The 60948-nt window shown below is 44.5% G+C and overlaps 4 protein-coding genes and 1 pseudogene across 6 annotated transcripts; 3 read left to right on the plus strand and 2 right to left on the minus strand.

The window, feature by feature from the left end:
• Positions 1–3650: 3650 nt before the first annotated feature.
• crmp1 (collapsin response mediator protein 1) lies at positions 3651–12748 on the minus strand (the record flags this gene model as incomplete). Its single annotated transcript, XM_079278073.1, has 14 exons — positions 3651–4713; positions 4851–5016; positions 5872–6051; positions 6465–6635; positions 6722–6863; positions 8206–8362; positions 8487–8607; positions 9230–9298; positions 10079–10159; positions 10268–10329; positions 10664–10828; positions 10925–11109; positions 11295–11383; positions 12401–12748. The coding sequence occupies 14 exons, from the start codon at positions 12746–12748 to the stop codon at positions 4625–4627; spliced, it is 2025 nt and encodes a 674-aa protein (XP_079134199.1). The 3' UTR covers positions 3651–4624.
• A 1576-nt stretch (positions 12749–14324) lies between these two features.
• wfs1a (Wolfram syndrome 1a (wolframin)) lies at positions 14325–25088 on the plus strand. The gene is made up of 13 exons (XM_079279203.1): positions 14325–14436; positions 14640–14677; positions 14810–15352; positions 17634–17713; positions 19510–19654; positions 19745–19918; positions 20190–20267; positions 20357–20487; positions 20618–20755; positions 20921–21166; positions 21434–21712; positions 21828–21991; positions 22149–25088. The coding sequence occupies exons 3-13, from the start codon at positions 14815–14817 to the stop codon at positions 23317–23319; spliced, it is 3144 nt and encodes a 1047-aa protein (XP_079135329.1). The 5' UTR covers positions 14325–14436; positions 14640–14677; positions 14810–14814; the 3' UTR covers positions 23320–25088.
• Positions 25089–26464: 1376 nt separating this feature from the next.
• On the minus strand, positions 26465–32748 carry ppp2r2ca (protein phosphatase 2, regulatory subunit B, gamma a; the record flags this gene model as incomplete). Of its 2 annotated transcripts, none has more annotated exons than XM_079277861.1 (9): positions 26465–28294; positions 28557–28648; positions 29456–29625; positions 29758–29922; positions 30756–30933; positions 31078–31190; positions 31772–31955; positions 32149–32246; positions 32685–32748. In XM_079277861.1, the coding sequence occupies 9 exons, from the start codon at positions 32746–32748 to the stop codon at positions 27997–27999; spliced, it is 1362 nt and encodes a 453-aa protein (XP_079133987.1). In that variant the 3' UTR covers positions 26465–27996. The 2 variants fall into 2 exon arrangements, with proteins under 2 accessions (XP_079133987.1, XP_079133986.1); XM_079277860.1 differs by having other exon boundaries at positions 32673–32748.
• Positions 32749–32923: 175 nt separating this feature from the next.
• LOC306784582 (cGMP-specific 3',5'-cyclic phosphodiesterase-like) lies at positions 32924–38272 on the plus strand (annotated as a pseudogene). The gene is made up of 9 exons: positions 32924–32999; positions 33767–33880; positions 35192–35255; positions 36075–36162; positions 36802–36900; positions 37002–37218; positions 37310–37384; positions 37837–37920; positions 38099–38272. The product of its transcript is annotated as a cGMP-specific 3',5'-cyclic phosphodiesterase-like (transcript).
• An 810-nt stretch (positions 38273–39082) lies between these two features.
• hpf1 (histone PARylation factor 1) lies at positions 39083–43827 on the plus strand. Its single transcript, XM_079279177.1, has 8 exons — positions 39083–39154; positions 40895–41078; positions 41516–41702; positions 41886–41984; positions 42446–42599; positions 42970–43057; positions 43185–43357; positions 43580–43827. The coding sequence occupies exons 1-8, from the start codon at positions 39116–39118 to the stop codon at positions 43712–43714; spliced, it is 1059 nt and encodes a 352-aa protein (XP_079135303.1). The 5' UTR covers positions 39083–39115; the 3' UTR covers positions 43715–43827.
• The last annotated feature ends 17121 nt before the right edge of the window (positions 43828–60948 follow it).

A 60948-nucleotide genomic window follows, 5' to 3' on the forward strand; every position in this document is an offset into this window, starting at 1 on the left:
CCTTTGATTTGCTCCCGGAACAGATGGCAGCGGCAGAATGTAGGTCTCCGTTTGGTCTCTGTGAAGGTGATGAAGTCTGGAATCAGATCATCTGGAGAAGAAGCCTTTTCACGTATACAGCCTGCACATCATGAATGAAGCTAGTAGACTTCCCTGGGAAGATCACTGCAGAAATGTCAAGCTGCTGTGTACTCCTTCACATTTTTCCGTGTTTACAGAACTCCCCGATCTGCTGCACACAACTTGATTTAAAATTCTCTTATATTGGAGACATGATTCATGATCATGCAGAATGGGAGACCCTGCACTCAGGATTACGCTAGAAGCTGGGGACATTGTTTAATGTATTAAGCATTAAAGGTGGGTTAGAAATGAGACATCTTATCATACACGCTGTCAACATAAACACAGAGGAGAACCTTAGCAGGAAACAGTTCATGAAAGAGAGCATTTTGGTGTGATACTTATATTAATATTTATGCAACTGCTCCACAAGGACTACACATTTTAAAAGAAAACACCCAGTTGTGAACAAACCCGTCTACCGAGGAGTTTTCTTTTGAGGAAACACTTCAAGAACAAAGTGCTGCCAATCTCTGCCAGATGAAACGTGAAAATGAAGTGAAGTAAATTAGCTGTTGTTGTCGGGGACCATAATAAAGGAAAACGTTCCTCTGGGGCCGCAGATGGGTGCGGATACACTACAGATGCAGCATAATTAATTGTACACAGTGTTGTGAGACATCGAAGCTGGCAGCCAGAGTACATAACAGGACTAAAAGTTGTGTGATATAATCTTGTTATCTCGTTGTTGTTGTTGCTGTTATTTGCCAGTGGAATTTTGATGCTGTATGAGTGAAAGACATGTTAACGTTTAGTCAAAGGAACAGTTTGTCTCCTTGGTTTTGGTGTTACCGGCTCAGAATGACGCACTCGGTCCAGACTGGTGCAACACTAAACCTATCTTTGACTGTAGCGAGTGTTCATTTCACCACCACTCTCCCATTCACTCTCTTAAGCGTGCAATAACCTCAATTTACAGTTCGCCTTTTAACTTCTCAGAATACTTCATGTTGAACACTGAGTACACTGTAGTCTACGAACACGCATTGTACAATGCACCTAAACTAAATGACAGCCGTAATCATATTTCCACTCCTGTATGAGTAAAACAATCCTCTTATTTCGACTTTACTGATTGCAAAATCTTGTATTATCCCTTTAACTGCAGTAGAATGCATAGAAATAACCCCACAGGAGCTGCTGGGGTTGTTTTACGTTGAGTAAACATTTTACCAGGCTCGAACTGACCATTTATGATGCCATTATCACTATAATAATAGTCTTTCAATTGCTTATGCGAATTACTAACACAAATTGCAATATGCTTCTTGGTTTATTTGAACGGGACAGGGCACATTAATAAAAACATTTCTGCAAATGTCAGCCAAAAGGCTATTTTTCATCTGTAGTCCCAAGTTACCATGCTAATCACCAATGCTTCTATAAGCCCTATTATGAAATACACTCAATAGTTTCTGTCTTTGGCTCAAATATCACAATAAAACTGCAGAAGGTCTCTACATTTTAGAGCAACCATAATTGACAGTGGCAACTCTGGGACAGTGGGGGCCAATGCCCCTGTAATATTAAAAACCTGCTGCACAGAACCTCCACAAAGGTGTACAGTCTCGTGGTGTGACGTCACTTTTGCAGGTGCGGACATCAACCGAGGCTTCAGGCTTCATCTTTTAATGTGTTGATTATATCGTCTGCACTGAGGTTCTGTCTCGACCCTTCACACATACAAAGCAAGCAGGGAAAGAAATTCAAAAAAGAACAATTTGCTGAGCTGACAAAGAGTCAAATGAGTGTAATCAAGTTAATGTGAAAAAGTGTCACATAAATTTAAAATTATAATTTTCCGACATGAGCTTTGTAATGACTTTCTGTGGCCGATCATATGTCATGAAACATATCCACTTTAATATTTCACCTGGTGCCTCTCCTGTCCTTGTGCTGCTCATTTATTTCCCCAACAACTCACACAAAAGAATTCCACTGAAGTATTCTTCAATTAAATTTGTCTGAACGAATTTCTGAAATGAGGCGTTATCGGGAAACAGGACTCAACTCATTGCCACAAAGCTTTTATCGTGTCATGACAGAGCTGATTATTTGAAGATCACTTTAGTTGTCAAACATCAGTTTAATTACTCTGTTATTCTATTTCACAATTTGTGTCCTCTGTTTTCTTTCACCACCTTTCCCACCCCCTCTCCTCTAAATGTATTGCTTCAAAGCTTTCATAATGTCATCACAGCCAATATTCAATCCTGATCCATGAAAGGTTTTCATTTCATACATACACAGTTGTAATATTTGCTCCTGATAACAGATTTCAGTACCTTTGTCAATTGTGTGCTCCTTACTTCCATTTCAACTTTAAACTATCCATTTATTCCTCCTTCTAATATGTGTTGGGTGTTATTGTTTTGTGTAAATCAACCCACTCTGACATGAATTGAAACCTTCAGGGAGTCTTCAACTGAAACAAAATCTAATGTGTAAGTTTGGATAAAAGAGTCACCCTTTCAGTTCTGTTGGTTTGACTGTGTTGGAGACTTGTGTTGTGTCCTGGCGGCGTTCTGTTTTAGGACTAAACACTCAGCGATACACTGAGTGTTTTGTCCTTCTGTTTTTGTACTTCTGTTTCCTGTGCTTGCTCTGTGTGTTCCTGTAGAACGTCTTCCCTTGCACACCTGTTTAGCGTCCAGTCTTTTCAGCCCTGCCTTTTTGTCCTGCCAGTCCTCGTTGTCTCGTCACCCAATCCTCTCCAGCTGTGCCCCATCTCGTGATTAGCTCCTTGTGTATTCATACTTGTCTCGCCTTTCAGTTCTTTGTCACTCTGTTTGTGACCAGTTCAAGTGTTGAATGTGTTGTGATTTTCTTTGTTTCCCAGTGTCTCTACATTGTATTCCTGGTTGGAAATTGGATCATGATTTAGTTCCTGTCTGTGTTCAAATGTGACATGGTCACAATGACCCCCAAAAATCCCCTGACTACACTTCTACCATGACAAATGATTATGAAGAGAACTGTATCATCATCCATATCATATGTAAAAGTTTAAGGGTATTTTTTTCCAGGATGCAAATCACATTTTTTAACACATTTTAACATTCCCATTCCCTGTCACTGATGCTAAAACATAATCTAATACCATAAATTGAACAGAACACAGGTTCTATATTGGAGTATAATTACCTATATTCGTCCTAAATTGAGGTTCTGATCACGTAATTGCGTCTCACTTGGCCGGCTGTGTGTTGAACCCATATTGTCCGAACTTAAGAGTTTGCAAATTCAGCCTGACAATCCCAAACAAACCTGTGACACACTGTAATATCACTCATGTTAAGTCAGTATTAAACTCTCAGAAATGTTTGTTTTACCTTTTACGACAGTCAAGTCCTTATTGATCATTATTGGTGGTTCCATTGGAGACACCAGACAACAGCAACAAAACAGAGCGGCATAGAAACACTAAAGGTACCAAGAAAACATCCAGAATCAATAGAATAAATATGAAAAACAGCTCACAAAGATTGTCAGTGAAGTTTAGTGAAGGGGGGGGGGGGGGGGCGGGGGAGTGAAAGCAGAAGCCCTTTTACATCAATGAGTTGAGTACGTCATTACAAGGAAGATCCAGCTCTGGCATGAGTGATGAGTGGCAGAAAACTATCACACACATCATAACGTCTTTACAGCACAAACTCTACTTCTTGCAGCGCACAGCTGTTTTTCGTATCTGTCCCAGCTGCTCGTCTACTTTCACGCTTTACAGGAGAGTATTGACACATTTGCATAAAGTATCTGAATTGCTTTTATCGAAGTTCACAGTAATGTTAGAAAGAATGAACCTATACCTAACCCTATTTACCAGGATAAGAATATACATCAAATGTGCCTTGTGTTTCTCCATTGCAATAATTAAACCACAAGTGTTGCGACATCTGAAGACGTTTCCATGCAATATGTGCGATGGATCCGTGTGAGCCACATTAAAAAACAAATGTTGTGAACCTCTGTTATTTCGTCTTCAGCTGTGGAAAGGAGCACCGTGTCTGAGCGGACCCACGCAGTGAGACGTGGGACGAGGGAAGAGTGAGGAGGAAGTCATGCTCACGGGAAAGGAGATAAACAACATTATGACACAGCACTGGGTTCACGTTTGGGTTCTTAGAGGGGGTGTGTGTGTGTGTGTGTGTGTGTGTGTGTGTGTGTGTGTGTGTGTGTGTGTGTGTGTGTGTGTGTGTGTGTGTGTGTGTGTGTGTGTGTGAGTGCTCTGATCATGAGTTTTCCTGTTTTGGAATGACTCGTTTGATTGTAAATCCTACTCTTCCTTTATTGGAAGTGTTTAATGTGCTTCTCCTCTGTGACCACGTCTCAAGGCAAAACTGATGAAAATGATAAAGGTCTAAAAAAGAGCGTGTCACCATTGCAGCAAAAAAACACAGAGGTGTTCACTCATGCCAGTGTGTTCACACTCTCACACACACACACACACACACTGGAGAGATGAAAGCCCCACGACGACCACACTTAGTGCACAGTCGAGTGTTCAACCAAGGCTGATATTTGAGCGACCACCGGGGGGAGCTACGATACGTTGGCCAGAGCGACGAGGGATGTAGTCATCCATCTGTGCTCCTGGGAGATGGAGACAAAATTAAAATGTACTTACTTAAAATATTGATATTTATGCTCCATTTAAGACATTAAAAGCCTCAAAGAGAATCAGTGGATTGGATTTTTAAAACTGATATGAAATACAAGATTCCTATTACCTGATAGGCTGAAGTTGGACTGGTGAAGATTGCGTATGGGTGCTGGTTGGTGAGAGGTGGGTGAGGTTTTGGCTGATGGAGAAGGAGTGATGTATTTGGGGGCAGGATCGACATCATACACAGGGCCGTCGTACAAGCCACGGGTAACGCCCTGCTGGCTCTTCGCCTGGTTAGAGAACACACAGACACACATACACACACACACACACACGCACACAGTAAGCTGTTAGTCGTCAATGCACAATTCAAATTAGAGCATGGCAAGTGATGGTTGTCTGTTTGCTTTTATGATGTCATTTCTTGTGTCTTTGATAATTTTTGACCTAAACAATTGGTGGTGATTGCTTGTATGATTCAGTTTTCTAGATTGCTCGTTCCTATTTGTCTAATATTTCATAATGTTAAACAATGAATGCCGATCCTTTAAAAAAAAGGTTGTAGGACAGAAAAAAAACACCAGCGGCAGAAATAAATCCAGGACTTTATCGCTCAATGCCAGACAAAGTCGTATATGTTGTGTTTTTAAAACATATTAGAATGTTGCCGATAAACCAAACCAAATGAAGGGGAGACACCCCGGGTGAACCGGGTGAAAAATGCAACTAACAGATGAATCCTCCCCAGTTAGTTACTTACATTAAGAAAATTATGTTTTGTTTGTTTTGCAAGTTTTCTAAAATGTTATGTTTGCAAATGAGGCATTATGTAATGGTAACTTTCAGGAGATATTTCAAGACACAAATAGACAAAGCTATAAAATAAACACCTAAATGTGTATTTTGGATGTTTTCTGTCCACTAGTCTGAAAGAAGACGTGTTATGGAAAATAAATAGACCAAAATCTAAAAATTGACCAGTGCATGACTGTACTGACAATTATTAAGCAGTGTTCTTAATACATATTGTAGACTGTAAAAAAAATAGTGCAACTATGAGGAACTGGATGTTGACTGCCTATTTAATCCTTTAATGCAAAATATTTTCAAAAGAAGTGTCTTTTGAAATGATCTGCGTACTGTACCTGGTTCCTGCATTTGACGCGCTGGTAGGCGTAGTCAGGGAAGTGCTTGCGGGGGATAAAGCGGCCGGTGCCCTGCTGGGCCTGCAGCTGGCCTTCCTCGTAAACCACGCGACCTTGACTCAACACCAGCGCCGGACCCCCACGGCACTCCAGACCCTCAAAGATGTTGTATTCTGAAGTCTGTGTGGAGAGCGATAACGCATAAAAGGCAGAGAATGAGGGGACAAAAGGGGATTAAGCAGATGAACAAGGGCAGAACTCTTTCATCCCCACCACCATTCATACTCTGTCTCAGCCCTCTGTGCTAGCATTGTATCAGAAGGCTTAATACAGGCAGTAAAACTGCAGCAGTTGAGAAGATGGGGGATGAATAAGTGAGAGGCTTGGGGCATATAGGAGGAGCAACACAGGGGGATGGGCTGGAGATGGTAGCACAGGATGGGTGAGGGGTGATGGAGGATTATAACCTAAATACGGCACCCGTCTGGATTGCCTCTTTCTCCAGCCTCCTCAGTTTCATTTCCCTGTTTCTCCATCGTATCATATCCAACAATTCATCCATCCTCTCTTGTTATTTTTCCTGTTGCTCTCACCGACTGCTGGAGTTTGGCAGTGATTGTTTTGGAGCTGTCGGGGTCCCAGATGACGACGTCCGCGTCCGAGCCCACCGCTATCCGGCCTTTGCGTGGGTACAGGTTGAAGATTTTTGCAGCGTTGGTAGATGTGACCGCCACAAACTGGTTTTCGTCCATTTTCCCCATGGCCTGCGAGACAGACAGGCAGATGATCAGGGACAAACATAACCTTCAGCCGCGGCTGCTTTATACACGCATGTATCCTTATTGCTCACCACAGCCTTGTCCCAGACGAAAGCCATCCTCTCCTCCACTCCGTTGGTTCCCTCTGGGATCAGGGTGAAGTCTTCTCTACCGATTGCTTTCTGGGAAGTGCTGTAGGCGCAGTGAGCGCTGCCCACCACCTGCAGGTCCCCGCTGAATCGAGGCAAACACAACGATATGAAATAATCCACATACACATCCCACCACATCAGGTGGTCAGCTAAAGACAATACAAGCAAGCGTGATGAACGTAAACACAGGCATTTCTATTCTCATCGAGAGTGTGGCTTAAAGTCACGTGGAACCAGTCAGAATGATGCAACGCAGCTGCAGGACCTGTCCCTTTGGCCTTAATTACAGAAAGATACACTGCATCATCAAACACATTGATATACACGAGGCTGATTAGCACCTAAGATTAGCATTGTTTCTCATCTCAGGCCTTTCAGTCAGTTGTTAATTACAGCGATTACTTCATGATAGTGAGCTGAAGGCTCATTGCCCCGATACGACGAGAGTGCCTATTACGGAAACAACGGGCAACAACTGTTGCTTATTTTGTTCCTGAAAGATTGTTGTTGGAACCTAAAAATACACCCTGTCGCTTCAGCAGAAGCTGAAAAGAAAACAGCAGCATCCACCCGCCTGGAGTTGCGGACAAAAGGGCGGAGAAGCAGAGAGGAGGAGCAGAGAGGAGGATGAGAAGGCAGGCAGTTGGTAGCCAAGGCAACAGAAGATGAAGGATTTTAGTTCCTGTGCTATTTATGGAATGGAGGACAGTCAGAAGTGTACAGCGGGATGCTCTGTGCAATGTGTGTGAAGTGAGAAGTGAGGTGGGTTTGATGCTGTGCACTTTGTCTCTCTCTAGGATAATTACAACTGAACTTCAATACTTTTTGCCTCGATGCATTGATAATAGTATGCATGTACTATTATACTGTCTACATAAATGTATGTATAAAGTTAACGGCACATAAAGTGTCTTTCAAACAACGATGTCGTCCTTTGTGCGTCCCTCCCACCACCTTCTTTCTGCCCCTCTTCTCCTCACCTTCTCTCCATCTGTTTCTCTTTTTCTCTGATGTTGTGCATTAACTACCAGCTGTTTGTGGCATGAATACCAAACACCTATCCAAGGGCAAAACAGCGACAGTTAGATCCTTGCAGGTGTCTCATTTGGTGTCATCCAGGCTGTGGCTAAATTAAATACTTCTTCTGCCCTCACTCTGTATTAACGCGACAGTTCACCCCAAAATACAAATAGCACAGCATAGCATCAATAGCACGACAGGTAAGAGGAAATATTTGTTATTTTTGATTTTGGGCTGAGCCGTCCCTTTAATTAGATATGATTTCTTTACTTGTCCCAGTGTTGAAACATGAAATATACTGTCGGCGACATACTTTGTCAGGTTTCTCAGAGAAGTATCATCACAAAGCGCTAAAAACGTGGGCTTTACGCGAAATGTTTTCCCGAAAAGGGTTGAAGACGTACCAAGCCAGTAGTGTGTTGAGGTGGTCTGGGGTTGTGGGGTCGGGACTCAAAGGTGGAGAGGTCACATAAGCAGCCGCTTTGGCCCAGTTCTTGCTCCAGTAGTGGGAGCCGTCAGTGACCAGGCTGGCTGTTATCGGCTCGCCAAAAACGACAGAACCTGTTTGAAGGGGGGGGGGGGGGGTAGCGGCACAGTGAAGGTCGGGATGTGAAAAGAAGACGTACATGAACACTGGAAGAGTCAGATAGACACTCCTGGAGCGAGTAGATGTGAAGTGGCTGACCTTTCCTGCGGGCCTGGGCGATAGTGTCGGCTGCACTCTTGCTCATTACCTTGGTGATGTACACGGGACAGTTCACACTGTTGCCAAGAGTGATGGCACGGAACACCGCCTCAGCCTCCAGCTGCGTGGACAGGAAGTAAAGAAGGCATTGAAACCTCGGATGGATGGATGGAATGATTGATGGATGGATGGATGGATATGGAATGATTGATGGATGGATGGATGGACGGACAGATAGATGGATGGATTGCTGGATGGATGGATGGACGGATGGATGGATGGATGGATGGATGGATGGATTGATGATGGATGGATGGATGGATGGACGGATGGATGGATGGATGGACGGACGGATGGATGGACGGACGGATGGATGGATGGACGGACAGATAGATGGATGGATTGATGGATGGACGGATGGACGGATGGATGGATGGATGGATGGATTGATGATGGATGGATGGATGGACGGACGGACGGATGGATGGAATGATTGATGGATGGATGGATATGGAATGATTGATGGATGGATGGATATGGAATGATTGATGGATGGATGGATGGATGGATGGACGGACGGATGGATGGACGGACAGATAGATGGATGGATGGATGGATGGACAGATGGACGGATGGATGGATAGATGGATTGATGATGGATTGATGGATTGCTGGATGAACGGATGGACAGATGGACGGATGGATGGATGGACAGATAATGGAGTGTACAGGAATGTGATCACCTCTTCGGGACGACTCAGCGGATGGCCTTCGGGTCCGGTGATTCCCATCTCGAGGATTTTTCTCTGCTCCTGAAAACACAGATGATTATCTTCATGATCAACACAATAACTGCCAGCACTGCACAGAGCACTTGTGAAATCTTCTTCTACCCACAAGACTCCCGTTTTAGTGGCATCTCATGGCTGTAAAATGAAGATTTCGTGGTCTGTCATGCTACCAAAGAAAACAGAGTGTGCTTTGTAAATCCTAGAATGCCAGCGCACCGTGTGGGAGCTTTTCGCTGGCTGCTCTTGTTGTGCTTCTGACAGCGCTGTCTGGGGAGCAGAAAACTGGGATGAAAACCAGACACCCTTTATTGTTTTTCTTTTCAAAAAATATTTTTAGTTTCATTGTTTGAGAGGGTTGGTGCTTCTAAAGGTTCCTCATCATCCATCTCCCTATGTCCATTGCGGTTAGGTTAACAAGTATGTCATTATCATTCATCGCCGCTCCCATTATCGTTCATTACCCTCATTCATCTCCACACGCGTCACGGCTCTCGCCTTAATTGTCCCCTTAATCAGGACCATCATCTCCATGACCACGACTCCCACTTTTCATCACCGCCGTCAGCCTTATCGACACCTTCGCTCTCGCCATTACATCATCATCATTAGTTTAATATCGGTCAACCGCAATGGTGGCCCGTGAAGAACCTGTCATACACGGCAGCGGCAGCAGGTTTAATCCTCCCTCTCTCTCCGTGAGAGCCGGGGAGTTACGTAAGAAGAAAGTCTCTCATCTGACGGTTACTCGAGGTTGCCAGTTGCAACTCAGGCGCAAACTAGAGGAGGCTATGTAGCGCTCACCTGAGCAATCAGGTCTCCGTTTTCAGCGTGAACTAACACCACGGCGCCCAGCTGCTTCAGGAAGGAGAAAGCCTCGTACAGCTGAGGGAGGGATGAGGCCAAACAACAAAGAGGAGGATTAATAGTGAAAGGAAAGAGCAGTGAGTCATGGATTTACATGAGCGCGGCAGTAGTGATTGTGACACGTACCTGAGAGTCCGACAGCTGGTACATGTCCTTGTAAGCCATGTACACCTGGAAGGAGTTGATGCCTGACCACAGCGGGGACCATAACAAGCAGGTGACGCAGCAGCAAGGATAAAAACACATGTACACAATGTATCACCACATGCAATAAATACAGACGAGATGAACTTCATTACAACTCTCAAGTTTACTTTTGAGGGGAAATGTGACACACAAGCAGCTGGCTCGGTTCCTGCATTGGTTTCGCTGCCCCAAAAGAAAAGTGATACTTAAAACAGCTTACAAGCAGAATTTGCACACCACCACCACGACAGCACGGCGGACAACAATGGCTTTCCACTGTGCTTTCGCTGTAAGAGGATTCAATACTCTGCCAAATTGTTTCTAAATCTGACGCACCTTTCTCTTGCACCAGCAGCTCCAGCTCATCCTTGACCATCTCGTTCCACTGGGGGATGTCTACGTGCAGCGAGTAGTCGCAACAGGCCTTCTTATCCGCAGCCTCCTGCCAGCACTCAAACGCCTCCAGCAGACTCTGCCCGGGCTCGGGGGTCACGTGGTCAACTGAGAGGCGTGGGATGGGGTCAAAGGTTAGGATTGAAAGAGTTCTACTGATATCATATATGGTTTACAGTATGTACTGCGGCATCCCACACTCACTGATCATGGTGGTGCCCCCGGCGAGCGCAGCCTTGGTGCCCTGGAGGAAATCTTCGGCAGGCCGTGTGCCCAGGTAAGACTTCATCAGACGGGTGTTGACATCTATCCCCCCCGGTATCACCAAGCGGCCGTTAGCCTCGATCACCTTGATGCCCCCCGGCACGACCAGATTCTCCCCCACCTGCCTGCCAAGGATCAGATATGGGGACCCAAAGGGATGGGGGAAAGGGAGGCGAAATGCAGGAACAGGAAGGAAGAAGTGCAGTGGTTAAAGTATGGTGGAAGAGGAGGAGGGAATAAGGAAGGGAAATCATTATCGACTGTAAAAGTATGTCAAATATTTGACATCATCGGCTCCTTCTGTACGCACTTGATGAGCCCGTTCTCAATGTAGACATCTGCATACAGAGACTGGTCATCGTTGACCACCCGCCCTCCTTTGATCAGCAGCCTTTCGCTCTGCAGGGGAAGAGAGAGATGGAGAGAAGGAGATAGGGAGAGAGGGAGCGAGGGAGTGAGGGAGAGAGGGAGCGGTTGAATTCAATCCTGACATTTTGATATATTGCACAATCAGTTATGTAATCCTCGGCAGCGGTGGACGAGGGTGCAAGGAAACGCATACAGCACTTGTGTGTGTATACACGTTTGGTGTTAATATTGCTAATATTAGTACCTTCTTTTATTTGCATTGATTGTATATAGGATGAGATAATAAACAAAATCATAGTATTCAGACGCATGAGTTTAACAAGCATGTCTGCCATGCCTCCACACCCTCTACCGACGTGGAGGGTGGCTGCATGCAACAGCTTTAAGAGGATGTTATGGCACAGGTAACCAGTGATCATCGGCTGGTGAAGGCAGCCTGACAGCCCAGCTGAATTATCAGCATCTTCAACCAATAAGCATGCTTATAAAGGAAGAACGTGAACACAGTGTGCAGTGTTATTTTCCTTCTCCACCGTGGAAATGTCTGCACGGTTGCAGAGAAAGACGTGTATAGTCCACGCGCGCACACACACCCCTACACGCGCTCACGCAAACTGCTCACGTGAGGTGAGCGCAGACAAAAACACAAGCGAGGGACGCTGTCCAGTTCAGCACCGAGACGAGCTTCATTGCATCGACGTGCATTTGCATCTTTTGGGGGATTTTTTTTATTTTTATATGAGCTACGTAGACGTAAACTAAAATGGCCAAGCTGCATTGCAGCACACAACTTCATCATTTATGCAGGCGGAGGCTTTTGTGTCAGAATAACAACTCCTGTGGGGATGTTGAATTGGGCGACATTTGACACCTTTTGCATTAAAAACAATAATGATTCAATTGCATGCTTTCAGTAGTTGGAGCCAACTTAATGTATAAATCATATTAATCGTGAACCTTGCTACATAATGACACAATTGATCAGAATTTCAAACAATAAGCCACACAGTAAAAGAAAAAGCCAAGGGAAGAAATCCTCACTCCTACCTCCCCGTTGGGGCTTTCCTTCCCCGATGAGAATCTGACCACAACACCTGGGCGAACATCGTCCGTCTCCCCGGGCGAGTCGGACGGTGACCCCTCCCGGCCCTCGCTGGACGTCTTGCCGACGTGGTCGCCGGCGTCCAACACCCTCTCGCGGCTCCCGCTTCTCGGGGTGCGGCTCTCTTTCCTCCCCACCGCGTAGTTGTCGAAGTCTATGGTCTTGCTCTCGAACGCCCCCTCCACGGAGCTGAACATCCCGGTTTTCCTCTGGTTGGGTCCGGTGGTGATCGGCCCAGCCAGGTAGACCGGCAGCTCATCCTCCCGGTTCCACGACCTTCTGCAGTCAGACATTGTGGCATCCGCGACAGACGGAGACTCGAATTTCTAAAACGATGGAGACGCCTCGCTTTTTTTAACGGGGTCACAGACAGCCCCGCCCCTCTCGCGCGCGCAGATGCTGTGAACTGGGAGATGCAGCTCTCTTAGAATATATATCCAAACAAATATAAACAAGTGAAACGATGCAGTGCTCCAGTTTAAGGAGTGGTGGAGTGTGAACTATAGTTTGCATGTGAAGTATATCAGCTCTGCAAAGAAAATGAGAGCAAGTCTCTCCCTCTCTCTCCAAGGGATGGGGGGGGGGGGAGGGGGGCTATGCGTGTCACATCAGCGGATTGAACCAGCATGTGTCATCCTTTAACCCACATCTGGAGGGAGAGACACTTTGTCAAATGGGCATGTGCTCTCAGAGTTGACACGCGCGGGAGTGTGGCTTGACTGGGGCTCCCGGGTGCTTTTACTCCACTGGGCCGAAACCGGAGGCCTGCTGGATGCTCGTGGGATGTTTGCAAATGTGAGAAGATATTCTTCCAGGCGGAAACCGACTGTCCCTTCTCACGCGCCCCCATGGGGATTCTAGGAAGAGGGAGAGAGAAAAACTGCGAGCTGTCTTTTTCAGCACTCGCGCAGGTGGACAGCTCCCAAAGGAACAATGTAGTTTACGGTGCTCGTGTACAAACGCACCTTAACACTGTACATCTATACACCGCATATATGGGAGTGGGTCTGATTATTATTGATGAAAAAGGTGCAAAGCATATGCTTGAGTAACTAACGCATGATTCATAATGATCAAATGCATGAATTAATGCAGGATATCTCGAATTCTTATTCCTGGCGTTAAGAAATGATGAAGGCACTAATGTTTACGTTTAGATGAGTTTATGTTAAATTATATGAAATCTAATAGAAAAGGGCATTTCAGACCGATGCTTTTGATGTCGGTTCTTATTGAAGTATCAAGCTGTTTCAATCAAACAGTGTAACCTCGTTATAAGACCGCTGAATGTCTCCACGTCATGGTGTGTGTGTGTGTGCGTGCGTGCGTGTGTGTGTGTGTGTGTGTGTGTGTGTGTGTGTGTGTGTGTGTGTGTGTGTGTGTGTGTGTGTGTGTGTGTGTGTGTGTGTGTGTGCGTGTGTGTCCCGATCTTGTTGTCAACCGGTGCCATATCGGAGAGAGTCAGCCTCGATTAAGAGCAGGCGTGCATATATGTAGCTTTTGACCTGGAACCCCATAATCTACTTAAATACTGCAGTTGAAATAACAGCACGTTCAGCCTCATTATACACCCATCACCCCACTACTTGAAATACTTTTTTTTTAAAGCTACAAAAAGAGACACGGGTGAGAAAACGTTCAAGGAGATGATCGCAAGAGGTAAAAAAAGAAAAGAAAAAAGGTCCTCATAAGTGTATTAAGCGAGAACGCGCAGAGTAGTCAATCGGATACGTTGACCGTCAGACTGGCGTTTATTTCTCCCTATCGGGAGCGAGGCTATTCCGCGAGGGCGGGGCCTTAAAGTTGCAGTGTTGTTACACACCAGACACATGAGAGTTTGGCCGCGGACAGTGTGCGCGTCTCCGGTTTCGAGGAACTGTGCGGAGCTCACGGAGCTCAGCATGGACGACGGACTCAACTTCTGAATTCGGGATGACAATTGACTTTGTGCCCTGAAGAAATCTGCTCGTTCAGTTGCCAAGTAAGGGTTCTTTTCTTTTTGTTTTAGTCAGAGCTGTCTTGGTTTAGTGTTGAGAATGTGCTTAACGGGAAGTACCCGTATGCTCGCACATTTATTGTCCGCGTGTGATGCATGTGTACAACTAATTTAAATTGTCAAGTTTCAAACTTTTTTTATTTGCCTCGTTTGTTTTGTTTGTTTCAAAACTCTTTCTCCTTTCAAAGGGAAGGTGTCATACGGTGCAAAATATCCAGAGGAGAAGGTTCTCGAATTCAACCCTGCCAGCTGTGTCTTCACTCATGACTCACTATTAGAAATGACCTCGATTATTTCTGCTGCAGTGTATGGTTGTCTACAAATTACTTGGCTCTTTTTTTTTCTTCTTTTATTCCAGAAAACATGGAGAAGGATTTCCCATCAACTCCAACTGCTGTCAACACCCAGGGGCCACGCCCTGTTGTGGATGGACCCTCTCTTCCCCCTCCCATACAGACCCCTCCTTCACTCGTCTCCAATAACCTCCCTGCTGCTCCCTCTCACCCCGCCGAATCACCAACAGAACCCAGAGAATCTAAACCGATGGATTGCCCTCCATCTGTAAAGGGGTCAAAGCCCTTAACTCCATCCAAACCACTCAAACCCGTTTCCAGTCCCTTCTCTCCTCCTCTGAGCAAACCTCCACTTGTTTCTTCTCCCAGCCGCTCTACCCCTCAAATGGCATCCCTTTCAAAGCTCAAATCTGCCTCCTTTACATCAGCTAGCGTGACCTGTAACTCTCTGACAGATCCCCCTACTTCTTCCTCCACTGCTTCCACTGAGGCTGCCGCAGCTTCTTCCGCCGCCCCAGTGAAACGCACCTTTGCCTCCACGGCCAAGCGGGTGATAATACAGGAAAGACTTTGGAAAGCCGAGGACAATGCCAATGATGAGGAGGAAGGTAATGCCTTTGTTTGTGAGTTTTAGTTGCGCCGAGAGCAGAAGTCTCGCGTAGTCATGTTTTCGAATGTCTCTTCATACAAGATTAAGGAATTTATTACCATTTCAATGAAACAAAACAACAAATACTGATCAACAATACAAAACAGCATCATCAGCATAGACATCAAAATACTCTCGAAATAGAACACCAACATGAACATGTAAAAATACTCTATCAGAGTGAAATACAACACAAGGGGCCGGTGCATTAAGACACCAGCGGACACAGTTAAGTTGAGTTCATGATGACAAGTTAAGGGCCCTCACTGCCTCAGGAAATGTGCTTTTACAGAAACAAGTATAGTTCTCAATGCTACGCAGCCTCTTTCCTGAAGGAAGGGGGGGGGGGGGGGTCTTACATAATTTTCAAACCAGTCCTAAGCACACAGGTGTTAAAATAAATATCAAAGATGCTTGGCAAATCTTGGCAAATTATTGTTTGTCAAGTTTATTGTGATTGTGTCATCAGCTGAGCAATTTCCATAACACTGAGATAGAGAATGTGATAACACTCGATCCCAGCAATATACAAATGGCACATCCCTGCCTTAAACATATTGCAGAAACAACAAATGTGGGTGGGCTTTCTGTACAGTATTTTGAACATTGACATTCCATTCAAGAGAAGAATAAATGGTCCCCAGGTATTTGAGGCTTTCTGCTACTCAACAGCCTGGTCATTGATAACTAAGTAAAAAGCTCATCTGTGTTTTTAAGGAAGTCCAAAACCATCTTTGGTTTTTGACTTCCTTAAAAACAAATAAAAATGAAGTATTGTTTTTTATCCAATGTTTTAATTTAATTCAACATTCAACGTTTGAATCCTTACTTAGACCACGTGCTTTTGAAGAAATTCAGCAGAGAAGAAGAGCAAGGCCTTTGCATATTCATTACCTTCTCGTCTTTACTGTGACTGGCAGGTTACTTTGCAGAACCTTTTTAGTCATGCTAACTGCAAGACTCTCTGGAATGCTAGCCCAGTATCATGGCAGGTTGTCAAATAGGAACGAAATGCGATCCGTCGGTTTTGTGTACATGGACATAAATTGTCTTTTTTTTTGTATGTTGCTCAGGATGAAAACAATCCCAATGGAAAGTCAATTAGGATGCTTGTTTGTGCTGGACACACAAATTAACCGCATCCACTTGACTATGCAACGATCAAGTGTCGTATTAAATATTGAGAAAAACCTCGTATGGTTGGCATGAGGGGAGGTGGATGGGTCCAGCAAACGCAGGACTTTTGTGAAATTTTGTTTTCTAACGTAATGTCCTGAAAAAAAAGTCTATGCAAAACATTGCATTTTCTGATTATTATTATTATGAGACTGTGTTGTAATGTCAATATCGGCATGATGGTTGGTCCAAACTGAAATATCTCAACAGTTAAAGTTAGATTAGGTTCATTGCTTATTCAGTGCCCATTATTTTCATGGTCCCCAGAGGATGAATTCTACCAACGTTGGTGATCCCTTGACTTTTTCTCTTGCTAGTGGCCAGCAGTTTGGCACTTTTGGCTTTTAGGGAAATATCTCAACAGCTGTTGAATAGATTGCCATCGTCCACGATTTTTGGTTCATGACTAAAGACCTGCAAAACTAATAACATACCCATCTGTCTCAGCTGAGCGTTTAGGGCTAACTAGCCAATGTTAGCAAGGTAACATGCGAAACTAAGATGGTGATCATGGTAAACATATTATTAAATACTCATTTAAACTTTGTGGTATTTTCCCATCATTATATTTCAGAGCTGGTGAAAGTGAAACCAACAAACTGGTTGCACCAGTGAGATATTATGCGGAGAATAAGAGACTTTGACATTTGAAATAGGGCCGCAGGCGAAGAAGATGAACTCCTTCGCTTAAAGGACACTCGGGAGACAGTAACACTCATTATGAAACTCAATGCAATCGACAAGTAATGATGTAACATCGTAGCTGCCTGCAGGCACGGTGTGTGTGTGTGTGTGTGACGGAGCTCTGGGGGCTTGTCACAAGATATCTGCATAGACAGACAGATGTACAGACTGTCACACCTACTCCGCCTCTGACTTCTTGTTATTCTCATGCTACAAGTTGTATGTCAGGTGGGCTTTGTTCATCGCTGTAATTGTGCGAATCACACTGCTCTTTCAATAAAGTTATACCACCATACAAGTATGGGGGCGAGGGTGTTATGTCATCCATTGATTCGGAGATTGGTTTTTGATTGATTGACATCTCCTGCTGTTTGCTCCAGATGAAGAACCAGAAGAGGACTTGACCCTGGAGCAGATAGAGGAGAAGGCCAAAGCCGGTGACGCCAGAGCCCAGACCCGGGTGAGTTAAAGGTGCAGTGTGTAGAATTTGGCGGCATCTAGTGGCGAGATCGCAGATTGTAACCAACTAAAACTTCTCCCGTGTGCCTAGCGTGTAGGAGCACAATGGTGGCCAACTCAAAAACTCAAATGTACTTATCTAGAGCCAGGAGCGTTTCTAGGATTCAAAGAAAGGGGGGGGGCTTAGCCCCAAGGGGAGTGGCATGTTTGCGTCCATGGCGCGCGGCAATTGTTTTTGGGGCCCATTTGGGGCCGCGGATATCCATTGTTTCAGAGGGTTCATAGATTGGTTCAATCAGAAATAGTGTGATTTTGCTGTGTAGTTTTGCTTGCATTCAGTATATGATAACACAAGAGACAGAATTTGAGGGTCATAGTGAAATGTGACAACACAAATATGAACATTTCTCAAATAAAGAGAGGGAAATTATTTTCCTGCTTGTAAAGGAAAGTATGATGATAGGCCATTGGATTGTAATTTGAAGGGGGTGAAAACATACAAACCAGAACGCACGCACATATGTAGCATGTTAGAGTTATAAATAACTTGTCCATGTGAGAAACATTAGTTTCATTTAATGACATCACCAAAATAAAAATATATATTTTTTCTTTTTTTTGAAAGCCAATAATGCCAAATGATTTGGGGGGGCTGAAGAACATTTGAGGGGGGCTTCAGCCGCCCTAAAATAGGCCTAACGACGCCCCTGTCTTGAGCCAGTGTTTGGTTTGTCCGTTCTGGGCTGCTGTAGAAAGAGGACACACTCCGTATATAAACGGCTCATTCTTAGCCAAAGAAAACACAATGTTTTTTAGTTTCAAATGGTCATACAGGAAAGAAAACTTTCAATTTCTGCCAATAGATCCCTGCTAAATACTACACACTGTTCCTATTACCCACATGCACACAGACTGGCACTTGACATTGTTTTCAATCCTGCTGGTTGACTCAGTCTGGTTGCGAGCATGTGTCTATTTTTGGCCACTTGGAAGATGATCCTTAGGCTTTCAATGTGATAGCCCGAAATACGGTCGTGCATGCAACTCATTATGGACACTATTACAGTGTCGCTGAATTTGTAGGAATAATAATGAAATATTCACACTCTATTTGCTCTACGTTCTCTACCAACGAGTACAAATGTAAAAAGAGGTGCTGGTAGAAGACGGGGGGGGATCAGAGGCTCCAATAATATCTCATATCCCATGATAGACCCACTCCACAGTAATACACAGGAAATCAGAGTTTATTGTTACTGTATGAGTGTAGCTTGATATTACTGTTGATTCACAATACACGCTGGCACTCTGAGATTTTCTGAATGAAAAGTGCCTTACAAATAAAATGCATTATTATTAATAAAAGCAGGTTCATGACATGATATATGCTTTGTGTATCTAACATAGACACAAACAGGAGCCACTTCGAATAAAGACACATCTCGTCCTCTACAAGATGCATTTAATGGTAACTGTGAGAGAAGAAAGTTATGAAATGACAGTTAAGATTAGAAACCAGTCACTTGATCTGCCACTGGGGCCTCTGCTGCCCCTTTTAGTCAGCCGTGACGGAGACACTGATGGCCACAGGGACAGGGAGTTATGGGTTTTGTAGTCATCTGTAGTCCAGATGGGGGGGGGTTCTATGAACTTTGAGCTACTTTCTGTTGAAGAAATAGTCCCTATAAAACCAGTGCCTTGAGAATTATCCAAACGAATGGAGGACATTGTCTGATTATGTTTATTTGGACAAAGCCCACTCAAGCTGAATTATTCTCCCCTTTTCTTGTGTTTCAGCTGGGTCAGCACCATTTGAGTCTTGCTGAAGAGAAGGACACAGAGCTAAACAATCTTCTGGCTGTTACCTGGCTGATTAAAGCTGCTAAACAGGGAAGAAAAGGCGCTGCGAGTGCACTGCAGCGCTGTTGGATCCAGAAAAAAGGTTAAAGTAATGGAATACCGTAAACTTTGTTCGTGCATGCTTGTGTTCGTTGCTCCTTAACTGTTCCTTCTCTGCATTGTCCACCACTAGGAATCACCCCAGAGAACGAGGCCGACATACGCAAGTTGTCAACAGAGAGTAGGTTTGAGCTGGCGGTGCGCAAAGCGGCCATGATGATGTACTGGAAACTCAACCCGGACAGGAAGAAGAAGGTGGCTGTGGCCGAGTTGCTGGAAAATGTCAGCCAGGTCAATGCAGTGCAAGGTAGGATGCACGCACACGATCACAGACACATGAACAAAGACGCAATCAAGTTTTTTAAATTTCTTTTTTATTGTGACAATCCAGCCTCATGTACTACAGACTGTCCAGAATGCTGTGGCATGTTGTCATAATGATGGCCGCTGTTAAATCATTCCCCTTTGTCATTCCAGTGTCCTCAACTGCCATGGTGGAGATTATCAGTTTGCATGCAGCAGGGCATCCAAGGAAATGTTTGTAACCCACTGATGTTGTAGTCGTTCCTCACCAACAGGTAGCACTGCAAGCCGGATTCCTGGTCCAACCTCAGGCCAGACCCAGAAAGTCCTGGAGAGCATGGTCAGCAATGAGTGTGAGTACGCAGACAGAGAGCGAGAGAAAGAGAGACACAGATATTACCCTATAACTTACCCTACAACTGTGTTCTTTGTGTCCTCTCAGCCACACAGTTGGTGGACCTGGACGACTTTGTTGAAATGACTAAAAAGTATGCACAAGGTATATCACCCCAAGCTGGCCGCCAGGTCACAGCCAAGACTGAAAGCCCCAAACCTAACGACAGCAGCGGGGAGGTAAAAGACCCAATCAGCAACAACAGAAATAATCCGTCATCATAAGGACACGGATGGCGTTTTATTTTTAATTGCAACTATTCACACTGGTGTGTGTGTGTATTTGTGTGCATGTAATTGTGTTTTAAAGCACAAGGCTGAGCTGGTGCCGTCGGGATACAAGAATGCCTTCAAACGTTCTTGGAGTTTTGGCCGAAGTGGGATGATGATGGACACGAGGCAGAACGGGGCCATGAAAAAAGCCATGGACATGAAGTCACGCTTAATGGTAATCACATCTCTATCACAATTCCTTCTATATTCCTTGAATTAACCTTCATTAAATATCTGTCTAATTTTTGTTGTATTATTCAGTTCTCTCTTCCCAGTTTTTTTTTTTCTGCATTTTTCATTTTTTGCGGTCTCCCTTCTTGTCTGTCTGTCTTCGGCTCAGGTGCTGCAGTACCCGCTGCACGGCGTCGTCGAGATGAAGGAGCACCTGGTGGACTGGGCGTCGCGGGCCGGCGTCCAGTGGCTGAGCACGGTCATCCCCACGCAGCATGTCAACGCGCTCATTTTCTTCTTCATCATCAGCAACCTGACAGTCGACCTGTTCGCTTTCGCCATCCCCTTGCTCGTCTTCTACCTGTCCTTCGTCTCCATGATCATCTGCACGCTGCGTGTCCTCCAGAGCAGCAAGGTGATTGCGGGCGGCAATTGAGGCCGATTTTTTTGTGCTTCTACACGTTTCGCTGATCTGTCAAGACAATGATGTAGTTGCAATTGTTTTTCACTTGACTAATGTGGATGAACATTTTAGATATAAAGCGGAAACATTTCTGACCTGTCAGAATGCAGTGGAGAGGCCAGTGGATGCTGATCTTAATGTCTCAAAATTGGCAATATGGGTTTATGGATGTTCAAAATCTTATTTTTTAACTCTCAGCAATGTCTTTCTCCTTCACAGACTTGGGAGAACTTAAAAGCACTGATGTCTCTGCTGACCCGTTTTGAACCCGGCCTGGACGTGGAGCAGGCCGAGACCAACTTCGGGTGGAACAACCTGGAGCCGTACCTCTACTTCATCCTGTCCGTTTTCTTCGTCATCTTCTCCTTCCCGGTAGCCGACAAGGGCTGGATCCCCTGTTCTGAGCTCTCCACCGTGGCCATCTTCTTCACTGCTGTCAGCTACAAGAGCCTCAGCCCCACAGCCGCGACATACGCACGCCGAGCCATGGTCATAGAGGTCAGTGGGGCACACTACACCGGGCATACCATATGCTATTAAATCATCAGAATCACAGCATCCTGTCGCCTATTAACTCGCCCATTTGATATTCTTTTTTCTTGTTTTCATCCAGGTTGCATCATCTCTGTGTTGCCTGACCCAGTTCCTGCCAGAGAACATGACAGTGCTGCGGTGCCTGGGGCGCACCTTCGCCACGCTGCCACTGGGGGAGTCGGTGGTGCTGAAGCTCAGCCTCCCCTGCCTGCTCTATGTTTATCTGTTCTATCTGTTCTTCAGGTGAGCAGGAGCATTTGGGGCGATTGGATGTGTTTGTTGAACACAAGTTCAGACACTGGATTGCGTCAGTGGGCTTTAAAGTCCACCCCGTCTTTTTGTTGATAAATATATGTCCACAAAAGCATTTATTTTCTCTCCCGTCTGTTTCCACCTTCAGCATGGCCAGGATGCGCAGTTTCAAGGGGACTTACTGCTTCCTGGTTCCATACCTGGTGTGCTTCATGTGGTGCGAGTTCTCCGTGGTGCTCCTCCAGTGCTCCTCCACTGTGGGTCTAATGCGCACCTGCGTGGCCTACTTCCTCTTCCTGTTCGCCCTGCCCGTTCTGGCTTTCGGCCTCGCCGCCTTGCTCTTCATCCAGCTCTTGAAGTGGCTCCTGGAGCTGGAGCTGACGAAGGTTATCGTGACCCTGGTAGTCTGCGCGATCCCTGTCAGCCTGCGGCTGTGGACGCGGTTCAGCATGTCCATTCTGGATGTCTTCCGCTCACTGACCGACCGCGGTCCGGTCAAGCTCATCTTACTCTGCATCTCCATGCTGATCCTGATTTTCTCTATCTACGTGTATCACGCAGAGGGGCAGAAGGTGTACAATTCCACCCTGACTTGGAGACAGTACAGCCAGGTGTGCGGGCCCCCCGCCTGGGAAACCAAAGGCATGGCGCAGACACAGCTGTTCTGCAGCCACCTGCACGGACACAGAGTCACCTGGGCGGGCCGTTTCAAGCACGTTCGCGTGGCCGAGACGGAGAACGGGGCACAGTCGGTCATCAACATGTTGCCAGTGTTCATGGGAGAATGGCTGCGCTGCCTGTACGGAGAGACGTATCCCAAATGCGAGCCAAAGAATGCCACGGCCTCAAACCTAACAGACGATTCGCCGTCGGCAACCGTTACGCTGCCTATACTGCTCCAAATGCAAGAGGAGGAAGAGATGTGTCAGATCAAGGCTCTGGCCAAACACTCCTGCCACATCAAGCGATTCGACAGCCACCGCTTTGAGGTGACCGTGGGGATGCTCCGGGACGGAGGTGTGGGGGACCCAACCGGGGATGTAATCCTAATGGCCAGCCATGAGTTCAGGCAAGTCCTGCTGAACCTTAATCCCGGCGATATGGTTGAGTTCGGCACCAAGCTGGATGGCCGTCTAGGAGCCAAAGCTCCGGCCTTCGAGCTGAAGGCGATCCACTGTCTGGACTGTGCTTCCTCCCTGCTGACTGGAGGCCGGCAGGTGAAGTTTGAGAGGGACTGGAGACGCACCACGATGAGAGCCCTAAAGTTCGCTTTTGATTTTTTCTTTTCTCCCCTCCTGTTTGCAAAAATCACTGCCTGACACTGAAGCTGACGCAATAATGACTCGCTTGGATCGCTGCCTTTTTCTTGTGATGTGTTCATGTAACTAATGTGACTTATGGTAATATTTACAATTTGATCCAACATGGATCTACTGCTCACCTTTATGTTGACATTTCAGCTAGGTGACAGCATTTCATTTTATTTGAAGTACTTCCTGTACTCGTGCATGCGTTTGCAAAGATTTTATCATTTCAGTTCATGTATTTTGAAAGCAGTTCAAAAATGGTCAGATACCAGCTTTCCCTTGGGACTCACTGTCACAATGACTTTGACTTAACTTTTTCTTGCCAAGAAATTTGTGTCACACTTTCAGAAAGTTGATGTTTCAATAAGTTTTGTTCTAAAGAAGAAGCCTGTTATTTGATGGTGCCAAATTATATGCAGGGAAACTAATGTTGGGTGCTGACCACTTCTGATCCCTAGAGACACTGTATATTTGTTAAAAGTGAAATATTATCGGAGTAAAAGTTATCTTTCAGATAAATGTTGCTGCTTTAGTTTAAGGAATGTCTTAATATTGGGAGTATGTTTGCATGTACAGTTTGTGTGTTTACATTAGTGCATTTTTAAATTTGCATCTGCCTATTCAGTTATTTATTTACATAGGTTGTGTGACAGAATATTTGTTTGTGGCTCTATTAGCCAAGATTTGTCTAGCTTTGTGGTCTTAAAACGCTCCGGTCTTAATCTTATTTGTGATTAATGCTCAAATGGTCCTGTGCCTTGAATTACAATGCACATAAAATGGCATTTGGAAAGCCACCATAAAACATTGATTCAGTTTTGAAGGGAGGCTGTTTATAAGCCCACAAACTTGTGAAAGTGTCGTAGTCTCAGTTTCATGGTTTGATTGACACGCTCACACACCAATCTGCCAATGCAAAGATGGCCAATGATGCAGCAACCTCATTTAAAGTTTGCATTTGTGGGTCCGCTGGAGGGAAGGGAGGCACTGGGAAACCAGGACCGTCAGACCCTGCTGCAGTAAAATTAGTTTTTTTAAAGGGACTCTGGTGCTTGGAAACACTTACACTTTCGTCCACAGGGGCCGCCAAAATCGACACAAAATGAAAGTTCCTTGTGGTAGCTTTAAGTAACTTGGAGAGGTGACTTCTAATTATGATTTAATATAAATAAACACCACTGAATTCCTCAGGGAAACAAAATGAATTAGCGTATTAGTTCCTCGAAAAAAATCGTTGGTGGTGTCTTCGACTGTAGACGTACCACCACCACCAAAACATCGAAAAGCATCCATTCCGTAGAACTAGAGAGCCAGCGGTGTGAATATTTGAAATCTTTTGTTTGGCTTCACAGTACAGAGAACCTTGACATTGCCGTGATGTTGTGATAATTTAGCCACGCTTATGAACCCAAAATAAACGTCACAGTTTTTAACTTTGCTTTCAGTCACTGTATAGATAAAACTGAATTTGTTTATTCGTTGAAAAAAGCCTCCTACTTCTTCAGCAAAATTATTTAAAAAGCAATTATTACAACTGAACTATCTGAAAAATGTTTTTTTCTTTGAGATACAGTTTTCACAGGGCAGCAACATCTTGACAAACTGATTAGATAATCAGCATATAAGACTTGTGAATACAAAGCCATATACGTGAACAGCGTTCAACTGTAACCTCTACTTACCTGTGAATGACAATCATTGATTTACAGCCTGTAAACTGAATTTGAGTGCCTTCTTGTTTTAGTCATGGAGTTTATGGGAGCGTTCAATGACGAATAAATAACTTGCCTTTTAAACTGCTCCCTATTTTGGACACTTATTCAGATTTATGGTCTAAAAGTCATTCTGATGAGAAAGAAAAAGATGTCCCATTAAATATAGACACACAGACATAAAAGGACACTTTATGTCAGATTATTTTATTAATGCACATTCCTTTCATTCACCTCATTTGAGTTTTTTTGTATCGTTAGATTTGTCTTTTTTTAAAGTATGATCGATATACACGCTAGTAGCATTGAGTAATGGGCAACATGCTGCTGCTGTGCTCCTGAACACGAATCCTCTTGCTGGTGGCATGTGGCGGCGGTTATGATGCGATTACAACTGACCTGCTCTAAACTACAGCTCGCCATTGGAGAACTGAGCCCTGGCGACTCGTACGACGCTTCAGGTGGCCTGTCACTATGGAAACTACTTTCTTGTGGGTTGTCAGTATGGATTTTGTCGAGTTGGAGACTTTGTTACACCAATCGTGTCTGCATTTAACAAGAATGGCGGACAGTGAAGACCAAAATATAGACGCTAGCCCGCAGGCGTAACCGTCTGTAAACCGTGATGAAAAGTGAGAAGAGAGTGGAACATACATTTGAACAATTGTCTTCTTTTCTTGGGGATTTAAAGGAACAGTTCACCCCCAAAATCAATAATACATATTTTGTCTCTTACCTGTAATGCTATTTATCAATCTAGATTGTTTTGGTGCGAGTTGCTTGATTTTGGAGATATCGTCCGTAGAGATGTCCGCCTTCTCTTCAAGCCATATGACACTCGGCTTGTGGTTCTCAGTAATGTTTCTTTTTAGAAATCATGACCCTGGTTACTCAAGATAATATACAGACCTTGTTGTGACCAGTTTCATGTAGGAACTATTTTCTTGAAGCCATAGTTCGTCAACGAAAAAAATGATTTCTAGAAAGACAAATTGCTGCTGAGTTGTTCAAATGTATTTTTTTTTTTTTGGGGCTTTGAGCTCCACAAGCCGAGCGCCATTTAGTCCCATTATAATGGAGAGAAGGCAGACATCACTACAGCGGTATCTCCAAAACTAGTCAACTCACACCAAAACAAACTAGATTAAAAGCACTACAGGTAAGGGGAGGGGGGTCCCTTTTTTGATTATGGGTTGAACTGTCCCTTTAAGGTTTACACAGTGAAACTGATGTTGATGTTGCTTGCACATACATATATATTATTTTTGAAGTGGAGCCTCCACCTCTGCACTGATTCTGTTACTCCACCTGCTCCAGTTTCACATCCAGACCACTTACGATTATCCCATCGGGGCCAAGGTCACTTGAAGACAAAGCACTTCACTGTAAACAATCAAATCTCGATCTAGTCACAGAATTCAGCCCAACACAAACACCGACCCTACTGCTGCTGTACATCCTGGGCTTTTTCACTCCAGAGTAGCATGTGGCACTGTGAGGTATACGGTATAATGACATTACGAACCGGTGATGTGATAAACTCACTTGAATATTGTTTGAATGACAAACACATTTCAGCAATGTACATAATGAGCTATTGCACTGACGATAACCTCTGACCTTCAAATACACCGGACACAAACTCACTCATGAACACCCCGATCGGCTGAATAAGGGGCCTCGTTTGTGTGCTTGGTATCCATCTTTTTCTTGATTGTGAGATACTTCTTCAACATGTGCTTATGCCTTACAGAATGAACACTGCTCGTTTTCAATTAGCATAACGTTGAACATAAATCAAACATTTGTCTGTATAAGATTTGATCACCAATCAGCCTCAATTAGAGCGTATGAGAGACGCTAACACACTGTCGCTCTCATTTCCGATAATTTACCACGTAGATATGTAGACAAGGAAATTACTTCAATTAAAACCCAATACGGGCCCAATATACAAAACAAAACTGTAGTTGTTGGTTTGTGCACAACTCCCCCCTCCATCGCCACAGCTGGCAATACCTATCTATGTCTTGCTACGAGAAAAATCCCCGATATATCGAGTCTTCAACTGAAATATAATGCCATCTCTTAATCTTTCTGATCTGCAGTGTACTCCTCTTTTATCCTTTAGCTCTCTGGACCCAAAAATTGGTACCGCCTTTATAATAATAACAAAAAGAGACAACACATAATATTTACAGCGAACAGTAAAAAGAGTGTATACCTGTAGAAGAAGAGCTCATGTTTGAAAGCAAGAATACTGCTTGCACTGTGTTTTCATCAGTGCTATTATTGCAAAGTGAATAGGGCAAAGATTACAGGGCATTTAAACGAGAAATCTCCAAGAGCACTGCTCTGAGGGAGAGGTTCAACCGCTGTTGGCGACCCAGATAGAGAAAGGTTTAGGATGTCGTTGTGAAGAGCTGTACGATAATACAACTCCTACTCCACCATAGTGACAAACAATGCTTACATTTAGATGCACTTTCTGGCAAAGTCATTGGGACCTTTACGTTTCGTCCGTTGCTACCAAACGCCTATCTTTCATTTTTGCGCCAAAAAAAAGGTACCAGAGCGCATCAGTGAGGAGTGCAACATTGTGTGGTCAACAGCACTGAGTCACTGCAGAGGGAGAGGTGTCCCCGCACCTCTCCTACCGCCCCTACGGTGGAGCAGTTACACAAACATCTTCAAAAAGTGGGAGTAGTGTGGGACCAAAAGACATGCCCTGATGGGTACAGGAGGCGTCAGTTCATCTCAGTGTTGAGCAAAAAAACGATTACACACCCTCTGTAGGGGTTTGAATATATTAACAGTCTTAAGATTTTATCATGAATCCAATCTTTTATCAACACAAACGGTCAGTATGTTGTGAAACAGCTTGGTTCTTGACTAAATCTTCTCATAACGGCCGTTCAGTCCACATGCCGTCTCTAAGACATCCAAATATAGATTTGTGCCGCTGTTCGTGTCTTTGTCACTGTAACTGTGTTTCCGGGTTGACGCGATCCTGGAAGATGTACAGGTTGTTGGTGGCCGCTATGGCAATGATGTTCTCAGACGGGTGCCAAGCCATGTGCAGGATTTTCTTGGTGAAGTCTAGGCTGTCGACACCCACGTCCCCGCGGCGCCGCTTGCCGCCGTTGTACACGCGCCGGGTCCGCAGCACGGCCCGAGGCTTGCTGCTCTCTCGCCAAGCCTCCAGGGTTACGCCTCGGCCCGTCTCCCTGTCGAACATCCGGAAAAAGCTGTTGTACGCCCCTGTCATGATCACGCTGAGGAGAGGAGAGAGATTGACATGACGAGATGTCGTATTGAATGCACGGTGAAAGAGAAGACATGCTGGGTTCACAGAGGGGAGAGGAAGTGGGCGGGAAGATAACGAAACTGAAGGCAAAGGGATTGATTAGACGCAGGCAAAGCCTGTCTCTGGGATTGATTTAGATGTCGGTTAATGGCAGAGGCAGAGCATTCAGCAGATCACTGGGAGCAGAAACACACTGACACACAGTGCTTTGTCTATCCTTATCTCCTTACCTGTCTGAGCTGTTCCAAACACACTCAAACTTGTCAAAGATGCAGTCGTTTTCATAGAGGGAACACAGCTTACTCCTCAGGTATTCATGGACCTGTGGATCAAGCACACAGTCAACCTTAGTGTCTAGGGTAAATCAAAGACTGTTGATAAGAGGTGGACGTAGTCACTGTAACATCATCCATTGGTTTGTGGACTACAATTTTGAAGCCTCAAGTTTGGCAATTTGGCCGAACACAATCTTGTTTTTTTTGGCCGCTGCCATCTCTTTTTTTTTTTTTTAACCAGAAGTGACACGAGAGAGTGCGACCGAACAATGAAGAAGACATTTTCAGGTGACCAAAACACACTGTTAAAGTTGTAAGAAGGAAACACGAGCAACTCCCAGACTGGACAACGCCGTGGTAGCGACCTGTCAATCACAAGGTAGCCCCGTCCTAAAGCATACTCTGCTTTATGGTCTATTTGACTCTAAATGGACCAGAACTTACTAAATGAACATCGTGCTGTGTTGAAGAAGACTTGAAACTAGAGATTGAGACCATAAACCCATGTTTACAATGTTTATGAGGTAATAAATCAAGTGAGAAGTAGGGACGTTTTCTCATAGACTTCTATGCAATTCGACTTATTTTAACCACCAGAGGAGTCGCCCCCTGATGGCCATTAACAAGAATGCAAATTTAAGGCACTTGGGGTAGATTCAGACCAAAACATGGTGGTCCAATGGATCCACCATTTCCAAAGCTTAACATCTACGACAGACTGCATGTTTTCAAAATCTGTCTGGATGTCATATTCATCAACAACACAACAATCACCGGCTACAAGGGCCACATTAACATGCATTTAATCAGCACAGGCTATATATCTTAACTGACACATGGGTGTGCTAACTTACCTGGTACGTCTCCACGGGGCCCTTGTCCATGTTCAAGTCCCACACCTTGGCGGTGAGGTAGTCTCTGGTCAGCAGGTAACGCCCACTGTGGCTAAACTTGATGTCCGACACAGAGGAAATGATCTCTGAGAAGAAGGACCGGCTCCCTGGATCCTCGGGTTCCTCAAACACTGAACAGCGACAGAGTGATCGATTATTCACAAATATGACATTTTGTATCGCGAGAGCAACTATGTTCAATTCTGCGTTGCAAAAATGTAATCGATGCGAACAAGCTCTCCAATGTCCACAGCGTTACTCACGTTTGGTGTGTCGGTCACAGAGCGCGGAGGCTCTCATGTCACAGAGGCGCAGGGTGCCCTTGCTGCTGCTGTACACAAACAGGTGGCAGTGGTGAGGGTGGAACTCCGCCGCTGTTATCACCTCCGTCAGATCCTCCATGTTGGCTGGTTTGATGTCCACGATGTCTGAGAGAAAGGCCTGTTAGGGATTAAACACCACTGAGGTGGCAGCAAATCCTTGGGAGGTGCACATACCATACTGTCCGCACAGATAACGTATGCAGACAGTATGATATATGTTGTAAAATCTTTGCAGGGTAGAGTGATAAGTCACCTAAAATCCTTTTCAGTTGCTTTTCAGTTTCAGACAAACGTTTCATTTTTCAGTACCGACTTGTTCGGCGCTCTCACCTCAATACATAATCAAAACCCCCAAAACGCTGCCCCAACGAACCCCCAATGCTCCCTCTGCTCCCTCTCTGTTCTATTTGTGGCGGTCTTGTGTGGCTCAGAAGAAAGTGTACTGCCAAGTGAATTATTTAAACTCTTCTTCCACAGATGCCTCTTTGATTTTCTAGGTCAGCTTCCGTTTGAATGGGAAATGCCCCCCCCCCCCCCAAGTATATTCAAGTATATTCATTTTGCACGATTGTAGGTGGTACATATCAACACTGTTAATTCATGTGATGGAGTCAAACACGCGAACAAACATAGGATTCACTGTGCTCTTGTTCTAACTGTTTACTTTAATACATAGATTCACTGACTTCAACTGAACCCCAAAATATTATTATGACACTATTTTTACTTTATCCTAGAGAAGGTCCCTTACTCCTGTTACAGTGAAATCTGAGTCACCTCCTCCGGTAAAAGGTTATGTTACAATTTCTTTTTTTAAATCAGCTCTATAGCGAGCTACGGAGTTATAGAAAGCCCAGAGAGATGTTCAGGAGCACAGTGCAATGATAAAAAAAGATGTTCATGACATAAACAAAGCGAGTCGCTGTTAGTAAGGATACTGAAGCTGCGGTCCGTGATGCCCAGGTGCCACATGTTGATGCGGAGGTCGTCAGCAGACAGGTAGGTCTCCCCGTCGCTGTTGACTGAGATGGAGTTAACGTGGTAGGTGTGCCCGTTGGAGAACACTCGCCTGGGACGGACCTCGACCATCAGATCTGTGGGTTTCAGCACCGGCACCTTAGATACAGAGATAGAGAGGCGAGGACCGACAAGAGGGATGGAGCCAGGGGTCATATGAAGGCACTTGGAACATCAACCTGATACGTGGCTGATAAAGGTGAGCATTAGCAGGCTTGCGTGTTTGTGTGTGTGTGTGTGTACCTGCAGAGAGGTGATGGTAGAGGTGTCCTTGATCCGCCCCTCCTCATCTTTCAGGTTGTATCCCTCTGGTCTCTTGTCTCTCTCACTCACCTTCCACAATTTGATGGTCTTATCTGTGACGGGCAGAGAGATATTTGGACGTCACAGGAAGTTGAGAGAAAGCTGACATTAAACGCCCCGGCCAGTGGAGAAGAGACCTGATAATGAATTCTTCTTCATGTGGCCAGTTTCTCAGGAAATCCAGATTAGAGACGCACCGATACGGATATCGGACTAGTGGTCCGATACTGGCTCAAATAGATGGTTCGGGTATTCGTGACAATGGGCCGATCTGGTAATTCAGTACATTTATGTCTTTGTATTTATTTGTTACATTTTTTTTACAAAGTTAGGAAAGCAATGTTACACATAAAGGAATGAGCCCAGTCTAATCCACATAGTGAGACATACAGTTTGTTAACTAAACACCGGTATCAGATCGGTACTTGGCATCGGCCGATAACCAAAGCCAAGGTACCAGTATCAAGACTGAAAAAGTCGGATCTGCGCATCCCGAGTCCAATTAAGTCCATGTTGCTAATATCAATCACAATTCATGCATAATCACGGTTGATATCTCACAGTACAAACTGTACACATGTCTACTAGCTTCACCCTAACTGGGAAGGAGAGAATGGTGTCACTGGTTTCTCACCATTGGTGGAGAGGAGGAAATGTGCCGCGTTCTGCTGTGGCAGCCATCTGATCTTGTTGATCTTCTCTTCGATCTCCAGACTCTTCAGGTAGTCAAAGTCCGGCTCGTGGCTCTGGAATGTGCTGTAGACATTGTACTCCCCACAGTCCCCCGTCTCCCCCACCTCCTCTGATTCCCCTTTGGACTGTCCGGGGAAAATAAGGAAGAAAACCACAGCTTTGAAAGAACATTTATGTGTGAAAGAAATAGCAGAAAAGAACATCTATTTTACAAAGTGATGCCAGAATGCTGTAGTTTGGGGGTATCGGTAACTATTCATTCATGCTTGTTTGCAGATATCCTGGGTATTAATTTGAAGTTTTACATGTTAAACCGACCTCAGTCTCTCTCTGGAAGATGACCACTCGGCCACCTTTATCCCCCGTGGCCAGCAGGTCCCCTGTCTGGTTAAACTCCACCGTAGAGATGACATCAGCTGGGGGAAGACGGGGAAAATGTGAGGCGATTAAGCAGGATAATGGTTCGAATGAAGGAAGTAAGGGTGAAGGAGAGATGATAGAATAGAAAGGACGTAAAGTAGGCACAGAGAAAATAAATCAAGGGTGGGAATGAACAAAAATAAATACTGGATCAATACAAAGTATCCTAATCAATAAAACCAGGCTGCTTGGACCGGACGTGGATTAATTCTCAATGGGACAAGAAAACAAACGCTGAATGTTAATTGTGCTACTAGCTCCGTAAACTCTCAACCAACATAAAATCAAGTTTACCATGCCAAAATCATATCATGGAGTGATTATAGTCAACATCCATCCCCTGGCAGTGCAGGGATGATGCACCCATGCAGCTGATAAATGATTCCACTCAATCACGCCAGCATGCTATCTGACATGACCGCCGCCTGCTCTACCTTCAGTGACGTAGTCTCGTAGGAAGGTGTGGTTGATTTTGGGGCTCTCAGCGTCCTCGCCCATCTGAAGCAGAGGGAGGGTGACCCGCCGACGCGCCCGTCCTGAGGGGAAGGGTCCGATCCGTGCTCTCTCTCCCCGCACAGGCTGCGCCCATGCTGCTGGGGCCTAGCGAAGAGGCCTGGAGCAAGGCATTCTGGGGGGGGAAAACCAGCCAGCCGGAAGGAGAAGAGGCGTGAAGATGGAGAAGGCGACGGTGAATGAAGAGAGGCAGGAGAAAGAGGGGTTTGGGTTTTTTCAAGGAGGAGGAAAAGGGGGTGAGGGGGAAAGGAAGATGCGGGGAGGACAGAAAGGAGGAGAGTGGTGGAGGTGGAGGATATGAAGGGCTGGTGATGATGTTGGAAAGAGAAGGAGGAGGGCTGTCATTAGGCGTGTGACCTTTATTCGGCGGTCAACACACTCATTAGCACAGAAACACGTGTGCAGACGCGCGAGGCCTCGTCGACCGAATCCCACCGCCATGGAGTGGAGGAAAGACAACAAACAGCTCCAGCAGAGAGAGAGAGAGAGAGAGAGAATATAAACCCTTCTGTATGCACACACAGAGACGGCAGGATGAAGAGGATGATAATATCTACATTCACCCAGTGTAGCTCCGGCAGTGATAGTAAATGCTCACAGGGTGTGGTGGTCCTGCCCTATCACACGCACACACACCCACACACACACACCTCTCATAGATAGTCCTTGACGGAGATCAGAGGAGAACGCAATGTCTTCCCTGTGCTGCAGGAGGGAGACAGGCCTCAGTACACCTACCGGTCTGCCTGCTGCTGCTGCTGCTGCTGCTATTCCCCCGCTGGTGTGTGTGCGTCCTCTGCTGCAGACAGCCCGAGATAGGCCTCGCTCCGGTTCCGCGTTGCTGTCTGAGGGAGAGGAGAGGGGAGAGGAGAAGAGCAAGGGTGGAGGTGAGAGGAGGAGAGGCAAAGGAGGATACAAGTGAGAGAGAGAGACAGAGAGAGAGAGGGAGAAGGAGGATGGAGGTCTCGCCGCCTGCTGATGCTGTGGTACTGATTCCGCGCAGCATCCACCGTGTCATGGCAGCCTCCTCCTGGAGCGGCCAATCACGACGCGGCTGTCACCCTGGGTATCCACCCACTGCAGATGATGAAGGAGGGAGAGGCCAGCAGAGGGAGCCGTTAGACACTGAGTGATATGTATGACTCTGGTAATATTCAGAATGAAATATGCGATGCAATGGTTTCTCTCCAGACACCAGTGTTACCGGTCAGAGGCTGCTTTCTTCACTAACGGGCCGTTGATAAGCCTTTTCCTGTTACAGCACTGTTTGGCATTCCCTGAACAGAAAGCACTGCTCTGACTCTTTCTTGCATGTCTCGTATCACGTTGATCGTGTTGGTGACAAGCTGCAAGATTTCCCTTTAAAATCAAACATATGTTTGAATCTCTTTTTAGAAGCTTGACATAGCTGTCATTCCAGCATCTTACTCTTTTAATCTTGGTCATATTGTGTGTGCATGTTTTGCGGCACTTTAAAGGGGCAGTGACCCCCAAAAAATACATTTGGAAAAACTCATGGTCATGTCTCTTTCCAGAAATGATGATTCGGTTACTCGAGATAATCCACAGACTGTGTTGTGAGCAGTTTCATTTTGGAACTGGTCGAAAGAAAATAGTTTCTGAAACTGGTCACAACAACGTCTGCATATTATATATAGAGAAGACAATTCACACCAACAATATCTAGATTTATATTAATACCAATACAGAAAATATGTATTTTTGATTTTGACTGTCCCTTTTTAAAAACTCTTTAAAATGCAGGGAAGGCCTGGAGTTTATTTCTGGATATTTTTTGCAGATTACAATACAATATAGCACTGGGCAAAAGTCTAATTACAGCAAAACTATTTATTCATAACTCTACCGACCACTTTATAACTGACGTACTATGTATTGCTTTGTAAGATACACACATATATTATATACATTATAACATTGAATTGAACCAGAAATACAAAACAATAATGTGACAGGCAATTATTAATATAAGTGCAACCGTGTCAATTATCTTTTTAACTCAATTGATATGTGCAGTTTGAGAAAGACTGACTTTCTTCAGATTGCTTATAGCAGTTGGCAAACTATTGGGCACTAACCTCATCTATAATTCATGATGGAGAAAAGCTCGCGTGGTTGGGCCCGATCCACTCATTATGTAATGGAGTTTAAATCTGTTCCCTTTAATGAATAAACCTGTGGCGCCAGATCGGCTGAGTATTAAAGATCAAGGGGATTATCTTGACGCAATCGTTTCCACGGGCTTTCCCGGAGTCATCCCCCGTCTCTCTCTCCTCTCTGCCACGTCGCTTCAGTCGGCCTCACCAACCTCCACATGGCAGGTGTTTTCTCCTTTAACTAAGTCCTTCAGTGGGGAAACGGTGACCGAGCCGCCGATGGTGAGGGGAATGGGCTGGTTCTTCTCCAGACGACCTGACCTCCCAGGCTACCGTGCGCATGTTCCTGGACCTCAATTTGGTGCAGGATTTTAACATTAATTAGAAGGTAACCGACCTGCTGATAATTATGCTTTATGGTAGAGGGCAGTGCCACCATTGTTCAACCATGATGCCGCCTCAATATGGAAAAAGACATTGCTTAAAATGAGTTTATTGAAGGGGTTGAAGATTAAAGAGTATGGTTGAGGATCATGGGCATTGCTACTCTCAGCATGGCTCTTGTGAACAAAGCTGATTTATATGTTTATCATTTACTATCGTTCAATGTGACGCCAGCCCTCTTTGATCTTATTGTGGTATTCAGATTTTGCTTGTTTTTTTTTACAATGTAACATGTTGGCTAAAGATTGCAAGGCTATGCCACAATTTTGAGGCCACGGTTTCAATCCCACCCTTGGGCAACACTAGTCTCGGAGTACTCTCAATACCACTGAGTTTCCAGTAGTCTGTCAGAGCAGCAGCTTGCTGCAGCACACCACCATGCTAATTATTATCGAATATTCCATGGTAACTAAATTCAGCAAAGTCGTACACATGGGGACACTGAACAACAAGTCTGTAGTAATTTAGCTGACAGTGAACAGCTCTCACTTTTTGTAGCGTATGACTTTCTATCATGTAGTTATGGCTTTCTATCTCATCATTTTGACTATGGGGATATTTTTATTATCAAGTCTAATTTAAAAAAAAAAAACATTTTCTTTCTTTTTTTTTTTTTTTTGCTGGCGGATTCGCGGCCCACATAAAATGACGTGGCGGGCCGGATTCGGATCGCGGGCCGTGAGTTTGAGACCCCTGCTTTAAACCAAACCCCTCTCTCTCTCTCTCTGTTTCTCTCTCTCTCTCTCTCAGGAGCCAACAGCCTTTAGCTCAGCTGTACGGACACTCGTCTCTTGAAAACCATCACTACAACCTGTGCCTCTTCATCCTAAACAACACAGTAAGACCTCATCCATTCATCTTTTTATTCATTTTGACCCCATCTCCTTTTTCTAAACCTCTGAGTCAGCTGTGTATGCACGCCATCTTTACCTGTTTCATCATGTCCAACTACTTGTAAACCATAATATACTAGTGTGTTTATCTCCAATATCACACATAACTGGACTCCGTATCCGTCTATCGATCTGTCGTTGTCCGTCTCTTTAACTTGAGTCATTTTTAAATCAAACTTTGCATGACACACAGGCACACCAAAGATTTTTATGTTTAAAGATATACACTGAGGAGGAATGCAGTTAATTGGACAATAATCGGATATATTATTTTACATTTGTTTTGAATATGAATTGATTGTTTGTAGAGAATTAGAATACTTGGAATATCGTCTGCTTGCCAGACACAATTTTCAATTAGGATTCTCATGTTTCTTCAACAAGAGCATACCATGCAAAAGCTATAATGTCGCCGGATCTCCAAGAGAAATATTGCCAAGTCTCCCTTTAAGTGGTCTTTATTCTTTTTTTTAAAAAAGTCTGATTCAAAGTGTGGACACAGTCTCTGTTCTCATAACAGACGGCTTGTGTTCGTGCCTGAGTTCAAGTCTTCATTAACTTCACTCTCTCTCGTCCTCTCCCAGGGGAGTAAGATTCTCAGCGGTCTCTGCAGAAGACCACAGAGCTGTCCTACACATGATCAAAAGGGCAATCCTCGCGACCGACCTGACCGTCTACATGGAGTATGTTAACACAGGAAATGTCAGAGTAGCTGTAGCTCAAGCATTGTGAACGTCTTCTTTTCGCCCCTGATGCCCCCTTTTTTTTTTGCTTTTCTTTGAAGGAGAAGGAAGGAGTTCTTTTCTCTCGCCAACAAAAGCAGAGTGAGCTGGAAGAGTGAGAAACAGAGATTTACTGAGGTGAGAATCACATACATGATGATAATGATATCTGTGGTGGAACAGGGCCGTTCCTTTCAGATATCTGTTCACCCCAGGCCGATGCTGATGACAGCCAGTGACCTCTCTGCCATCACAAAGCCTTGGCCGGAACAAAAAAGGGTAGGTTCTTATCTGAACATACTTCCTTATTTTATCTCCGAGTCATTTTGAATTCATCACAAGCCTTGACCTCCCTGTTTCTCCGAAACAGATTGCCAACCTGGTTACCATGGAGTTCTTTGCACAAGGGGACAAAGAGAAAAGGGAGTTCAAAATCAAACCCATTGTAAGTCTCGCTCGCAGGATTTCTTTCTTATTACATTTATATATTGCACCAAGGCTTGTGAAAATTTGGTTGTGTAGAAAGCCCAACAATAAAGTAGAAAACACACATTAATTAATCATAAATTGATTAAAATAACTTGTTTTATTTATTTAACTACATTTTTTCATATTCTTCTGTGTGGTAAAATATGAATCACGTTCATCCCAAAATGTTTATTTTACCTCCGTGATGCAGGCGGTTTTTCAATTGAAGAGTCCTTCTGGCTTGTTTTAGTCCCAGTTTAAAGAACATATATAAGAGGTTGCTTTAAAAAAAAAAAACAGCATTACACCTACCCAGCCGGTGTCAAACCTTGATAACAGTGACAGTGTTTGACTAGATCATCTACAATTCTTCCGGGCTCCTATGAAATAGTCCTATTCTAACAGCCAGCTCTACTCTCTTCTCACCAGGACATAATGAACACAGAGAACAGCACTCGACTGCCATCCATGCAAGTGGAATACATCGATGACATCTGCTATCCACTCTACAAGGTGTGTTATTCCTGCAGCTGTTGCACGTGTGTGGATGCATGCGAGCGGTATACATGCATGTGTTAGTAAGGGAAACAACCACAGCATTGTCCTCAACGCTGTTCCACTCTCTTATCCTCTAATTTGCAGTCTTCCATCACTCCCATGATCACACTCTCACTGTCTCTGTGTCCCTCAGGCTGTATCGAGACTGTTTGACGCCTGCTCCCCACTGCTGAGTGGCTGTAAGAAGAATAGACAAAACTGGATGGATTTTGCTCAAACTGCAAAGAGAGAGGACTGTGAAAATAGTTGTTGCGTAACCCTGGAAACACATACAACTACGGAGGAAGAGACGCAGGCAGAGGAATAGGCGACTGCACAGAGGATGAAGACACAAAAGGCATTTTAGCCACGTGCACCTGTTTGTTCTCCATCCTCTCTTGGACACAACTTGACTAAATATATCTGCATAGTGCCCACACATCAGTAGATGTGTTTCAATATCTTCAAAGGACCAAAGGACAAGAAAATTATAATTTCCATTCTATATCTGCATTTTTGTGTCAATGCAGACCATGTCATGTAATTACCGTATACTGCATACCCTATCTATCTGTAGAGTATTTAGGCCTATAGGCATCAAAACTATTGGTGGCTGCTCAGTATAGTTATGATCGCACAATGCCTATTATGGCATGCAATCCTGAAAGGTGTTTTTGTCACCCTGTAGTACCAGTGGTGTTTATAAAGCATTATAAATGAATGAAAATGAGTTACCTTCCTTCTTTTTCTTTCTGAATTTCTCAGCAAACGAGGCTTAATGTTTGCGCTGATTGTTTTTCAACATATCCATTCAAACATAAAATTGTAATGTATAAATGTGCCATTTGCGTCAGAAAACATAATCACAACACCAAATTATGTGAAAGAAAAAATGCTACAGACTGTCAGTTATAAAATCACTGTCAAGTCAACAATTTATAAATATGTCTACGTTTTTTTAAAGTATGGATGTAAAGACAAGTATTATCAAGATAAAGATGAAAAAACACCGTGTGCAAATCAACCTCCAATGTCCAAGCTCAGTGACACGTTTGTTGCACTTCACAATCCCGGCCTCCGGGGGGCAGTGATGCGCTTTAAGGCGGAGGCGCAGTGGCGGCTGATTCTGACCCGCAGAAGAAGACGCCGACTAGGAGACAAGAGGAAGAAAATGACAGGGCGCGCAAAAAGAAAACCCAAATCCACTCAGGTAATATTACAATGTTTCGACCCCCTCTGTCGGGCGCAGAGGTGTCCGTTCAAAAGGGCGACATCACCATGCAAGGAGCTGTGCTGCGTGTTGATATAATGGCGCCAAAGCAACTTCTGATACGCTATGGGCAGAGCTGTTTGGCACGCTGTCTTGAGCAGTAGCGGTCAGACGACAACATGGCAGCAGGGCACCGATACCGTTATCAAAAAGCCTCTTGTTCAGTGACGTTCACAATGGCAAACCGTTAAACGTCACATGCCCGCGTATTATAACATAACGTTTCTATGTTTGCATGAACTTAACTACACATGTCGGCAGCGCTGAGTCATTGAGCGTTATTGTAGCTATGTGACGTCTGCAGGCCAGTCTGCTGCAGAGAAACGTGAATGTGTGTGTGTTGATTTCATTAGTGGGTTGATCCCACAAAGGCCACCAGTCAGTGCCATCAATGCTAACATTGGTTAGCAAAGAAGACCTCCCAATGAAAACACTGAACCAACTCTTATCGCTTACCCTAACCACCGAGGGGGGCGCTATCATTTTAACAGGAGGGAAACGCGCTTCGACCAGGGAACAGATTTCTACATAACACCTGTTAAGGAAACAAGCAGAGCACTGAACACTTCTCCATTTATCAGGGCGAGGGAGACAACATGCAACGCAGTTGTCGTTTTATTCACACAAATGAAACAACCTTGCAAAAAGTCATATCTTAATGAGCGTTAGAGTTTCACCTTGACTGTCACTCTGGAGGCTGTAGGTTGTAGATTATGTTGAGTTTGATTGTGCTGTTGGTTAGATAAAAATAGTCAGCTTTTTTATATAATTCATTTTTTCATTTTTCTGTTCGCAACAAGACTTGTAGGACAATTGTGTGTCTGCTGGTTTGAAGTGAACCCTTTAATGGTAGTGTTGTTATTGTAGATGTTGACTTGCATATTAATTGTGTGTACCTGCACATGAATGCATTACACATGCGCACACATTAAAACCAAATACAAAAGGTATAACCAGTGGGTCTGGTGGTTAACCAAATTGAGTCGAGGTAATGCCCTAATCTGGTTCTACTGGAACAGAGGACCTTTAGAGTTGTGGTGGTTGGAGTCCATCTGTTCAACGAGAATAGATTTCCTTCTTCATTCCATATACTGGTGTGAGTCTTTCCTTTCCACTGTCGTGTTCGTTTTGGAACCAACAGAGGCATCATTTTTTTTTCTCACAATTCGCAGTAGTTGCATATTTTGTTACCACATGGATCGTTGGCCAGTAGCCCTACATTTCTTTGTATGAAGTAGCGCAGTTCTGAAGGCGCACCTATTTTTGAAGTGTGTTTGATCTTCGCACCTCTGCCTTCCCAGTACTTTATTTGTCCCTCGTATGTAAACCTATATGAGGGCTTTGTTTTGGTGATCTTAGCAGTACATTACCATCCACTGATTGATAGCAGTCCTGCTTCTGCCCATCTGTTCGAAGCGTATTTAATGTGCATTTATTCATCATCCTAAATGTTCCCCAATGGGCTTAACTCATTGAGAGTAATGTTGGGAGATGATGTTCAGATGTCAAGTTTGTGTCCACCTTGTCTCAACAGCTTCAGATCACCAGGTCCCTCAGTTGAGCTGCCTGATTGTAGCTACTGGTATAACCCAATACAATTCAATGTATTGCAGGGCTGTTTACCAAATACACTGGCGACTCGGTGTATAACATCATTTTTCCTGCAATGCTTTTCTCCAGGAGTCCGGTACTGGCAATGGGGAGTTTAAGAAAGCCCGTACCGATGAATCTGAAGCCGCGCCATTTTCAGAGGTGCATTCAAAGCAGCGAGACGAAATGCTGCAACTGTACAAGCTTCAAATGCCAGAAGATCTGTACCACTTCTGGGACTTCTGCGAGGAGCTCCGCCCCGACAGCCCCCGTGGTATGCTCTCTACCACCACCTCTATCTTGTTACATGAAAACTGGTTTGGACGGAAAGGGGCGTCCATTTTCCTCCCTGTGGACATGGGGAAAACGGGATGGACCAATACTTAGCCAATGGAAAGGCTGGATGAATGTGGCTGAATGCTCAAATGTTCTACGAGACCACTTGTAAAAATACACAGTACCAGCGCTCATGGTCTCAATAACAGCCAGACAGTCCACGGTGGTCTAAACAACATTGCTGTTTAACACACCATATAAGTCTTGACAGCCACTAATTGTCAATTATCTATAAAGAGTCAAAAATAAATGAGCAATTCCTCAATGCAGGGTTCCTTGATCAAAGTGACATCTGCAGGTTGTCAACACAAATGTTTGACTGATTTAATTTATCTCTCAGTCAATATATTTTTGAATTCGTCTTAATCCGTATAGGTGCTCTGAAAGACACGCTGGGTTTGCAGCTGGTTGGTCCCTTCGACATCCTGGCAGGAGCCCACAAAAACGCCAACAATCCTCAGCCCAACTTCCACCTCCACTGGCGGCATTTATACGACCCGCCGGAGTTTCAGACCATCCTCCTGGGGAGTGGAGACAGTCAGCATCACATCGGCTACTACAGGTACACACGACGCCCGTGCCGAGCCGGCGTACTTGCTTATGTCAATGCTGTAGCTTCCACAACGGAGCTGTTGACTTACTATACCAGCTACAGTGAGAACACAACAGAGACCGCTGTAACTGTATCTACATGAGCACGATTCGTTCTGATTTACTGAATTCTGTCGCTCCCCAAATCCACCAGAGACCTTCCAGACTCCCTGCCTTCGTTCGTTGGGGAAAATGAAGCCAAGAAAGGCTGCGCCATCGCGCAGATGGGAGACAATGTGTTCGCTGCTGTCCTGTGAGTACTGACCACATGTTCACCACGCGGAGACATTTTCTATACTTTCAGCTGCCTGTTTTAAGAGAGAAAGTTTCAATTTCAATATGAGAAACTGTAGAATGTTTGACATTAGAGTATGATCCGTGTCAGTCATTAAAAAAAAGTAGAGGGCATTTTATCCATCTGGCATTTCGAGTTCCGTTTCAATTTTTACAGTACACTGACACTACACTTTTCATTTCTCACCAGTAGCAAATGGTGAGTAAGCGTTCCAGAAATAATTGTATTATGTCAAAAGACAGATTTACACATGCAGATATGGATGCCACGCAAAAACTGTCACACGCTAAATGCTTGCTCAGATCAGTGATCATAAAAGGTGATGACCTATTGTGATAATATGCCTTATTATGTCTGCATTTGTCTTCTTTTGATTCTTTCCTCTTCCATGCATGTCGACTTCCGCACTGTTCCATCAGCCTGTATCTGTTGAGGAGGAGGAAAGAGAGGGGCAGCAAGAAAGCTGCCGGAGACGCCTTGGACAGCTTGGAGGCACAGCTGAGAGACAGGGCAGAGACTCTGGGCTTGTCCCTGGAGCAGAAGACCAAAGCCATGAAGCAGAGGGACAAGAAGGTGACTCACACAAGGGAGCAAAAACAGAGCTTTTATCCACCATCTATTGTTTTAAGAACTCACTTAAAACAATCCTAACTCACGTGTTGCTTTGTCCCTTGAACTGTACATTTAAGCCACTGCAGCGTATCGAGTCAATACTATACAGTTATGTTTACTACAAGTTAAACCCGTAGCATTTTCAGAACAGTCTATATTGCTTTCAAGGAGTCTCCTTGGTACAGTCACAGAGGATAAACTTACTGTGATTTCACTTAATGAGGGTAAATCATTTTAAAGTGGTTGTATATACAAAACAAAACAAAAATGTCTGACCACCGTGTTGTGCTCCAAGTTGACACTAGCAGGAAATCTCTTGTCACACCAATAGGTGGTCACCAAGACGTTCCACGGTGCCGGCATCGTCGTACCTGTAGACAAGAACGATGTCGGATACAGAGAACTACCAGAAACGGATGGTGAGCTCGTACACAGTGAATAAATAGTATTAAACCTTTACGTTTGAAAGTCTTGAAAAGCGTGTTTAATTCCAGGTAAGTGCCCTGTGAGTGATTACTTGATAGTTATTTTATCCTCTATATCCAGCTGGCCTCAAGAAGATCCTCAAGGCCATCGCTGAGGCCCGGAACGACGAAGAGCGCGTCAAAGCCTTTGGACCTCTCCAGGAGATGGTCACTTTTGTTCAGTTTGCCAACGACGAGTGTGACTACGGCATGGGATATGAACTAGGAATGGACCTCTTCTGTTTCGGATCCCACGTGAGTCTTCCAATCCCTTTGGAAGCACTGCCCCATAGCTTTGTTTCGGGGTCTGCACCCCTCCAGTGGGTCACAGGATAAATCTGAGCACAGTGGGATTTAGGCTAGGGCCCCACTCCCTTTAAGCAGTGTAAAGGCCTGAATGTTGCGACCACTAAGGTTGTAGTTGAAAGAAATGCATTGTTGCATTATTAATCCTGTTTGTTTCCTGACTCTCCCCAGTATTTCCACAAGGTTATCAGGCAGCTTCTGCCCATGGCCTACAGCCTCCTGAACCGCAATCTGTTCGGGGAAATTCTGGAGGCCCACCTCTCCAGCCGCAGCAACGACAACCTGGACCAACTCTCCGCACAATAAAAGAGAAAGAAGAAGAAAAAGACGTACACTCCAGCTCGAGTTCTTATAAGCTTTTCCCACCATGTCTCCTTGTCTGTCTGTTTGTTATTGTTATTGTTTCTTGGTGGTTTTGGTGCTGCTGTCATTGATTGGAACCAGTTCAATGATAAACTTGTTTGTAAAAGGTAGATGTCTAATAAAGTATTTTTATATATTTACCTGTCTGATTTTTGTTTTCCGGGTGTATTGCTGTCCCTTTTTTTTTTTAAATTTGTACTTTTTTACAATTAGTCCGACCACTGGCATGACGGGGAATCTCATGAATCGTGACTTGTAGGATAGAATTGTGTTTGGAGTGTGATCCCATGCAGTGGAAGCAGAGGGCATTGCTGCATATAGAAGTATAAGATTAAATATGATAATCCTTTATTAGTCCTACAGCAGGGAAATTTGCAGGATTACAGCAACAAAGTGGACAGTGCAACAACAGTAAAAAACGGTACAATAAATAGTCAGTAAATGTATAATGAATAAAAGACAAAAGCTAAAAGTACAATATAATACGTGTTATTGCACATATGAGGTAAGTGTTTGTATTGCACATATGTACATTGATATTTCACATGAATGAATAGTTTCCTATATGTTCTGTGTGGTGTACTTGGAGCACTGTTGGTTGTGCGTCAGGGATGATATAGCTTAGCCATCATTATCCTCTCTCCCACTACTTCCACTGGATCCAGTGGGCGTCCCAGGACAGTCTGTTCAGTCTCAGACTGAACTCTGTCTCTCTTCAGGAGTGCTGCCTGCACTCCGAATAGTCTTTCCTGTCCTCACCCGATAAGAGTCTGCTCTGTCTCTTTTTGAATAGTGCGTTTGTATCATCGTCTGTCCAGTTTATTGTTCAGTTGAACACCCAGGTACTTATAGGATCTCTCCATCTCAATGTCCATTCCCCGGATGTTCACTGATAAAGGAGGAGTACCCTGTGGCGTGATAAAGTCTTCGCATCTAATATTTCTGTTCTAACCATTTAAAATATACATCTGTCACATTCCTGGACGAATGAGATGATTTACGACTGACACGAGAAGATGTGTCCGAAGGGAATGCTTTTTGTTGCTATTTCAAATTTCAGAATGTGGCCTCAGCACTCTGTACATTACTCTGAATCGGACACATTCCTGTTAGGTTATATTAACAAAAGAGCTTGGTTGGAGGCAAAAGTTTCTTCCTGTTGGAATGAGCAGTCATGAATCCAGATTTGTCTAAGACAAGGCCACACCCATTAAAAGTCAGTCTCTTTAACACAGATACTTTTCGATTAAACAAATGAATGCGAAATGAGTTATTCAACAGATAACATTTGCTGAACATCAAATCGACTCTTATTTCCATATTTTCATATTTTATTCTGCCATTTAGGTAAACAAAGATAATATCTGACTTGTCAACCTGAAGTCTCGAAACAGTGACACGCGTTTTTTTTATGTTGTCGTCTGTCTAACATGATGTATTACACCCCCTCTTCCTCCACGCCCTCCTCCACTCCAGTGATGCCTGGCTTTCAAATGTCTCCAAGACAGATTGTTATTGATTTTGCCCTGTCGACCCCCACGCAAAAACAGGAGCGCAATGCTGCTTCACGGTGCATTCACGTGCCGTTGATAAGAAATGGTCCAATCACAAAATGTCTTGTTACAGGTATTTTTTTTTATAGGGATAAAGTGGATTGCGCTACAATTCTCAGTGGTAGTAAAATATAAGTACATATGCTGCGGTGGTATAATCCCTGTTTTAAGTGGTGTAGGGTCTATTTTAAAAACAACACCACTATATGGAGATAAAAAGTAAAAACAATTGCGACGCTATAACTAACTAGTCACATACGATCAATAAATCATGAAGACATCTGCTTGTCCTCGCCCGGTTACAGAAAATACAGTTTTTCAGATTCATCGCCCTAACCAAGGTGTGTTTCCAAAGTTTCCGACTGTCCTTGAAGGCAGCAGTGATCCTGCGGAGTTTCGGGGAAGCGCATTTGAGGCGCGCTCGCGTCACCACACATAAACACACACACGCGCGCGCAGGCTACAGCAACACTCCACCGGGAGCATCCCTTGAACGGAGAGGGAGCGCTCGTTTCGGTTTGACAATCTGGAAGAATCACAGCGCTATATTTTATCACGTTTCATAACAGGACTGTGTGTGTGTGTGTGTGACGCCGCAGAATGATCCCGGGCCCCGCCGAGCCTTGTGGATTCTGAGGCCCCCCCCCGCCGCAAGAGATCCACCTTGCACCCTCACTGACCGCGGTGCCTCCAGCCCGAGACAGAATGGCAAGTAGCCCCGAAGGAAGTCTCTCCAGGGGCGGCGGCTCCGAACGCGACTTGAAAATGGCCTCTTCGAGCAACACGTCCCCGGAGGGTGGACCTCCACCACCGCTGCACCAGAACCGCATACGGCAGGTGGGTGTCTGTCCGCAGCCCGCTCTCCCGCATCGGACTGGCCCAGTCAGTCAGCCCGAACCGCTGCTGCTGATGCTGGGCGTCCGTTTAGGGGAAGAGCAGGTCAAAGGCGTTGCCGTGCTTTATTTTTAGCACATCAGATCCGGGTTTTCTGACAGATTTCATCGGATTTTGTCTGAAATAGCTCGCTCACTAAAATGAGCGAGCAGGGCCAATTCCATCTGTTTTGATAAGAGACTTAGAGTCATTGGGAGTGTGATAATACCCAAATAGGCCAGACTTGCACTGTCACTAATACAGGCTGCAGTGAGGAGTGTTTACAACTTCACAGGCCTGTCTATACCTTATGGAGGCTCACTGTTTACATGGACCATGTTACGCTTTCCTGGTCAGAGGGTGAGCAGCCTCCACAAAACATGACATATTGCAAATGAGTAGTCTAGTTCTGAATACTGGGCTGATTTTTAGCAGGCATACATGTGTAGTTTAATAGCTGTCAGTAATAGCTCGCATGTTCACACATTGCATGTAAAGTCTGCCTGCATGCGTGTGGTTCTCTTTCAGCATAATACATTGCAGGGTAGAGCGAGAGAGAGAGAGAGAGTGTGTGTGTGTGTGTGTGTGTGTGTGTGTGTGTGTGTGTGTGTGTGTGTGTGTCCACTATCTGCTCTCTCAGGCCACTCCTGGGCTGGGCTGGTTTCTTCTGTCTGCCCTTGTGTGGACTGACATTCTGATATTACCGGGCAGCTTCTTCCTCCTCCTGTCCTCTCCTTTTCGTGTCTCCAAAACAACTTCATCACATGTGTATGTGTTTTGCTACAAACTATCTCATTGATATCGATGAGTCTGTTTTCATGAATGTATGACGTACAGAAAGAAAATGAATGTGAAGTGTTGTCCATCTATAGATCTGATCGTGTAATGTGTGTGTGTGTGTGTGTGTGTGTGTGTGTGTGTGTTCACTGACAGTGAGTCAGGAGATAGATGGTGGATGGTCATTTCCTGTCTCAGTGCACTCCCCGAGGCTAATGTGATTTCAGTAATGGACTGTAGTGCAACACATACACACACTAGTGGACGCACACATTAGAGACACACTGTAGTGTTCCACGGTTAGGGTGGGGCCTTTGAGCTCACACACTTTGATGCAATCAGGAGATTTTTGTGTTTTTTCAGCGTTGAGTAAAGCGGCACTGCTTAAACAGGTGTCGTTACTGTCCTTTTGTTTGGTGTGTTCTTAACATACACAAAAGGCAGATTGGTCATCTTTGAACTATATTGATGTGCTTTATAATGAAAGAGACATCTCCTTCATTTCCAAAAGTTCATCATTTCTGTTCAATGTGAACACGTTTTTTGGAGGCTAAACCAGTCAAATAAATCACATTTAAAGGTAATCTTTGCACACAAACTATTACACCAACTGAGATCTGCATCCACACGTATGCCGTTATAGTACCAGTATATCACGTCGGCTGAACTTGGATATGCACGTCTCCTCGGCTGGGATCTTTTCTTCGGCAGCTTTCAGACATGGACGCCCAGTTGCTCTTTTGCTTGAAGGCGTCCTGTTTACCTCTTAGATTAAAGCTTTCTTTCTTTTGGCAGCTAGAATGTGAAACCTGCTGCTTGTAACTGTTAAACGGCCAGAGCAACATAACCATATACAGTATTTGCAGTCATGTTTCTGGCTATTTGACAATTGTAAGTCAATAATAATAAGTCAATATGCACTCTCCTTTTAGCTCTAGTTTGGGTCTCCTCCAGCTCCTGTGGAGAAATATCTGTGTTTACATGTTTGATTTTCTTCACCAGCTGGCTGCTGCTCAGTCTCCAGTCTGAGGTTCGGTGCTGGGAAGGCAGCGTGAGATGCTTTTCTCAGGGCTTTTTGTAGGAATTCGGGTTAATGAAAGCAATGAGATTCAAGTACATTTGCGTAAAAGCAAAACTACAGCAATGAGCTAAGAGGCGAAGAGAGCTGGCTTTCAGAGCTGGGTTTCCGTGGGTCCACCACTGTGTGTTACCCCTTTCCCCTTTACATGTAGTCATTTTGTTCATTGTTATTGATTAACAGAGCTTTAAAGGTACTTTTTGATTGCACATGTGACATTATTGTTCCTTTTTAAAGTAATGGTGTTGTACTCCAAAAGGTAGACTGTCTCTATCTTCTTCTGAGTGTGTAGTTGCATCTAGCCCTGTAGATAGTTTGGGTTTTATTTGTTGAACACAATAAAAAAGGTTCAACAGAAAGGGTCTTTCTACAAACAATAACCTGGTTTCTTGGGATAGCCTTTAACTTTTTCCCACCTGTGACAGAAAACACCTCACAATGAAAATCGTTCACAGCAATATGAGTAAACAGGACGATGTTCCCAGGAAGACCCAATGTTGTTGAGTTTTTCAAATGGCCTTTTCAATGCTTCGTCAAGCACAAACTGAATTCTATTCAACTCCATTGTGTAGTATAGTGTTGGACCAGATGTATGTCCACTGAATACCTCACAATCTTTGCAAATAACTGGTGTTTCTTTGTGGTTTGGGGGGGAAGTGATTGTGTAAGCTGACGGGCGCTCTGTGATGGAGAAAAAACATGAACTGATCGGTAAGTGAAACTTCTTGTGGAATACACCTGATAAAGCTTAAGTTGAGACAGTGCTCAATACAGCAACAACAGATCTACGCATGTCAGGCAACAAGAGAACATGACAAACGGACGCAAAGTGATGCGAGGCTCTTACTTGCAGGCCTAAAAATACCGCCCGTCTTCTGTTGTGATAGTCCCGGAGAAAAATAGCTCGTTTCAAGCCAAGTGTCTGCGAGTCCATGCCAGTGTGCTCACTGAACCCGTGTCACTGGGTATTTACACTCCGCTCTGGGCTGGTGCTGAGCGATTGCTTCCCCGCAGTGTGCTTTCTCCTCCATCTGAACAATAAAGAGACTGCGTCATAATTTGCCAGCCCCTCTGCCTGTGCCAGTCCACTTTCCTGTGGCTGAAGAGTGGATACTTAAGAGAGCTCAGTTTTCCGAGGTCATTTCAGGACTGGATTTAATGTCCACTGCAGTCTGATAATGGTAATTGAAATCTTTCCACCTCCAGGCATCAGTTGAGACATGCTAGCAATGCTGGGCAACAATTGCACCCACCTTCTGTGGGCAGAACTCTTTTCATTGTCATCCCCTCTCTCCCTTCATTTTACAGCTTTTCCTGCCTTTTCTTCACCACATTCCTTCCCCACTTTCTTTTCAGCTCGCCATCCATCTTTCCTCCTCTATAGAGCCTCATTTCCTCTCACTGCCTTCAACTGGGGGTGTGACTGGTCTGTCACTCCTGTTTATCTCTCATTTCCCTCCTAAACACCTCCCTCCCTGCATCCTCCCACGTGGTCCTTACACTAAGATCACGATGTGCCAGGAGGTCAGATTTCACTGCAGCATGGACGTTTTCATCCCTCTCTTTTGTGCTTCTCTGACTGTGTCTGTGTCTCTCCTGCCTCTCCGGGTCTGCCTGTCTGTCTGTCTGTCTGTCTTTGTCCACTGGGAGTGGTATGATGGGATTCTGCAGGAAGGGAGTCCTAATGGAGCCACGGCCTTCATTACATTACCTCTGAACAGCCACACACACACAGACTCATAACCATAGCTGTCTTCCCATGCATGATGTCCAATAGGAGTGTTTGACCAATTCACATTGGGCACAGTTATTCAGGCTGTATACATGTGCTAACACCCGAACACAACCACACATACGACATTGCACAGCTGTATTTACGAGAGCTGTTAGAGCACTCGTCTGATTAGAAGTGCTTTACACAAATAGACCTGTGAATGGCCGCAAGTCAACCACTCCAGTACCTCCACTGACCAAATGCCATTAAGAATGAATCCTGGTTTCCTGTGAAATACCTGCTTGGTGCTGCATCGTTGTGTGCTGTAGTTAGACAGTGATTGAGCAAGACATGTCAGCAATCCCACCCTCGATATAGCAGCAACATCATCACCAGGAACACTCACCGAAATGACCCAAAAAGTAGTTGCTGAGAATTTGTTGCGGTGTACGGGATGTTCGGTGCTGACATGTTTTGTCTTACCAAGACTCCCGCACCCAAAGACGTACAATTTACGAGCAAGTTTAGTGTGACTTAGATAATTAGTTGATGATCAAAACTTTTGTTTTTGTACTGAATTGACTCATCAAATAATTGACCCTTGGCTAAGCCCCGCCCCCCTCCCCGCTGCTACTCCATCAAACCTTTAGAGCTGGAGCCCACACTGTCACTAACTGCAGGTCCTGCATAAATATTATCAGAGTTTTTGGAAAAACAGAAGCAGACAGAAGGGGTTATAATATCCAGGAGATGTCAAACTGATTCAGCAATGAAAACAGGTTGAAAAGATAACGCTAGAAGCTAAAGCTACAGATCATAGTGTGAAAGTGAACCACCACATCACATATTGTTTTCATTTTCAATTCATTTGCAGATTATTTTCTCAATGAATCAATTATTTGTCTAGTTGTTCCTCAAATGTCTTGTTTTCTTCAATTCACAGTTTAAAACCCAATGATATTTGATATTCGATGATATAAAGGTGAGAGAAGTGGCAAATCCTCACATTTAAGTCGCTGGAACCAGCAAATTCTTGGCATTTCTGCTTTAAGAACTATTTGATTGTCAAAAATAATACAGTTTCTCTATTGATCAATTAATTGATTATTCAACGAATCATTGCAGCTTTGATCATCTCTCTGTTGTTCTGAACCATGTCTATCCACCTCAAGAGAGGGACCATATTTGGCGTGATAATCTCAGCCTCCAAATACCAAGGGGCCACTCTGTCAACCGCCTCTGATGCAATATACCAGCAACGAGTCACATGACGTTATCTATGGGTTTTCCATTCTGTGTAATGGTGATAGGGTGCTTGAGAAAAGCATTGGTATTCCTGTCGCGGATCCAAAATCCATATGGACCATCAGCACGTCTATATTTGGGTACAAACGGCGTCCCGACACTGTATCCTGCCCTGTCCCTCTATGCCCGTCATGATATACCTCATAACGAGTACGTACGGCCCATATACATCTGACACCATCTCCCCCACTGCCCTATTGCACCCCGACGGATGTTTGAAGGGCAGAGATTGCATCACTCGATGAGTCATAGTTCGTCATCAGCGCCATCTTTGCCACAGTTGAGCTTTGCTCGTTAAGGTGAAAGCCCGTTCATTCAAAGAACAAAGGCAAAGAGTGACAAAAAAACCTGAAGAGAGAGCAAGCAATTCCTAGATGTTACTGCATTAACTGGCCCACAGCTGCAGGACATCATGAACACAAGCTAGATTATTGAAATGCATCCTCAGGAGAGGAAGGGTGTAGGAGGATGTTCTCCTTAAGATGCATCCTTTGCTCTATACAGAGGGCAGCTGTTTTTTTGGACTGAGGGCAGTGGGAGGCATTTAGACGTTAATTATTCATTACGGCCTTGTAACTGTGTTTCCCGTCAGAAAGAGGGGGAGAGAGAGAGGAGGGCGTGGTGGCCGATCAATGGACTTCTCAGAAGCGCAGCTCAAACATCTTCATGTGAATGTGCTTTCCAGCTCTCGTCAGCTCCTTAACCTTCCTCTCCTCTCCTCCTCTCCTCTCCTCTCCTCTCCTCTCTCTCTTCGTCGTCTCTCACCATCTTTGAGTTGACTAAGCGAAGGCTTTTCTCGCAGAAAAAACACACCGGGGATTTCTGCTGCGCTGTCATAAAATGGCATGGTGTGCGGCACTGCAAGGAGACGAACGCGCACAAACACATTATGCCTGCAAAACTGCAGACCGTTTTTTCCGCCACATGCCGAGGGAAGATGCTGCCATGCAATTGTTAAACTCCTGCAGTTGGTGAATTAGAAGAGTGCAGTTTACCTTTTAAAACCACCATGTACTCTTATTAGATGTAAATCTGGGATTCGGGTTACTTTTATCATGTCGTCATGTTTGGTTTTTTGCCCAAAACGGAATGGAAAAAGTGTGACCGCTAATGAAATGTTTATACTGGATTATTCTCTCTCTCTCTCTCTCTCTCTCTCTCTGTGTTTTTCTATGTCGGTCTCTCTGACTAATTCACTGCCGGGTTATTTCTCTCTCTCTCTCTCGGCATCCGACAGCATCACTCAGCATTCTGGTACGAATTTTAGGTCACACTCTTCATTATTCATCGCAAATTCGACTCGGAGACGAAATCCGTTTCTGCCTCAGTTGCCGCTGTCATCTGACGCTGGATGAGATCAGCGGTCGGCTGGAACTACATTTTCTGCACAATGTTTCAGGACGTGAGCAGCAGTGGGTCGGAGTGGGTAAAACAGAAAGGATTGCAACTGCATGCAGCGTTCGAGGCCTGTGGCTCTCAGCGACGTGGTCTGGAGATTCAGAAAAGTCAGATATCAAGTTAGGTTGCTTTTAGTCAATTCGGTTAAAGAGTCATTTGTGTCGAATTCTGCATGCACATCTACGGGATCCTTACGGCCTGAAAAACTGCTCCTGTGCTCCAGTAAATGAAAGGCTTCTTCACAAACTTCCTACTTCCTTCTGATGTCTGTAACACACACTGATACCAGGGTATTGATGTCACTCAGCATCGATAGCATCTGCAGTGGGACAGCAGCTCGACTGGAATATGGTAGTTTATTTTCCAGGGGTCTCTCTCTCTCTCTCTCTCTCTCTCTCTCTCTCTCTCTCTCTCTCTCTCTCTCATATCTCATTAACAGGAACTGCAAACTGACGTCACCTCTTCCCGAGGGACTTGGGTAGCACTTCAAAGATGAAAAAAAAAAAGGGAAAGGGAAAGCCGTTAATTAGTATGACGGCCATTCACATCATACCGACACCTCCATAAACCTGAAGTTACGGACGTACCCGGCTGCTTACCCTGCATTTCTAGATTATTCTCGAGTCCTCATGTTGAAGGCTGTGGCGTAATGTAGCAAAAAGGTAATCAGTTAAAGTGGCGCTGCCGTCTGCCCTGGAGGGCTGGGGAAGGGGGGGTCGCTCGTGTAGCAGCAACACCGAGGGCTGATTGGAGCAGGTGGGGAATCAGATGTTTGCCACAGGGCGTGGTCCCTCCCTCCCTCCAGTCGTCTTACTCTCTGGGCAGTCTAATGTGACTGCATCAAGGTTATACGTCCCGTCAGTGCATCCTTTTTTCCATCCCTTCTCATTCCATCCCCCCCCCCCCCCCCCCCCCTCCCGTTCCTACACTTCCTACACAGTTGGGTGTGGTTCGATCTGGACTCTTAACGGCCTGCTTGGCCCACTCGCTATTAGATTTGTCTCTGTGTGATTTGGTTTTAAGAGAAACGGGAGACTGTGTCTGTGCGTTGTGTACTTTATGGTTCTGACCTTTCTCGAGCAGTAAAAGATGCTCTATGACTTGACATTTTAATCGTGCAGTGAGCCGGCCCCTTACCGTCCCTGCTCAGTGTTTTCTTTCGCTCTTCACAAGCAAGGCAGACGTCATTTACAGACCACCAATTTCGACATTACCCATATTTAGACTCAGTCGTTATTCCTATTCCTCATCTATTGTTTGTAGAGGAGTCTAAACAGAAAGATTTCTGCAACTCTACTTGTAAAGTCTTTCTGTTTAGACTCCTCTTTTCTTCTCTTCAACTGCCGTCCAAGCACAAACTCACCACTTGCATTAAGAACTGCTTCAACTGGAAACTATCTGTGTGTTAGAATTAGATTTAGAATATAAAAACATGATGTTTTTTGGCATCAAACAGGGAGTAAAACTGCATTGTTCATTTTCTCATGTTACAGTCACATGATGCAGGGTTCCACTGCAGTTTAGAATCAATATCCTGAAGGGAAAGGATGAGCTGTGTGTGCGTGTGTGTGTGTGTGTGTGTGTGTGCGCGCGTGCGTGCGCGTGCACCAGGCGCTGCAGACCTCCTGTTTTTGTCTCAAGCATTGAGCTGGAGCCTACAGTTTATTAGCGTAGCTTAGAGATGGGAAGCATATGGGAAACAATCTCCAAAGCTTCAAAATACACCTACGAGCATGTATGTTCAAAAAGTAACCACTGCCCTTTGTTTGTTTAATCCAAGCTAAGACTGAAATGTAAAAAAGGACGAGTTGTGGATTTACGGGGGGTTATGCCGCTGTTCCTTGGAACTATTCTTTTAGGCTTTGACGTCTCTGTAACTTCTCAGTTCACTTAACTATTCAGACCTGAACTTTCTCCAGAAGACAATGTGTAGTGGAGCTTGTGAGAAGTCCTGTGCGAGAGTTTTCTTGGCCAGCATCTCGTGGCCTTTAGCCAAACTCATTCAGCGATGCACTTGTGTTGATGGAGATGGAAAATGAAAGCGTGGGAGGTGGCTGGGTCTCTTTGGCTTTGACCTTCCAGCCCACTGTATTTCCCTCTAGTCCAGTGGTTGTTGGTGAAGCACTCTGGATTTAGGCCTCCGGCTGTGTTACTTCCAGGAAGATCTGTTTCTCACACACTTGCTTACCAGGTTAACAGAGGCCTAATGCATCACTTAAACCGAACAGATGTAAGCACGAATGCAAACTAGCGTTTCTCGGAGTGGAGCAGGGTGGGTTTGAAAATTGTGGTCATAAAAAATGCATGGGCTTCTAGAAATCGAATGCATTAAATCTCCGATGCATTATATGCTGCCAGACACTCATCACTGGCAGAACTCCACGAGTCAGCAATATGGCTCCATTAGCAGGCCGACAAATAATAAACAACAACAGCACCATAGAAATACCACGAAAACAAATAAGGTAGTGGCTCCAAGGAGCGCAGAGATGAGTTAGAGCAGCGGTCGGCAATCTTACTTGTCAATAAGTGCCGTTGTTGATGTTCTTGTTAATACGTTTGCCATATCAACGTTGAGGTTAGGGGTCCAGTCCTTCAAACTGACACTGGATGTGTACGGTATTTCAATCCTGGTTGATTTAGAACTTCTATTTGAGTGAAAAGAGTCAGGAGTCTTGGACTGGGTCCCAAATTCCATACTTACAATGGAGAAAAACTGTAATAAAGCATTTTTGACACAAATGTCTCCACAGGTGCCTATTTAGTAATATTGCAAATATAAAAATATTGCAAGACTTTTGTTTAGTTATTCAAACCAACATTTTCGAGATTGCCACGTCAACATTCGTTTCACACTACATCCAAATGTTCAATATCCAACTGGTCTGTGATATTATTCCATCCATATCGTCAACGTGCATCGCCACATTTCAATAAAAACCTTGTTTTTCTCATAATAAGGACATGGTGATTATTGCACACATTATTGTGTGCATTCAGTTACTTCCCCCCGAGTTAGAGAAACACACCAGTGGCGAATGATGTTCTTTCCATTACAGCTAATTGTGTTCCAACGAATAATGCAGTTCTCCCACACAGGCAGCTACTTCATTCAGTTCATTTAAGTTCATGATGAGTATGATATGAGATAAATCAAGTTGCGAATAGGCAGTCCATCACAGTGAACATTTATAAGTTACAGTTCCTTTGCTTGATACTGGAGATGAGACCAAGCGCTGAATACAGACGTATCGCATTATGTGTTGTCACAAAGAGTGAACATGAACGTATCTCTCAAGCTGCAATCATCTCTTTTTTGCATATAATAAACATGAAGCAGATGGTAGCGCACACACCAGACCTGCATACCGTACACATCCAGTGTCAGTTTGAAGCACGGGTCCTAATGGGACCATATAACAGCCTTTGGATCTATAAAATGAAAAGAAGACCATTAACCCCTCCCCATCAACGAGGTCCACTAAAACAATAGAAACAAGAGCCCACATCAGCTCTCTATGGAGCGCCCTCTCAATGTAATCCGACTCCTAAATGGACACACACACACACACACACACACAGACACACTTATTTGGTGTAATGTATTCTCCTCGTTATCTTGCATGAGTGATGGAAGGGATCAATGCAGGTCATTGCTGATGCATATACACTGAAAAGTTGGTGGAATAGTATTAATAAAGACATAATGTGCACACACACAGCAATAACAAAATGACTGGAAGAACACTGTTTCAGGCTCAACTAACGCTGATCAATAAGCATATCGATTTTGTCTGTTGTAGCTGAAACTCTAGAAGTATACAGTGTACAGCGGTTGTCACTTTTAGAAGAGTAGATTGGCATGCATTGTACAGTTTATACTCTGTTATGGGGGAGCTTTTCTGCGCGAATTGTTTTTGATTTGTGTAGGAAGCAAGCCATAAAACTCAAAAGGACAACTTCAAAATGTATTGAAGGACTTGGACATGCAGTACAGATAATCCATGGGCTCGTATAGACTCGATAGCGAGTCATTTCAAGACTCTGTTGTAGTCACCTTTTGAAAGCTCTGCTGTGCTTGGTAACAATGTGAGGAGGCCCGAGTAAAAAGAAAGGAAAATTCTTTCATGAATTCAATGTATACAAATACACCGTACAAAATATATTTAATCTTGATTTAATATTCATAATTTTTTAAAATTGATTAACAATCCTGGAAACGATTTTTGTTGTTGTTGTGAATGTCGCTATCATAGAACAATGATCCAAAGAAATCAGAAGTAGAAAGTGGGTCCTTCTCTCAATTTTTCTTTCTTTTTTTTACAGTTATCACCAAAATATTGTTGTATTATTCCTTCTATCTATTGATCAAAGATCTTTGGCCTTATCCTCCCCAGCAGAGGGTGCCAGAGGAGTTCATCCACAGAAACGTTCAAACAGCATCATAATGGCCGCGAGGCTGTGTGCGGACCAGGGTGGAGCATTGTTCGACAGCGTTCACAGTGTGGAGTGATTCAGCAGATCTGTCCCGTCCGTCGCTGATGTTGTTATTGTTGGTGACTGAGCCCGTGACAACACATCAGGCCAAAATGTGTGAACGGAAATAGAGGTGTGAGATAGTGCCCCTGTCCCTGGTGCTGAAATTTCAAACTCCTGACATTAGCCGCAATGACAGAGGGGAGACCTTGACACCCGTCTGCACACACACACACACACACCAACATGCTTTTGTAGCCACATCTGTTCACATGGAGTAGAGTAGGGTTTTCACTTAACATCTGGACTGGGTCATTCCCTGTGTGTGTGTGTGTGTGTGTGTGTGTGTGTGTGTGTGTGTGTGTGTGTGTGTGTGTGTGTGTGTGTGTGTGTGTGTGTGTGTGTGTGTGTGTGTGTGTGTGTGTGTGTGTGTGTGTGTGTTGGGTCATGTAGGGAGTAAGCGGATGGGTCTGACTCATCATTCAGCAACTCTTTTCAGTCATCATCTTACTCTCTCATACTTGGCGCACACAAGTGTGAATGTTTGATTTTCAATTAGCATCTATGGACGTGTGGACCTTGTGATTTTGTGATTTTGTGTGAGAATGTGGAAATCCAGTAGCTGCTTCCTGGCTTGATGCGGAGGGACAAAGGGCTGATTCTCCTCCTGATCTTTCTCCTAAGAGGAGAGAAGACTGAACGGGATCATTTTCAGAGCCAATTCATGATTTTGGGGGATTTTTTCTTCAGGTCAGGAGGATTTCTTTTAACTATTTACAACACCGGTACCAAAAAGTTACTTTTTGAATGTAGCTTAGCAAGTGTTTACACTGCACGAGGCTTAATTATTCTTTTTTTAATTCATACAATCAAACACAGTTTTGATCGTCAACAACGTGAAACTTTAGCACAGAGTGAAACGTTTGGGTTTTTTTTGAGAGAGGGAAAGAGGTAGAAAGGTGACGTCATGGCCCACGCTGCGTCACACCTGAAGAAAGCCCGCGAGCTCGAAGCAAATCCCGAGTACAGAGCTCTACAGAAAGCCAGGGAGAGGAGGAGACGGCAGCGAGAGAAAGCCGAGCGAAGGCGGCAGGTAAAGCACTCACAATACACAATCCTCTGACAAAATCACACTCGCAAGTTTGTGTCATGTTTCGTGCTTCTCACCATCTTTTAACCGCACATGCTCTTGTGGGCTTAAGATTATACAGCAAGCATTGGTGGTCGGGCATTGTGTGTGTGTGTGAGAGAGGGTCTGTAGGGGGGGTTGCCCAGATGTGGATGTGGTTGACCGTCCAGTCGGCTGCTGTGCTGCTGTCCTCCCGTCCTCCCAGATGATTTATCATTTACTGTGAGTGAGATGGATGATGATGATGATGGAGTAGATCACAGATGTGACAAAGGCTCAGAGGGAGGTCACATGCTGGTGGTATCAGACTTTGGTATACGACCTTTTGGTAAAATATTTGAGATACAATAATATGTTGGTATAAAGGACAAAGTCATGGAGATTGAAGAAAAGAAAGTGTTGGACACAGTGGAGTCAAAGCAATGCTGCGCCGAGTCTATTAATTATTAGTTTCAATGTAATATAATACAAATATTAAATATTATTTAACTTCAAGTCTACTTTCTTCCCGTTTTCCACGCACATAATTAAAGTGATTGTCTGTTCGATGCTCCCAAAACACAAGTGACCTACGCTCAATACTGTGCCTCAAACCTTAAAGGGACAGTTCAACCCAAAATCAAACACACATATTTCCTCTCTTATTTGTAGTGCTATTTATCAATCTAGATTGTTTTGGTGTGAATTGCCGAGATAACGTCCGTCAAGATGTCTGCCTTCTATCTTATATGACGGGACTATATGGCACTCGCCTTGTGGTGCTCAAAGAGGCAAAAGAAGAAATGCATTTGAAAAACGGCAATGTCTCGTAAAATAACTCGTGACCCGGTTACTCAGTCAACAGACCTTGCTGTGAGAAGCTTTATGGAGGAAAGAATATCAGAAAATAGTTTTTGGGGTGAACTGTCCCTTTTTAAGTCATCACTTTGTACAGCACATCACCTCACGTGAAGTTCCATTAAAGAGTTAAAGCAACATTCTAACTGATGCCTGCCAGCCAATCAGATGTACAGCTAATCGTTGGGAAAGCAGCGTCTAATCTTCTCAACACCTTTGTGAGTAGTTGGTAATAGTCAGTCTTTCGAGAGGAAATGACCTCCGAAGAGATCAAGTGGCTTAAATTTGAGTGAAAGACGCACACTCTTAATTTGGATCGACTCTGCGCTTAACACTAACACTTGCCCCAATCAAATATATATTGTGTGTGTGCTTAGAGCCATCATGCAGGCCGTGACAATAGTAACAAAATACCATTAGTGGCCTCATGTACAAATACATTGCAGTTGCTAATGAGATATTTGTGATACTGAGTTGAACACTACAGTTTATAATCCATCCATTTAGCGATGCAGAGATTACAGCTGGTTCTCAATCAAGCCAATCTCATGCTTGTGTGTGCGTTGTCTTGGCAGAGTGCCCAACGAGACAGCGAAAGCAGACGTGACGTGATGAAAAAACATCCCGCAAACATAGACGGACCATTACTAAACATACACGCTTGCAAGTCTGTGATGATGTGCATCTTTATTATAATCTGAAGAGGCGTATACACTTGTCATCCAAAGTATGAACCAGTATCAGGCATCTCGACACATTTGTTTTACATTCTCCCAATGATGAACAATGTTTTCAGAGGTCCGTGTAAGGTGATCTGAGTACTGTGTTCGGGCTCAACTTCCATTCCGCCTCAAACCCAGCTGTCATGGACTCCAACCCCGGGTACTCACAGCAAAGGGGTTGTGGTCTTCTTTGGAGAGAGGGTCTGGGGAGGTAAAAATAGCCAAGGCGGGAGAGGCAGCGAGGGGTCAGGGAGAGCTGGAGGAATAGTAGGCAGGACTGGGCCTATAGGCGGAGGTATCCAAGACTGAGGAGTCTTTTGCTGGGCGAGGGATAAAGAGGCACCGAGAGGAGGGAAGAGTGGCGGTAATAGTGAACTAAGTGAGATCTGGCAGGAGGCATGGAGAAATTGAATGGATCGCAAGATTGATTGATGCGGCCAAACGTCAGGGAAGTGGGCTGGAAAGGCTTTCACCTAAGGACGCAAAGTGAGAAACTGCAAGGATTGGACCATAGAACACCATACAGTGAGCGAAGAAAGGCGCCAGTCTTTAGGTGTAGCTGGGGAGTCATTGACTGATTTTGATAGTAACCATGGGCAACGCAGCAACATGTAAGGCCTGTGGATCAGATAAAACTTTAAAGACCGCTGAGAGTGACCTCGATTTAAACCATGACACTGACGGCTACGGAGCCGCTGACTCTGGATCAGAAGATGATGATTCGCTGGTAAGAGGTGGAGAGTTTTCAGTTACATTGAGGACGTGTTTAATGAAGGAAGCATATTGTATTAATCTCTTTGCTGCTGCTAGTGTGTGTGAGAAGTTTGACCTTTGATCCTGCACAGGGGCGGGGCCTCAGCCCAGACATGCGACGATGAGTTTGATGTTTGTTTTGGGACACAAGTTAACACCCGGTTGCGATTGATTGACTCGTTGCCGTCTTAACGCCACTAAAAAGTGATTCAAACCTTGTCAGCACTCTCTCGAGTCACTACAGCCAGTAGTCCTTTGCAGAAGCAGTGTCACATTTGTGCAGCACAATAGTCGACCCATACATTTTGTCAAGTATTAACTTCGTAATTGTTCATTTTTAGTCAATATTGACAAATCCACAGAAAGATTTTATATAATAATCTATATAATATTTTGTCTTACTGTATTTGACAGTAATTATAATTTGATGTGCATTTTTCACAACATCTTTTCGATAAATAACTGATGAAACATAATCCCCAGATTATTTGATAATGAAATCTATTTTTACTTGTAGCCATCAGTATACAAGCAGATTTACATTATTGATATTGAGATATCT

This window comes from Melanostigma gelatinosum (genome assembly GCF_949748355.1).
Source record: "Melanostigma gelatinosum genome assembly, chromosome: 11".
NCBI classification, from domain to species: Eukaryota; Metazoa; Chordata; class Actinopteri; order Perciformes; family Zoarcidae; genus Melanostigma; species Melanostigma gelatinosum.

What these genes read in the sequence shown, in the direction of transcription:
- wfs1a (XM_079279203.1), top strand. Translation starts at nt 14,815, where the DNA reads ATGGAGAAGGATTTCCCATCAACTCCAACTGCTGTCAACACCCAGGGG. An exon ending in GAGCATGGTCAGCAATGAGT is followed by an intron (nt 20,268 to 20,356) that starts GTGAGTACGCAG and finishes GTGTCCTCTCAG; the next exon opens with CCACACAGTTGGTGGACCTG. An exon ending in ACATGAAGTCACGCTTAATG is followed by an intron (nt 20,756 to 20,920) that starts GTAATCACATCT and finishes TCTTCGGCTCAG; the next exon opens with GTGCTGCAGTACCCGCTGCA.
- hpf1 (XM_079279177.1), top strand. Translation starts at nt 39,116, where the DNA reads ATGACAGGGCGCGCAAAAAGAAAACCCAAATCCACTCAG. An exon ending in CATCACATCGGCTACTACAG is followed by an intron (nt 41,703 to 41,885) that starts GTACACACGACG and finishes CAAATCCACCAG; the next exon opens with AGACCTTCCAGACTCCCTGC. An exon ending in AATGTGTTCGCTGCTGTCCT is followed by an intron (nt 41,985 to 42,445) that starts GTGAGTACTGAC and finishes CTGTTCCATCAG; the next exon opens with CCTGTATCTGTTGAGGAGGA.